The sequence below is a fragment of the Gossypium arboreum genome, chromosome 6, assembly GCF_025698485.1.
Source record: "Gossypium arboreum isolate Shixiya-1 chromosome 6, ASM2569848v2, whole genome shotgun sequence".
Classification (NCBI taxonomy): Eukaryota; Viridiplantae; Streptophyta; class Magnoliopsida; order Malvales; family Malvaceae; genus Gossypium; species Gossypium arboreum.
Genome location: NC_069075.1, coordinates 102,285,589 through 102,357,677, shown reverse-complemented (window position 1 = coordinate 102,357,677; position 72,089 = coordinate 102,285,589). Strand labels below are relative to the sequence as shown.

At 36.7% G+C, this 72,089-nt stretch overlaps 2 non-coding genes across 2 annotated transcripts; one reads left to right on the top strand and one right to left on the bottom strand.

Moving 5' to 3' along the window:
* Positions 1–27,874: 27,874 nt before the first annotated feature.
* Positions 27,875–27,978, bottom strand: LOC128294291 (small nucleolar RNA R71). The gene has a single exon (XR_008284605.1). It is a non-coding gene; the product is annotated as a small nucleolar RNA R71 (small nucleolar RNA).
* A 24,977-nt stretch (positions 27,979–52,955) lies between these two features.
* On the top strand, positions 52,956–53,063 carry LOC128294828 (small nucleolar RNA R71). Its single transcript, XR_008285135.1, has one exon. It is a non-coding gene; the product is annotated as a small nucleolar RNA R71 (small nucleolar RNA).
* Positions 53,064–72,089: the final 19,026 nt, after the last annotated feature.

Sequence of the window (72,089 nt, the reverse complement as noted above, 5' to 3'; positions counted from 1 at the left end):
AAATACCCTTGGCTCATAATTATTTCCCGTACAGAGGTGATCTCATGACACACTAGGTCTTGTGTCGCGACATCAACGACAGTATGCTCAACTTTAGGGTGTCTTCAGGGGTATGTCGCGACATCCTCAGGCAATGTCACAACATTGAAAGCAGTCTTGGAATTCTTCTATTTTTCTCCCTATGTTGTGACATCAAATGCTTCGTGTTGCAACCCAACAACCAATAACAATTTAGTACACCTTCTAATGGTCTCCTACACATTCACAATGTATATTAGCTCACCCTTAGGCCTCTTCCGATCCCTAAGGTCAATAAAAGAACCAAATTACACATTTTATTAAACTTAACTAAACTTATAGAAATGTAATTAAAACTTAACTAAAATGTTTATGTTCAAGCTCTTAAAGTGTGAAAACTAGTTTAATATACTACACCGAATTACGATAGATCATTACCCTCTACACTTTAGAGAACACATTGTCCTCAATGTGTTGCCCCTATAAAGGTAAAGAAATAAGTTACCTGATTGATCGTGTTAGTTCCGTAGGCTATTGGTGAGTGCTTGCCCCCTTGATTATTGAAAATTCTCACTGTTTGTGTTTCTTATATGTGAGGAATTTGTACAAAAATTTATAAATATCATTTGAATTCTATCAGTTTATTAAACATGACTAATTACAATATCCTAACAATTAACTTAATTTTCTAACAGAATTTGAACCTAAATCTTATTAAATATATATTATTTTAATGTATTATTCATCTTCTTCTTGGAGTCCTCGTTTTCTCCTATCCTCCTTTTGTTTCCACTGTAGTATCATGCACTACTTATAGAAATCATCTCCTAGTAGTTTCTTCAAATGATTCATCTCTTTATCTGGCTGCTCCATAGGTGCTCCTACTCTTTTACGTAACTCTGTAATCAGATGCAGGAAGAATGTTCCTTTTTTTCTGATTTCATGTGCATTCAATCATATTTTTATATATCCATGTACCAATACATACTTGCTTCTTTTGCAGGATGACATAAACTAAACTAGCCTAGCCCAAGCTAATATTTGAGAGGTTAGCTGCAGGCCAGATCCTTGAAAACACAAATTTCATCCACATTTTTGCTTTTGGCGTCATTAGTGCTTGGTTGAATGTCTCAGGTATTGCTGTTCCCGTTTGATATGTCTAAACTTTTTTTCCTTCTATTAAGAATTTGATTTTAGTTTACCAGGGAATAATTTCAATCTTGAATTAAATAAAAACACATTTCTCCAAGTAAGAACTCTTGTTTCATGATATTTGCGTTATGCCGAAGTCTGCTTCTTTCTTTATATAATTTTGAGTTTTCATATGTCATGAAACAAAATTCTTCTAGTTCTTATAATTGAAATAGTCTTTCCTTGTTTACTAGTTCTAGATCTAAGTTCATTTCCTTGATTGTCCAGTACGCTTTCTTTTCTAATTCATTTAGTAAATGGAAAGTTTTTACCATAAACTAGTTTATAAGAGGATATACCTAACGATGTTTTGTATGTTGTTCTATAAGCCTATAATGCATCATCTAATCTTAATGCCCAATATTTCTTACTTGGATTTTGTAACACCCCAAATCTGGCGGTGTCACATTGAAGTGGTTCTCGAAACCGTGATTTCATTGAAAAACCCTTCTTACTACTTTAAACTTGTGTAAAGTCTCAGTTTGTGTTCGTTTAATTTCAAAACGTGGTCCATTGGAAAGTTAATCACTTTTAAAAAACATTACTAATTTTGCTAAAAATCTCTTACAGTTGCGGAAGCTAATTTAAATTAAAGAAGTTTAAAACATATGTTTTTGGAAACAGTAATTGGTTTGAAAACTCGTATTTTCCTAGACTAGCAGTTTAAAGTGAGTAATCAAAAGCCCAATTAAAAGTAAATCCCACAAATGGTCTTATTACAAACCAGAAATCCAAAATAAAAAATATGAGTAAGCAATTTAACGTAGCAGTAGGAGTAGTCGTGTGGTTATCTCCGAGTCCCTCACAGCACCGATCAACCTATCGCTGGGGATTACCTGCATAGTTAATAAAAATTCCGTATAAATTCAATAAATTTACCATTAAACTAGCCCCAAAACACCCACTTATGAGTTCAAACAAATTGTTGAAATTATAACTATTTTATGAATCCAAACTAGTTAGATTCCTTACACTGTATCGATACAAACTGTACGTACAATCGTTCTTCACCTTTACGGATGATTTGAGGTGTTTGGGTTGGCACCTAATTCAATAATATACTAGAAAATCAGTAGCTAATTAATTATTAAATTCCTTCATTTAATCAAATCATAACCTTTACCCAACAACTATGTCAAATAACAAACTAGTTACCTTTAATTGCACTTACGCTTCACGATTTGTGGGATCCGAAAATAGATCAAGAAAGTTTTTCCCTAATTGAAATCAATTTAAAAGCTTATTAGGAGGGTTAAAGAACTCAAATTAATCTTGGAAAAATATAGGCAAGAACCAAGAAACAAAACAACCCCTTTCCTTGCCCATAGGTGCACGCACCACCACTCTCGATGGCCAAAATTGGGGCTGAATTTTAAAATGGTTTGAGATCTCATTAAAATCTGGAAAAATACCTTTGAAATCATGTAAAATCCCAAAAATTCCAGATCTGTAAATTTAGGTTTTGAATGGACAAGATTAATTAAGAAATTGAAGAGAGAAGAGACCTAACCCAAGTTAGTCAAGAGAAACGGTTATGGCACTTTCTTGGCAATATTCGGGATCGATCTTGGAGTTCAAGATTTCAGATTTGGGGCTGATTTTAATGAGGAAAAATTACAACAATATGGTGGATAATATGTTAACAAATCTTGTGGAAAAAAGAAAAAGGAGAAAGAGATGGTAAAACTAGGTGTAGGCGACGACAACAATGGGAGAAAGAAAGAAAATTAAAGAGAAAAGAGGAGAGGAAGAGGGTGAACGAATTGGGTAGGTAAAATCTGAATTAAAGGATGAAAAATAAAATAAAAAGTTATATTTATGCTTAGGGTTCAAGGGCATGGATGGCACACACATAAAAAAAAAGACTTTGCAAAATTTAATTATTTCACAAAGACAGGGATTCGAACTTGGGACCTTATTTAATTTCCATGCTTTCTCATATTTCTTTTAACCATTAAGCTTTTTCCTCATTCTTGAAATAATTTTTTCAATATTTATTTTAAAAAGACAAGACATGCCACATACTAGGATTTAAGGAAAAATTTGCAAAATAATAAAAATGGTGAGAGAGAAGGGATTTGAACTTGAGTTTCAAGGAACATTTCACTAACACTTAACCAACAAATCAATACCCTATTTATTTCCTAAAAATGCATACATGATTTTTAAAAAAATTAAGGCATTATCATTCTCTACCGTTTCATAAACCCGATTCTACTAACCCCTAATTTTTGGGATGTTACATCTTGGATGTTTTTATACAATTCCCATAACAAAATATCAAAACAACCTTCTTATTGTAACACCCCAAACCCGACCTAGATGTTATGGCCGAATCTGAGATGTCACATTGAAGTGTTTTTCGTAAAACGTGATAAAGTTTGGAAAGCCCAATGTTTATTTAGCCTTTTTGTGTGATCTAGAAAATAATTTTAAAACTTACGTCACTATTAAAAAGTATTTACTTTAAAACGTTATTAATTCCAAAATCTCGTTTATCGCGGAAGCTTCTGAAACGTTTTTGCGCATTCGTGGTATTTTGGTAAATCATGCATATCTTTTGAAAACCCATATCCTATCACTAGCAGGTATAAATCATAATAAAATAATAAAATCCCAAACTAAAGAATAAAACTTAAAGAGGCTTTTTACATAAAAATACCCAAATAAAACTACTTATAAGTTAAAAGATAAATTCGGAAGCGTAAGCTATTGTGTGTCCACCTCCAAGTCCCTCACAGCATCGATCTGCCTAAGGATTACCTGTACAGTTAAAACAGTTGGGTGAGTTTACAAAAACTCAGTGTGTAATCCCAATGATAAACAAACAGTGAACAACACAGTCTGGGCCTAAGCCCTTATCAGTAACAGTTCAATATCAGTTAGGGCCTTGGCCCATTCTGTAATAGTAGTAGTGGCGATGTCAAGACAAGAACCATGATCAATGCATGGCGATGAATCGATGCAAAATGCAAACAGAAAATCCTACCCATCCATCCTCTACACTCCACTCCATCCAGCCATACACTCCAAATATAGCACCGACTGCGGCACTAATCAGTAGTTGCAGCAGAGCTGCCAATAATAGGCTTAAAGCCATCAGTAGGTCAACAGTCGTCTTGGGTAACCCGTGCTACCAATCAGTACAGTACACTTCCTCCAAAATCATATATCCCACCCCATGCAATGCAACATAATATCATACATGGATGCAACATACATATAACATGGCATGCTCAAATACAGTCATACACATCATAGAAAAAATCTGTCATTTTACCTTACCGGGGTATTACAGTCATTTTACCCTACATGTGTATTTCAGTCATTCTACCCTATGGGGGTATTTCAGTCATTTTACCCTATGAGGGTATTTTGGTCATTTGATCACATAAGGGCAAAATCATCATTTTATCACGTAAGGGCAAAATCCTCATTTTATCACGTAAGGGCAAAATCGTCATTTTATCACATAAGGGCAAAATCGTCATTTTATCACATAAGGGTAAAATCTTCATTTTATCATATAAGGGCAAAATCCTCATTTTATCACATAGGGGTAAAATCGTCATTTTATCATATGACGGTAAAATTCTCATTTTATCACTTGAGGGTAAAATCGTCATTTTATCACATGAGGGTTGAAGTACACCTACCGACCCAACAGAAGGTCACAGTTGTCTCGGGCGACCTGTGCAACCTTAACAATCAAACAGTGAAAATGGACCCAAAGCATGGGCCCACACGCCCGTGTGGCCCACAAAGCCCAAAAATGGCCTTGACTATGCGAACTACACAATCTGGCCCAAAAATCTCCACCTGTAAATCATAAAAGAAAAGAATAAGCAAAGACACAAAAGGAAATACCAAAACCGTAAGATAGAGAGAGAGAGAGAGAGAGAGAGAAAAGCAACGTTCAGCCATCCAAAACCCACAGTGAAAGGAACCCCCAAACAATTGACAGGAACCAAAATTGAGGAGAGGGACAACCAAAGCCGAATTCTTCTTGTGCCAACATTCAAATTCGGCACCAACTCCCTTCCACTTCAAATCCCCTTGATTTCCTCCTAAAATCCTTCCTCATAACTCTCCTCAACACCCTTCTACAATCCCTCCATGTCCAATTGAAATTCTACTCCACTCTGCAATGTTTCAGTCAAACACTACTACCTCCCATAGGCAACAGTAAAAATAATTTCCATTTACACAAGCAAGGATTCAAACCTCAAACCAATAGCACACTCCACACGCCATTATCCACTAGACCGGCAGGCTCTTTATGTCATACTTTACCAAAATAAACTTATAACCCTACTGGCCAAAGATAGGGGTTTATCCTCAAAAACCAAAATTTTGTGGAATCCAGGGCTTGAACCCATAACTTCCCAGACACTTCCAGAGCACACAACCACTAAGCCAAACACACAATTGTGTCACTTCCTTGCACAATTAAATATTTATGAGCAGCTTCCCAACTGCTCCCTCGCTCAAGACCTAATACTTCTAGGCCTAAATTTGGGGCGTTACACTTATACTTTTGACTCAAGACATTTTCCTAATGTTTATCATAATTCATTCTTAATGAAACAAGGAAGAGTGTTTGAACATGATCCATCATATCTATAATAATTTATTACAATACATAAATTTAATAAAACAGACTCATATGGTGTAATCTTACAATATGCCACTTGTCCAAACAGGTCCACTGTATGAATAGTGTTCCCCATTCGCCGCTTTTCTGGTGTACTCCTAGCTTATCCCTCTCGATGAACACACTTAAATAGCAACACCTGAAATATAAACATAACATTTCATAAGCTCAAAGGAACTAAGTGAGATTTGACACAACATACCTTTCTAACTTATCATGCTGAAATCCTCATCTTAAATATTTTGATTTTCTCATATCTGTCTTTGGAAGATACATTCACATTATCAATTAAATGACCACATATTTATACACTATTCACAATTCTTAACATATCGTCATTCATCTAACTGCTTGGCTATCTCTAGATCTTAATAGACGATACTACTTTTTTCTTTCTTTTCAGACAATTTTAAACTATTATTCTAGAATAGTTAATCACAGACATCGTTCTTAGCCAATACCACTTACTGATATTGCTAAATTAGACCTTAAATTGAACTATATTATGTCTCAATCCAATACATAATCAGATTGATGAAAACTACTTCAGATCAATCAGAAGAATTTCCACACATTTTTGTTAAAGGGCACAAGACCACCAAATTAACGAACAACTCAGATTCCCTAAAGTCTCAGAATAAGACATGATACTATTCACATATAATGAATACTAGATAATTGATACTTCCACCTTAGTAACACGGATAGCTCAAACTAACGAACCTTACATCGAATATGCCCTTATAATAAACTTGACAGATAACCATGGCAGATACCCTCATTGAACATACTGATTCATACTTCTTTTCAAGAAAACTTCAGACAGGTCATATCTTTGTCATAAATTTATCAGAATATGCCACAATGGCTAGACAGAGTGTAACACCCCTCGCTCGTATCGAAACCCGGGATAGGGTTCGAGGTGTTACCAAACTTAAACTCAATCAACTACATGAAACTAGGCCATAAAATTTTGATCAATTTAAAACTTTTCATTCCGCATAATTTTTTTCCCTTAAACGGGCTCACGAGGCCCAAAACATGCATTAGAGACGGTTTGAGACTAAACCGAGAACTTAAGAAAAACTTGGAAAAATTTCATGCTTTAAGGCTCCACACGCCCGTGTGAGTATAGAGCACACGCCCGTGTACTAAGGACACACCCGTATCCTGTGCTTGTGTCTTAAAACCTGGACATTCTGCCAATTTGGTCATGAAAAATTGAAGCCACACAGCCAAGTCACTCGCCCGTGTCCTATGGCAGTGTCCTTCACACGGCTGAGACACATGACCGTGTCTCTTGCTCGTGTGCTTACTACCATGCATACTGACTAGAAAAACTTAGGTGTAGGGGACACACGGCTGGATAACATACCCATGGGGGCCGACCGTGTGCCACACACGGCCTAGACACACACCCGTGTGTCTACTTGTGTGGACAAATACAAGGCTATTTTCCAAACCATTTTGTCACCCTCACAACACATGCACACATACTTATACAATAGCATACAACATGGAAAAATTAGGCACTTAAACATCCATAAACATGTTATTGCATGGAAATGTCACATGCAACCAATATCATAGATTTTGCCTTCACCTTTACCACATTAATGCTATAGCTATCAACATGTTATAAAACCTCATTTTCATCACTAAGCAGTCATGATCACATCCACATACCATTCATACCAAGCCATTAAACACTCTTCATAAATAAATAGGTTTACCAACCCCATAATCAAAATAAGCCAATACATTTGGCTAAAGAAATATCGCATACTCAAATATTTAAACTCCTATACATGCCATAGACTCAAAGTACTTGAAATTACTTACACCAATAGCGATAGCTTGACAGTGTGATAATATCTCTGGTGAACTCCAACTCGAGCTAACCTGGGAACACTAGAGAACATGGGAAAGGAAGGGGGGAAGCTTTATGCTTAGTAAGTTCATATGAAAACAATAACAACTCATTAACATGTTTCATCAATGTTCCTATCATATTCTCAAGTTCATGATAAACTGTCTTCTTGTACAACAGTCAATAAAATATTTATATCTGGAGGTAGGAAACTCAAAATTAAGTTCTATTAATTTCCTTGAAACTAGACTCATGTAACTTTCTACCATAAAATTTTTGGAGTTTTTAGTTTAGCAAACTAGTACAGTTTATTCCTCAAAGTTACCCCTGATTCACTGTCTGATAGTTTCGACCCTTCTGCATGAAAGTTCAATTATCTCATAGCACAGGACTCGAATAATGTTCCCGTCTATTTCTATTGAAAATAGACTCATTAAGGATTTTAAAAGTATAAATTATGTCTCCTAACTATTTGTTTACAATTTATAATGATTTTATCAAATCAGAATAGGGGATTTCGAGGTCATTCTGACTCTATCTCACACAACTTCAAATATCTCATTATATAAAATTCTTTTGCTACACGGTTTCTTTTATAAGAAACTAGACTCAATAAGATTTAACTTCATATTTTATTCAACCTCTAATTCACTTTCTACTATTTTTGGTGTATTTTTAAATTTACACCACTGTAATAGCCCAAAACTGTCCAAGCTAATTTACTCACTCACAATTGTTGTTCACCAAATTAATACATCATCTCATTTATCATGGCAAGAACACATAGCTATGCATCATAAGCATGGACTTATTCCAAATCATGCCATTTTCATAGTATTCACCAAATACTATATACATCATAGATTATCACATATCAAGGCATTACTCATAAGCTTAGTGTACATACCTATAACAACTCATAATAAAGTATATAATCATACCTTCTTTAACATGCTCTCCTTAGGGCTTTCATCACATCATCCATTACATTACCCGTTGAACACTCGGGATGCTAAAGGATGTTTGGAATTATCATACACTAAATAGAATACCAAAGCCATGTCCTATACATGGTCTCACATGGATCCACATAGCGTTGCCACATCCCGAATATGGTCTTATACAAGGTCTCATGTAAGTGCCGATGCCATGTCCTGGACATGGTCTTATACTAGCACGCATATCATCATATTTTCATTGAATCATCACAAGTCAATTCCAATAAAGGCATATATCCATATTTCGTACAATATTAAGTATTAAGCACATGATAATGAAGTTAATAAATTGCTTTCATACCAACTTACTCGTTTCAAAGAAACATCATATTCCATTGAACTTCTTATATTTTAAATTATACACTTAATACCATAACAATAAAGAATTTTAATTCAAGCATGATATTGCATTATTATTGCCATATGAACTTACCTCGACACCAAATTAGTAAAAGAGGCCTAAACATTAATTTCTCGTTTTTCCTCATTCTAAGCCCAAATCTCGTTTTTCATAATCTATAACTTCACATTTAACTAATTAACACAATATACTAATCAAATTAGTCCAATGACAGATTTTGGAAAAATTTCCAATTTTGCCCCTATACTTTGCCATAATTACCGATTTGCCCCTAGGCTTGTAAAATGATTTTTATCACATTTTCTTACTCATTAAGCCTAGACAAACCATTTTCATAACTATAGGAACTAACAAATTCAATTATTTCACACATTTACAACTTGTGTTTACAACTTTCCAAAATACCCCATTTTAGGTGTTTTCATGCAAACCTCTTTCACAAAAGTTGTTTTTAACACTACCAAGACTCATATTCTTCCATAAAAACTAAGCAAAAATCACATATGATTTCATGGAAAAATCCTAGACTCTTAATCATTTTGCAAAATAGTCCCCTCTTTTGAAAGCTCATGCTTTAGGGGTTTCAAAAATGTAAAAATCATCAAGAAAGACATTAAAAATCACTTACTAGCATGGGAGTTTCTTTGCTGAAATTTTCCAGCTTCTAAACCCTTTCTTTGTTGCCATTTTCGGCGAAAGAAAAGAAGAAAATGAAAGAAAAATGACAACTTTTTCTTTATTTTATTTTGTTACCTAAAAAGTCACTTTAAATCCCATAATATGGCTTTTTGACAAATCTTCTCTCCCTTGGCCGGCCATCACACTTTCAATGGCCTACTTTCACATTAAAGACCCCCAATTTAAGATACAAAGCAATTCAATACCTTTAGGCATCAAAACACAACTTTTACCTTTTATACGACTTAGTCCTTTTTCGAAATTGGACTAGAAATCTCTAAAATTAATATACCAAAATTTTCATGCACCTTTATAAACATGCTATATCACATAAAATAACATCAAAATAATTTTCTCTAACATCGGAATAGTGGTTCCGAAACCACTGTTCTGACTAGGCCCAAAATCGGGCTATTACACAGAGATACGCCATAAAGGAAAGATATGGAACACGTTATAAAGGCTAACAGAATGCCCCACAAAGGCTAACAAAGTACCACAAAGGCTAATAGAATGCTACTATAACACCCTTAACCCGACCCAATTCTTTAGATTCAGATCTTGGGAGTTATTACACAATTCTTAACAAAATTACTAAAAAGCTTTCTTAGAGTTTTTGCTCAAGACATTTTCGTGAACATTTACCATAAATCATTATCGTTAAGTAAACAAGGAAATTGATTTAAACATAATACATAATATCTATATTAATTCATTACAATACATAAGTTTAATAAAATAAACTTATATGGCATAATCATACAATATGCCATTTGTCCAAACAGGTTGACTGTGTGCATAGTTTCCCCATTCATCGCTTCTCTAGCATACTCCTGGCTTGTCCTTCCCGGTGAGCACACTTAAACAATAAAACATGAAATATAAGCATAATATTTCGTAAGTCAGAGTAATTTAGTGAGATGTGACACAACATACCTTTTAAACTTATTATGTTGAATTCGTCATCTTGAATATTTCGATTTCCTCATATTTGACTTTGGTGGGTACCTTCACATTGTCAATTATATGATCACATGCTTATACACCACTGACAATTCTTAATGTATCATCATTAACCTAACTGCTTAACTGTGTCTAGATCTTAACAGGCGATATTACATTTTGATTTTCTCTTCAGATAAATTTTAAACAGTTATTCTAGAATAGTTATTTGTAGACATCATTCTTGGCAGATACCACTTACTGTTCATACTTTTGGCAGATTCCCATACTGATCTTGGTAAATCAGACCTTAAGTTGAACTATACTCTGACCCAACTCAATACATACTCATACTGATAAGAAACACTTCAGATCATTCAGAAGAATTTACACACGTCTTTGTTACAGGGTACAATACCTCCAAAATAACAATCAACTTAGATTCTTTCAAGTGTCAAAACTAGACATGATATTAATCACATATAATAAATGCTAGATAACTCAGGTTTCCACCTTAATAGCACATATAGTTCAAACTAATGTACTCTTACATCGAATATGCTCTTATAATAATATGACAGATAACTAAGATGGATACCCTCTTTCAACATACTGAATCATACTTGTTTTTACGAAACTCCCTTTAAGACTTATTTGATTTTATCACATAACTTTTCACACTAAAACTTCAGAAATGTCATATCCTTAGCATAGACTTAATAAAGTACGCCATTAGGGTCATACAAAATATGCTACAAAGGTGAGATACAGAATACGCCACAATGGCAATATAAAGAGTACACCACAAAGGCAATATAATGCCATAGTGGCTAACAGAAAGCCACAAAGGCTAACAGAATGCCACAAAGGCCCTTTCAAAATATGCAATAAAGGACAAATCAGACTACGCCATAAAGGCTAACATAATGCCACCCAGGAACCCCATGAACTACCGTGTTTGCGATATGGAATTGCGTAAACTCATATAGTGTGATGTTTGCCCATCATCAACCTGGGACATGCAGAGAACCCCAATCGATAAATTTGGCTTATCCGCCTTTTCCAGAATGTTCCATAACCATGGACTTTTCTTTATAATTTTCATATCAAAATTTATGTTTACTATCTCGACGAACTTCATCGAATACCATCCCGGTGTCCAAACTTATATCACAACCTCTCCACACTCAGACATACCCTATTCTTAAAATTTTTCAATCTCACATCACATATCCAATTTAAACATATATTTAGGTAGGCTAACTCATTTTCTTAACCAAATCATACCTCAATACATGCTTCATACACATAAACACAATCACATCACACTATATAAATTCCAGGCACACAAACATAGTTGCTTCACAGAATCACATGCACCATACACACAATTGATCATATTCCAGACTCATAAGGACCTATATTAGAAAATACATACCTATTTTCCAGCAACCATTCATGTACATGATCTGCCATGAATTACACTATTATTTATACCCTTTTTTACATATAAATTTAGCTTGTTTGATAGTTAAACCAAAACATCTTAGAATATATTTAGGTTTTCATACTTAAAGTAGTAATTTATGCTTTTTAATAGTTTTTCTTACATTCTATATATCTAAATAAGGTTACATGGTCTTGTAGGTCAAGTCGGGAGCTAAAGATGCTTATTTAGCCAAAACTGATGCCTATGTTACGACACCAAGATACTGATGTCTCAACATCGAAGACAAAAATTAAAAACAAGTTTTGGAGCGAAATTTCCCTCAATGTTGCGATATAGCCCTCCTATGTCGCAAGATACCCCTGCACAGCCCAAAATTTGTTTACGTTTTAACTACGTTTTGGAGGGAAAATGTGTATTTATCCTAATCAAACTCTAAGGACTTCAAGGATAATTTAGGCACTTTAATATTCCAAGTTGGGCCCATATAAAGGCCATTGTAATCAGGTTAAACACACAATTTTTTAGGTTTTGATACTTAAATTTTTCTTTCATTTTTAGTTTTCACTTAGGTTATTTATGTTCTTGTAATCGGAAGATCCTATTCCAAAGTGAGACTTCTGCGAGGGGAGATTGTTCCAAAACCACGCTTTTATCAATAAATCCATGAGCATCTCTTTTCCTTATTCTCTTATTTATATTTCTTTCTTTAACATTGTTAGATGAATACCTGTGTAAAGATTAGAATCAATTTTTAGGTTATTTTGCATGTTTCAATTGCTTTAACTTAATTAATTGCTTGAATGATAGAGTTTTTTAGTGAATCAACTATTTTGGAAAGGAAGAATGTGAAACAAAACCTAGGCCTGATAACCCTAGAAAGTCATTTAGGTGGGAATTAACTCAAAATTTGTATGGCCTATCCGTTAACAGCTTAAACCTGAACTAGTCTAGACTGTAAGGTCAGAAGATAATAAGTTCTTGTTGACTCATTATCCTAGTGGAAGATTGCAAGATCTGCTAGGGTATCAACTATTTGATTGATTAGAACTCTACTTCAATAATTAATTAGTTAAAATATTTGGGTCTAGGTTAAAAGGAACTCACGTAGTCAAAACAAGGAATATGAAAATTTGATACAAGAGCCTAGGAGTAGATTTAGGTTTAGTTAAATTTATTGAGTTTCTTATTATTATTATTATCATCTTGCTTCTTGTTTAACACTACTAATTTGTGACTCGAGTAAATTAGTAATTATTTCTCGTAATTGGCTTGATAACAATTTTTTTCAAACTATAATCCCTTGGGTATGATCCTCTGAATACTTACCAAGTGTTTCATTGTAAACAAACTAAATTACAACATGAATCGTATAATTAGAACACTACCTCGAATCTATATCTTTAGTTGTAGCATTAATACTTTGGATGTTGGTACGTCCGAACGCAATTAGTGCTCAGATGCTAATTTTAGGAACATCAATCACAAACAATCTACTTATATGAACTTGTATGAGCTGATATTAGAGACTCATCTGAGAATCACCTTGCAGAAGGTCAAAATCTTCAATTCTAAATGCCTTTGACAAAACCGCAGCATCAACTGTTTAAAAGAACATGGATCTACCTTTAAAACCTATTTACGGACATATTGCTATCATCTCATCTATAGATAACCCCCATGCATGGCCTCTTAATCATAACTTGCTGTTTATATATGTCATAGTATCCTTACACTTAACATACAAAGTTGTCAGACTTACCAGGAGATAGGAACATCCTTTGTTTATTCCCAATAATCTTATATTCCAATTTACATAAGAATAGCAACCAACAATAACATTTGATATTTAAGAATTTAAGAGCCATTTTTAAGGAAGAATAAATTTTCTCATGAACCTACTACTCACATATATATAATCCACTTTTGTTTAGTGGAATTTGACAAGTGTCAAGAATTTTTAGAATATGTCCTTCGTAACGGCCTATAGAATCTGGAAGAAATTCAAATGAAAGTCTTGTCCAAAAATTATTTGACCAGACAATTTAATTAGTTTATAATCAAATCTAGTTACCAAGACTTGCTCTTCACAATGCTTGAACAAACTAGGAAAATTATACCATTGGCAGTAACCTACACAAAACTTACTTTTCATTTGTCTAATTCTTTCTTTTATTGAAGAACGCGTCAAAATGAAATCCTGATATATTTCCATGGGCATATACTCTATTTGCCAAGATATTAGTTTTCCAGAAGCTTACAGTTTGGCGAACTAACCACCAGAGTGCACCAGAACTAACAACTTCTTGCCTATGCGCCTTCAATTTCAATCATCCAGATTTGGGGTGCGATAGCCACTAAGGCCAAACCAGAATATGCTACAAAGGAATCATGAAGAATACACCACATACGAACCATACAAAATACACCAAAAAGGTCAAATAGAATGCCACCCAAGCATCCCAAGTGAACTATCCTATTTGCAATATGGATTTACCAAAACTCACAATCACGTGAGGTTTGCCCATCATTGCTCCGGGGCACGCAGGAACCTTAGTCGATAAATGCGGCTCATCTACCCTTTCTAGAATGTGTCATGGCCATGGACTTTCTTTAGAATCATCATATCCTAGCTCATTTTTACTGTCTCAGCAAACTCATTAAAAACCATAACAGTGTCAAAACTCACATCTCAAAACCTCTCATCTTTTAGTTACACCCTATTTCCCCATATTTATCAATCAAACCTCAAAAGTCTAACATAGGTACACATAAGCTATACTCATTTCTTAACTAAATCATGTTCAGTAGACATTTCACACACATCACATGATCGCGTATCACAATTAACATCTCAGACACATACATAGTTGCTTTATAGAATCATATGCATCCATACATATAGTCCATTACATACCGAACTCACGAGGACACTGCATTAAGATCTTATACATATCTATCAACAATCATTCAAATACTCATTCACCGATACTGGAACAATAAACACAAAAGATTTTTCTAGAAAGACTTGTAGGAGTCAATATTGAAGACTCACCTGAAACTCACCTATTGCAGTTCTAGCCTCCAAACTCAGACATCTTTCTCAAACCAGCAACAACAATCATTTATAGAACATAGGACCACCATTAAAACTCATTTAAATACAAGTTACTATCATCTTAATCATTAATAATCCTCATAAAAAACCTTATACTTACAAATTACTATTCAAATACCACATACAGATTTACTCATTTAGAACATGATATGCAAAGTTGTAATACTTACTCGGAGATGGAATAACCACTCATTAGCTAAGAACCATATCTTCCAGCTTTACGAGGAAGAGATACAATTAGACTTAAGAAAAACAAAGAATAATAAAGTGCCCTTAATGGAAGAAGAAGAACCTTTCTCAAAATCCTTCTCACACATATAAATATGACTCATCCTACCTAGTGGAATTTAACAACTGCCACACATTTCAGAATTTGCCTTCTTAATGGTTTACAATTTTTGAGAGAAATATAAATGAGTACTTTACAACATTTCTAGTTGATTTGCCATACTTACCCCTTTTCACTTAACACAATCTTTTCCTTTGAATAGCAGAATATCCTAAAATAAAATCTTCACTTAATTATATGATGATTACTTTATGCCCACACAAATACGCCAAAATATGCAATTGGACGGATTATACTTCATCAAACAAATTATTTTACTACTACACATCTTAATCTTAAACCCGCCAAACCTGGGATATGACAATAATTGCATTAGCAGTGACATAAAAACATGGGTAACAGACTTATTAGTGGGAAAGTCCACCTAATAAGGTTCTTTCCATAATCAAGAATTGTCACTCCATGAAGTGGAACTCTACAGTATTGGCAAAGTTCTACAAAGTACTTTATCACAAAGTTATCAACCTTAACCGATTTAAGTCTCACAAATTAGGTGGTCTTTGGCAGCGTAGTCTCCAGAACCGAATCGGCTTGCCCAACGAGAGTGTGACATGGATTGTGTATGGGATTATGCGCTTATGCGCCAAGATGCACTTTGTATGGTAGGATGCGCTTTGTGCTCCTGTATGCACTCTATTTTCCAAGTACACTTTATGTGCCGAGATGTGCTTTGGCACCAGTATGCATTATATATGCTAGTTTTCCTTACTTCAGTTTATTCGATGATGCACTTCAGTGCTAGTTAGTGTGTTGGTTGGATGATCCATGTATCTATCCGACTATAAATGATAAACTTGGTAAATGATATTAGAGTGTAATGGTTTAATGATATGGATTCACTTGTGTACACATGTGAATTGAGAACGAATGTGAATGAGTCAATTGAATCCAGAAAAGGGATTGAACGGTAAGTTAAAAAGGCAAATGATGTTAATTGAATATGTCGCTAAAAGGCATATTGTTAAAGGTAAATAAGAGAGAGAGAGAGAGTGTGTGTGTGTGTTCATGATTGATTTTAAATTTGTATGTAGTTTAAGGATTGGTAATTGACAAGTAAATGGAGTTGGTCACATATGTTGCAATGTTGGATATATTAGTTTAGTATTGTTATAAGTATGCTTACAAGTATTGAAAAATGATGAGAATAGTTAGATATTGAGTACATATATGCATGTATTTGTCTTGAAACATATCATCAATTTTTATATTATATTATCTTGAATCATGAAAGTACCACTAAGGTTAATCGCTTAGCGTACAGTTTGTTTGTTCCATGTGTAGGTATATGTATCAATCAAAGCCTTGGGAAGTGAAGTCAGTATCTAGATAGCAACATTCGACTCAACCTAAGTTCGTATAGCTCTTTATTTATGTCAATGGTATGCTAATTTATCATAATTTTTTGTGGAAAATTAAGCTATTTTCACTACTTAAGGAACTTGTATTCAAGTGATTTTCTGTCTTTAAGTTTTTTTTATAATTATTTTGTTTTAAGCTTAAATTGAATAAATTGAGCTTTTAGTGTTGTTTTATGACCTTTTAGGCCGATCCGGGCCTAAGGAAGAACTAACAAGTTGATTGAGTGTCTAGGACTACATTTTAAGCCAAGGAGTCAATGGACTGCCATGGATGTCACAACATTCAAGAAGAAAATCATAACATTGAAGCCAACCTCAACACTTAGTTAATTTTCCAACCCAAGACCATGAGGCAAGCTAATGGAGTCGATGTCGCGACATCATGAAGGCAAAGTTGGGACATTCTATCTGAAGTCCCAAATGCCAAGTATTCTATTAGCTAAGTCACAACACTGGCTATAGGTGTTGCGACACTGGTTCAACGAGGCTACTAATTCTGCAGGGGTGTTTTCATTTGTACAATCTCACTTAAACTGATTATTAGTCATAATTGACCTAAATTGATTATTCCATTCACTTTGTAATTTCTTTCAATTATTCAAATACTATGTTATTTTTAATAGAAGTTTTTCTTTAGTTTTAATCCATTCACTTTGTTCTACTCTTACGTTTCTTTCCATAAATGAATTAGCCAACTATATAGTGTGCACTTGGTGTTCGATAAAAGTCCTCTAAGAGATGTAATTTCTTAAACAATGTTGATAGCGAGGCTTGCAATCGGTCAAGTTCCCTCAAAACAAGGAAACATGTTAGGTCTGTGATTGATGAACATGGACTTGGTTTTAGTATTCATCTTGTCAATGCATTAATTGATATGTATTCTAAGTGTGGTGATTTGAGCATAGCTTTGGATTTGCTTGAGGGTTTAGAGTAAATGGTTGTGATTTCATAGATTACAATGATTGGTGATTCTACATATATGAGCCCACCATAAATAAGCCTTAGGGCTTTTTCAGTGAATACTACAATAAAATATAGAGCTGAGTGATGTCACTTTCTTAAGCATTTTTCATGCTTGTGCTAGTCTAGGTGCTCTTGATATTAGAAAATGGGTCTATGTTTATATAAACAAGAATTTTCAGTATTAGGCTAATATCTTTATTTGGACAATTCCTATTTATATGTAGGCCAAGTATAGAAGTATAAAAGCAGCACAACAAGTCTTTAATAGTATGGAACATTAAAGTTTTGCTTCTTGGAATGTAATGTTACTTGGATTTGGAATGCATGAGAACCAAGTGTCTAAAAATGCCAATGGTACTAATAGATTCCATAACGAGAGAGTTTTTCATCGTGATGAGTTTGTTCGCTGTAGGAAGTATACCAAGGAGAGAAGATTTTGATTATGAACAAAAAAAGAATGTCGAATTTACCATAACGTGATGACCGATATGAACTAAAATGTTGAGATTTTCAGTATGACAGGTTTGTCTCCCCATTATTGATTGAGTTTTTATTTAATAAATTGGGTTTGTCATCTCCCAACGTGTTGCCTACAACATATTAAAACAATGCAGGAGGTAAGTAAAAGAACACTTCTTGATTCTCAATTTGATACATGTTAACTTCTCTAACTCCTAAGAATTTTTTGTTATCTGTTTTTTTGTTACTTCTCTACTTTGAGACCATTTCATTTGAAGTATTATATATACGGCTACATGAGATTAATGATTGATTCATTCTTTGCTTGTTAACTCCTTCTGAACTTTGCTTTCTTGAATTTAGAGTTATTTGATCTAAAATGGATAGCATCTTTTTACAGCTCATAAATGCTCATTTGTTTACACTTCTGAAAATTTTCAATATTAACTGTTAGTTTAATAAGCATTAGTCATTCCACATGTTTTTACATTTAAAATCTGTTGTTTTAATGTCAAGGAGCATAACAAATAATTTTGGGTTAAAATAAGTATTGCATCCTAGATATAGTTTTAGTTCAACTGCGATTCCTGGTTATTCACATTTTAGGCTATTTGATAGTAATGCTCCATTCAATAAGCTGGTTTGTCCATAGCTTGTGCTTTAATAAGGGGAATTTGCAGTCTAAAAATCAATGTGAGCATTATTTCATTATGTGAAATGGTATAGACTATTTGTCAGAGTTCTCATAACACTTGGGTCGTTAGATATGTCTTTCTTGAGGATAGCTTCTAGATGTCCTATTTCATATATTCATTATTTCCTATTCTTCTCTGATATGTTAGTTTTGTTTAATTGATAATTTTTTAGAAAAGTTGGCAGGTACTTGAACTTGATTTTCTTCATTAGAATTTTGGCACTAAAGGATGTTTTATTTACCTTTAGCTACAAGAACCGGATAAGTTTCATGTTTGATTGTTGGTGTTTTGCTCAAACTTATGCATTAAAATTCAATCATTAAGCTTTGTTTAAAAAATGCTTTTAGCTAGCAAGTACATTAAAATTATAATCTACCTGAACGTGCATTATTTGTTGTTCATTTGCTAACGAAGCCAAAATGTTCTAGCTATGTTTTGAGATGCATTTGTGGGTAACCTGCATTTGTTAGATGATTATTAATTTCTTACTTGTTATTATATTCTTGTTCTACCTTGCAAGCATAAGCTGACCAAGAAGACTGCTTACATTCTAGAACATAATGGTGAGCCATTCTGTACATTTACATATGATGTAGCAAACTCTTTTTTTTGTTATTTTTTTGACATAGAAATTTGTACATTTTTTTCTATTTGATGCTATTTGATCTAATTCTCACTTTTTCCACTCCTGGCAAGTTTACCTCAACTAATCTAATCTAATGTAACATCTTACCCAACCCGATCGTCAAATCCAGGTATGGAGTGTCACAAATGGACTTGATTAGAACTAAGAACCAATTCTAAACTTAACAATAGATACTTCTTACAATAGAAACCTTAAATTAAAATAAGAGCTTACCATCTTAGATTTTTAGACTCCAAAAAACTACTTAGTTACAATATATTCGACTTCAAGGTGAGGCCTCTAAAGGTACCCCTTCCTTTGTGCGTGACACCTTACTGTCAATTACCTTTGATCTATTATGTTCTAGCTTGGTCCCTCATCAAGTTCCTTATCCCAAAAATCTTGCAAAACACATGTCAACTCTTTGGTAAGTTCAATAAACTTAGTGAGTTTCTTACCTACCAAAATGCAAACCTCGCCCCTTCTTTACCGGGGTAAATTCTTAAAAGAAAATAAAATACTTTAATTCCCTGGTTCTAGTCAAACTTTGGCACATTTTTTGGATTGGAAAACTCTTATACCCCTTCATTCTTTCTTTAATGGCGGTTTGACCACTAATACCATAAGTTCATGGTCGATCTTATGTCCTACCAACAGGGTTTTGGTGGTTTCTAGATGTTCTGTCATCTTGGTGGATTCTCACTTTATCTACAAACTTTTGGAAATGAATCACATTTTCCTATTACCCCGAGGCTAAGTTTTGAAATCTCAAAGCTTATTGAGATGTACCCCTATTGTTTTCTTTAGGACAGGGTTCAATTGCACACTCTATCCTCAATAGAGCTCCTAATGCATTATTCTTTCCTTTTTACTGATTCTCTTATCTCATACTAGTTGGGTATATTTATCGCCTTTTCTTTGATAATGCTACTAGAAAGCCCCACCTCACTCTGATTGACTTAATCTTATCTTACCTTACCGTTCTTCATCCTACCCTACACTCGAGTTGCAATGTTGTTTGTATTACTTCTTGGTAATTCACCCTGCTCGCTATACCTTTCCTTTAAGCTAAAACACATCCGTCTGCATTGAACCGTTCTGGTCGACGGCTTCCATCAAACCATTATCTCAATCGACCATTCAAGTTTATGGTTTCTTTTATGTTAGGATTTCCTTTCAGAACTAACTCCATGGCAATTATACTTGCGATAGATCCTTCTCTAATAGGAATAGTCTTGACAGACATATCTGTCACTTGGTATCCTTTATTGGTACATTTCTTTCATATACCAAATTTTATTGTATGCTTTCTAGTGGTCATTAATGGCAGATCCTCATCTACAATCCTTGGATACGTCTTCTCTTATTTGTCTTTACCCCAGTCATTACTAGCACATCATTTCCCTTGTTTGAATCTTGTTGGGTTACAACAAATATGCCTTTCTGGCTTTTAGGGCCCACTATTCTAGTAGTATTTTCCCACTTCCTCTAACCCATTGGCTAACTCTTGCTTGTCTACACTTTTCATTTTCCTTTTAACCCTCTTTCATTATTTGCCAAATTTCTTACGTTTATTATCTGGGCTGCCATAGCCAGGTTATGGTCTTACGGAACATGATCCTATGTTAAACATCTAGAAGGTTATCATGTGTTTATTGTCCCAAAAAACTTGTAACACCCTAGACCCAGAAAAGTTAGTTCAACCCGAACTTGGCATGCCACATTAGCCACCAGAGTGACTCACCATTAACTCTCAACCTAACCTCCAACACACCACAGATTTACAACATAAAAAAATGTGCTAAGTTATCATAATGTAGCAAAATGTTAAAATATCATGCATGGAATATATGTAACAGCCCGGTTTTAGCTAAATCAGAATAGTGGTTTCGGAACCACAAATTCGAGGTCGTAAAATTATTTTAATATTATTTTTGGTGTTTATAGCATGTGATGTGTGAAAATTTTTTGAGCTAAGTTTATCGTTTAATAGCTCAATTTGAGAAAAAAAAACTTAATCGCGTAAAATGCAAAAGTAGCATGCTATAAGTTAAAAGTGCCAAATTGCTATGATTTATTACATTGGAGGTCCTTATGTTGTAAACAGACCATTGATAGTGGGAATGGACATAAATGGCCTTAAATTATGTGATTTTTAATGTTTTAATTAAAGGTTAAAATGGTAAATTGATTAATAAGTTAATATTAATTAAAAAAACAATATGATGGCCATTAATATCATTATCTAGCCGAAAATACAAAGAAGAAAAAGAAATCTTTTATGCATTTTAGGGTTCGGCCCTTTTTATCTTTGATTAAGGTATGTATTTTGATTCATTTTTTATGATTTCTATGTTTTTGTAATCATTGCTTCGTGTTCTAGCTAGCCCATGTCTCAAATTTTGAAAGTGTTGATGATTTTGTGAAATGCCATTCATGAATCCATGAGCTTTTGAATGTTTAATGATGAAAAATGAATAATTGTTGATAGATATCTATGTTTTGTAAAGTGGTTTTTAGTGAAAATGCATAAATAGGATTAAATTGTGAAAAGTGTAAATCGATAGGTTAAATTGTGAAATAAATGAAAAATATGGGCTGCTAGGGATTATAGAGAATTTAACTAAGCATGATTTTTGTCAAATTTTTTGAATTTTGAATATTTATGAAATATGGACTAAATTGAATAAATGTGTAATTTTAGGGGCTTAAGTGAAAAAATGCCCAAATATGTGTTTGAGGATGAAATTGAATCTGTTGATGAATAAAAGGGTTAATTTTGAATGTATATAGATCAAGAACGAAAGAAACCAGATTTAGATCGAGGGAAAATAAAAGTTATCGAATAGTCGACCCGTCCGTTTATTCTGACTACGAGGTAAGTTCATATACAAATGAATGCTTTTAAATTGAATTATATGTGTTTATTTGCCATTGAATTGTTATAAATATTGAATGAGCACTTATGAGTAAGAATAGACAGAGTTTTGACATCCGAAAGTCACGTAGAACCTTAGGAATAGTATAGGATACAGATGTCATGACTTTAGGTTATCGATATGTGATTACATGTAAGACCATGTCTAGAACATTGGCATTATAATGAGATTACGTGTAAGACCATGTCTGGGACATTGGCATCGTTAATCGATTTCGTGTAAGACCCTGTCTAGGACAGTGGCATCGATATGTGATAACATGTAAGACCATATCTGGGATATGGCATTGTATGAGTTTATGTGATTTTCGAGCATCCTTATTGATTCCGAATGGTTTAGCGGGCAAAGTTAAGTCGAGAAAGAATATGTGAATGATGTACAAAATTCATATGATCTTTGAGAAGAGAAGGTAATTGAGGAATTGGTATGCTTGAAAAGTATAAATTGATTAATAGAAAAGTTTGTGATCTGGAATGTGTATTTAATTGTGCTTATTCATATCTTGTTTAATTGATGGTAAAGATATTGATTCATAAAATGATTTATTTGTGTATGGCTTACTAAGCTCTTAAAGCTTACTTTGTGTGTTCTTTTCATGTTTTTATAGACCATCGAAGCTAGCTTGGACTCTAGGATCATCGGGAAAAGTCATCGGACTATCGATCATCGTTGGTATATTTGGAAGCTTTGTATATATGGTATATGGCATGTATAGGCTAGAGTTATCTTGATATGTTTTGAATTGTGATTCTAGCAATGTGATTTGGCTTGTAAATGTTGGTTTGGATTTGGCCATTTAAGTTGGTTTAAGTTATGTGTTTGATAAGTTAATTATATGATGTATATAATGTCTTATATGTTGGCTTATTTGGTGTGATTATGTGTTGGTTATTTTGATTAGATGTTAATTTATGTGCTTAGGCTTGGAAGCTAGCATATTATGGTTTGATTTGAAATGACAATATGGTATATGTTGAAGTATGAAATAGGTAATAAGTTGATGAATAAATGCATTTAGTAGTTATATATGTTTGATGTTTTTGGTATATTGAAATGGTATGTTTAGGATATGGAATTGAGAGTTTGAATGGTTATGAATAGATGGCATGATATGAGTATGATTTGGTAGGTTTTTGGTCACTTAAAGATGTATTGAAATGGGGCTATTTAGTTGCTATGTATGCTTGTGGTTAGGGTGGCAAATTGGCTTTGCAAATAGCCTATTTTTGTCTATACAGGTGGAGACACGGGCGTGTGTCTCTGCCATGTGCGACACACGGTCATGTTGCACGACCCTATGTCCCCTGGGGTACCCTTCGAATTAAAGTCAGTATACCCTACAGTTTTAACACGGCCTGGACACAAAGGCGTGTCTATTGGCCATGTGTGGCACACGAGCTGGCACATGAGCGTGTGGTCAGCCGTGTGACCCAAGTCAGTAAACCCCTTAAATTTCACACGGTTTGGCACACAGGCGCATCCTCGGCCATGTGGTGCAAGTCAGTATGTATGCCCTATTTTCACATGGTTTGTAACATGGGCGTGTTTGGTAGCCGTGTGAGGCACACAGCCTGTTCATATGGGCGTGTGACCCTTATATCTTTGAAAATTTTCTATGTTTCCCAAAGTTTGTGAATGTTATCGGTTTAGTCCCAAACCACTTCTAAACATGTTTTAAGGTATCATAGGAATTTACAAGGGACAATGTGATTGATATGAATAGATTTTGATTATGAATGTATGATGAATACGAATTGTGTGTGATTTCTGGTAATGCCTCATAACCCTATTTCGGCGACGGATACGGGTTAAGGGTGTTACAATATAAAACATGTGAGCACATAGAATCTACTTAAATAGGAAGGGTTTGCATGAAGTAAAAACACAAAGATTTTCAAGGTTCGCATATTCGAATAAAAATATACAAGTACTTAGAACTTAATATTAAGCTTCACACAACAACATAAGTTCGCATAAAAATATGGGTTCGCGTAAAGTACGAGTTTTGCAACAAGGAAGATCATACATTCAAGCGTTTATCATACTTTAACTGGGTTCGCAAATAGGTAAGGCTTTTAGTAATAAGTGTTCACATGTAATTTTGGTGTCACAACCACATAGGGTTCGCATGCATGGATACCTCGCATCAAAATTGGTTCGCATCAAGAGTTAAGTCATGTTTAGTGAAAATTAAAAGAACACAATAAGTCACGCACAAAAGGAATGTTAATGAAACTTTGAACTTTATTCATACTGAAAGGAAGCCAACATAATCAAACAATAAAAATTTTAACTTCATGGTTTGTAGAATAAAAAACAAAATAAACTTAAGGAAAATTTCTGTGACATAACAATGAAGTCATCTAATATAATGATTTTATTCCCAAGCATTTAACCACGTCGCCTTTTCCCAGGGTTTGCTCATACCCATCCTGACTAGCCTCACTTGGATCAATCACGTTGCCACTGCCTTCTACGATCTACTTACTTAAGCAATAAAGGAGTGGGTGAGTTCATTGAGAACTCAGTGAATATACAAAAAACATCATGGTGTACTTAAAATATGGAGTTAAAACAAAGCTTAGTCTAAAAACCATATCGTGACCTGGGCTCGTCGTGAAGGTGTAAAACCCAGTTTGCAATTACCTACTTGTCAAAAAAACATAAAAGTCTGTAAAACAATTTCACATGTACTTTTTGACAATCATACTTAAAAACTTGGCTTGTTTTCATAAGAAAACATAAAACATAATCATGTACTCGGCATCTCGTTGTGCTTATTCTTAAACATATAACATGTTCTTATATTTTTCATATCTTACTGTTGGATAAGTGAATCTCCTTATATCACCTCACTTGAGACTTAGATAGTCCTTAACATGCCCCATAAGTGTAGCTTAAAGCTAAACACTCTCCCGTACACCAACGTATCTCTTTGAAGGGAGCATAGCTTGACATTCCCTTATCTTTCCACATGTCTAAGAGCCTCAACGCCCAAATCACAAAACTTACGTTTGAGTACTCATAATCCTTTGGCATGCCAATATATCCAACATAGGGCTTACATAAAGAGTTCACATAAAATACTCATCACATAGAGCTCACATAGAAGCTCACAAAACACGATTTACAACACAATGCTTTTAAACCATATATTAAAACATTAAAAAAATAAGCTTGTGTAGGAGCATGTGATAAACCGTAATTTATACATATTTTTACCCCATGCTTAACACATTTTATGGATGATTTTTCCTTAGAATTGGTGAATTTGATGCTCATAATGCTTTAACTTCATGTTTTATACTTAGGAGAGCATAGGAGAGCAAAAGGAACGAGAAACGGGCCAAAAACAGAGAAAATGGGCCAAAGTACAAAATCAGCACGGCCTGGACTTCCTCATAGGCCACACAGTCGTGTCAATTTGGTAGATTCAAAGCACAATTCACACAGGTGTGTCACATGGGCATGTCCCTGCCAAGCCCAAGTCGAGTCCAATTCGGAAAAGGCCAATTTTGAGGGTTTTTAGGCATTCTAAAGCCTATAAATACGCCTTAAAAGAAGAGAAAAATGGGAGGCACAGAGAGGAAGGAAGGAATTACTCGAAGGAAGCCGATTGATCCATCTCAAAAGCCGGTTTCATCATCAAGACTGAAGATCTCCCCTCAACTTCCTTAAGGAGTTTTGGGTTTTCTTTATCTTTTGTATTCGTTATTCTTCTGAGATGTTTTCCTTTTTAGTTATGAACTAAATCCCCTAAATACCTAAGGGGAATGAAACCTAAGACGAATCTTGTTATTATTTTCTGAATTGTATGATAAATATTTAACTTGTTCTTAATTATGTGTTCTTAATTCTTGTTATGATATCTCAGGATACTGATGCAAGATAAGCTCTTATTCAGAGTAGGAATAGACCCTGTCTAAGAGTACATTTGTCATAATTAAGTGGAGTTGATTGCGTGCCTAGAGATAGGGTGACAAGATTTTGCCAGCTTAGGGTGAAACCTAATTGGGGGATCCATAGATCGAGTTAATGCAACCCTAGAATGTTAATTAGAGAAAAGTCACAATTATTCAATCTAGGGATTAGACGTTATTAGTCTTGAATAGGGTTAATAACATAACTTAGGGATCTCTACGGAACAAGTTAAATGAATAAATCGTCCGATTCAGAGCCAGAATAACAAGTACAGTCTAGGTGGATTTTTCCTTAGGTGAATAAATCCCCCAATTCCATTCTCTGTGAATTCTTAGATTAGTTAATTAGTTAGTTAAAACCAAACCACCTTATTTTTAGGCTAGATAATAAAAAGACAATCATTACTAGTACTTTTAGTTCCTTTGGGTTCAACAATCCGGTCTTGCTAAAACTATACTACTGTTCGATAGGTACACTTGCCTGCATCGCGAAAATAATTAGTTTCAAGAACGATTAAGTATAAATATTTAAAACTTACCTGTCACGAAAATCGCGACCAAGTCTTTGGCGCCATTGGCCGGGAACTAAGATATTAGGAACGCTCAATATTTATTACTTTAGCCATGTATTTTTCTTACAATTTAATTTAATTTAATTTATTATTATTATTTATTAATTTACTTTTTCTTTCTCTTAGCAGGTTTCTATAGTTTATGACTAGAAGAAACCCGTCAGCACCACTACTTTTTGACGAAGAAATCGATCGCACAGTTCGCAGAAACCAAAGAGAAATAAGGTGAAGCTTAAGATACACAGAGAACGAGCAAGAGAACGATACTCAACCCCCAACCGAAGAGATGGCTGAAAACCAAGACAATCAGCTACCTCCTGTAATTGCGGTTAATCAAAATCCTACTCCACGCACTATGTATGATTATGCTAAACCTTCTTTACCAGGAACTAAATCGAGCATAGTTGGACCTACTGTAGCTGCAAATACTTTTGAACTAAAACCTAACACTATTCAAATGATACAGCAATTTGTTTAGTTTGATGGTTTGCAGGATGAGGATCCCAACGCTCACTTAGCAAACTTTTTGGAACTATGCGATACATTTAAAATTAATGGTGTTTCTGATAATGTCATTCGTCTTCAGTTATTCCCTTTTTCATTGAGGAACAAAGCTAGACAGTGGTTGAACTCATTACCATGAGGGTTAATCACTACTTGAGAACAAATGACCGAAAAATTTCTATTAAAATATTTCTCGCCGGCTAAAACGACCAAATTCGTAATGATATCTCTTCGTTTGTGTAGATGGACTTAGAAACTCTTTACAATGCATGGGAGAGATACAAGGACTTACTGAGAAGGTGCCCTCACCATCGATTACCTCTTTGGCTTCAGGTTCAAACGTTTCATAATGACCTGAATCCTTCGACTCGGCAAATGGTTGACGCAGTTGCTAGCGAAACCATCAATAATAAAACACCTGAAGATGCTTATGAGTTTATAGAGGAGATGTCACTGAATAACTATCAGTGGCAAGTCATGATTACAAAACCAACGAAAACAGCCAGTGTTTATAATGTTGATTCGGTCACCATGCTCTCTAATTAGGTAGAACTCTTGAATAAGAAAATTGATGGTTTTCTTAGTTCTTCACTGGTTCACCCAGTACTGCAGTGCGAAGCAAGTGGAGGTGGATCAAGCAATTCGGAATACCAACCTTATGGCCTCAACATGGATAATGAGCAGTTAAATTACATGGGTAATAAATCTCGATCTCAAAACAATCCATATTGTAACACTTACAATACAGGTTGGAGGAACCACCCAAATTTCTCGTGGGGTTGTTAGGGAAGTCAAAGACCATAACTTTGAAGAGACGAAGCCGAACCTTGAAGAGGTGTTGTCTAAATTTATCTCTGTGTCAGAAACTCGTTTCCAGAACACTGAGACAACAATTAAAAATCAATAAGCGTCGATCCAAGGGCTCGAAACTCAGATAGGCCAGCTTTCCAAACTAATCTCTGAACAATCACAAGGTAGCTTGCCATGTAATACTGAACCTAGCCCAAGGGAACAACTCAACACAATTAATGTTCAAGATGAAGAAGGATTAGTTGAGCCTGAGCTAGAATTCAGGAAAGAAACTATGGTAAGCAGAGGTCAAGGTGAGGTAGGTCATAATAAAAACAAATCAGTGAATGTCGAATATAAACCTCGTGTGCCATACCCAACCCGACAAGGAAAGACCGCTTAGATGAACAATTTGGGAAATTCCTTAAACTCTTAAAAAAATTACACATTAACTTACCGTTTATTGAAGCTCTATCACAGATGCCAAATGCAATGAAATTTTTAAAGGAGCTTTTAGAAAATAAGTGGAAGTTGGACGAGGCGTCGCATGTGGAGCTAAACGTAGTTTGCTCAACCATTCTACAAAATAAGCTACCGAACAAACTAAAAGATCCAGGGAGTTTTACAATTCTTTTCTTAATTGGTAGTTTAGATGTTAATAATGCATTAGCTAATTTAGGGGCTAGTATTAACGTCATGCCCTACAAAATGTTCAAACAATTAGGTCTTGGGAAACCCAAACAGACTAGGATGAGCATTCAATTAACAGATAAAACTATAAGATTTCCTAGGGGTATTATTGAAGATGTACTAGTTAAAATCGATAAATTTATATTTCCCGTGGATTTCATTGTTCTAAACATAGAAGAGGATAGCAACACTCATTTAATTCTGGAAAAGCCCTTTTTAGCAACTGCTAAAATGATCATTGATGTTGGCACAGGTGAACTCACACTTCGTGTGGGAGACGAAACAATCACCCTTCAAGCTTGCAATTTTGGCAACACATCGAAAATTGAAGGTGATCGTTTAACCCATTCTACTAAAACTGAAATATGGTACAACCTACTTTGTAGGAAATGAGTCTGAAGGAAGCACATGAGTCATTCTCAAGCAATAGTAGAGGACCTTTTCATGATAATTGAAGGTTACAAATCGAGGAGCTAGATGAATGGCGGACGCATAAATCGAGAACACACGATAAACCAAAACTACGCAAGGACGAGCTCAATACCTTGCCAAAACAACTTAAGGTTGGAGATAAAGTCTTATTAGATGCCGCAGATCCTCACATTGTCACTACCACACTGAATGAACAAATCCCTCTTACGGTACTTAGCATTTTCCCATTCAGTACAGTCGAGGTAAGTCCTCCCAAGTTTGGCACTTTTAAGGTAAACAACACCTGTCTGAAACCTTATTTTGATGAGAATGATAGCAGGAATGAGGAGTATAAACTCCTTGAACCACCATGACCATTCAATTGAGAGGTAAGTCGAGCTTAGACTATAAATAAGCGCTTCTCGAGAGGCAACCCGAGCACTAACTGTATTAACTTATTTAAAATTTAGTCTTCAACACCTAACTTACTAACAGAGCTTTTGAATACAGGTTTTCCACAGAGACACGACCAAGCACACGAGCGTTCTTAGGGCCGTGTGAAAACAGGGCAATGATTTTCCCAAACATGGGCTATGATAAAATGCCACGGCCATGCGACATGGCCGTGGTCGAACCTGCCAAAACAACACGGGCGTGAGACACGCCCGTGTGGAAGAACCGTGGGTGAACCTATTAAAACAATACGGGCGTGTGACACGCCTGTGTCTAGCACCCGTGGTTGAACCTGTTAGATTGACACGCACCCACACGCCCAAGGAACACGGGGGTGTACTAAATGTCAAACGTGCCTAAACTCAAAATTCGCAAATCACACGGGCTGAAATTGGGGAAAACAAGCGTGTTACCTGGTCGTGTGCCCCAAAATCTATAAATAGGCTTCACTATTCATTGTCTTCTACACCCAAAAACCCTAACCCTAGCCAGTGCAAGTCCACACGCCCTCCCCGCACGCCCGTGCGCCGCTTCCAACTTCATTCCTGACGCTTATTTTCCATTTTTTAGCGTTTGTTCACTCTTCTACCTTTAACTCCACGCATTGTTAATGCTATAATCTTCATGTATATCACACTATGCTATCATTCAAGTTTCATTTCTTTTAAGATTAGTTATCATTCATTCCCCATGACATATTTTTATGAAACTCTCATGCCTTATTCACCTATTCTAAATCAATATTCATAGTTTTCAATTGTTTTTTGTTATTTACCATTACAACTCATGCCATGTGCCAAATTTATGCTCTTTATATTTCCATGAAATTCGATGCCCATTCTCATGCCCTTGCAATGCCAATGTCACGAAATTATGCTATCAAAATTATTATGTTGCTGAGTTTAGTTAGTATTAGTAATTTTGGCTAAAATTCTTAGTTCAAATTCATGGCTTTTCAAATTCGTTTACCTACTATTATTCTCCTTTATAATTGCAGGTATCCTCACGTGGTAAAAAGGTTGCTGTCCCTGCTTCAAAGAAAAGGAAGGGAGCGTCATCTTCCTCGAGTCCTACTGCGGAAGTTTGCCACCCTTTCTTGAGGTTCCCCATCGGGCCCCAAGAAGAGCTCTTCCAAATACTCTAGGCCCGACCTTTAATTGCGGGCCGCTGCATCGACTGGGCTGCAATAGAACAAGTTCAGTTGGCTGATGCGATTCGGGCCCTCCTAACCACCGACCTTTGGGAGCTTTTCTTTGGGATCATCGAGCCAAAGTATCTTGAGCTTACGATGGAATTATGCTCCACATTTCATCTTCAGACCGTAATGATGAACTACGATGACCCCGGCACGGTGCAATTTTGACTAGGCGGATTAATCCCCCAGCTCAGCGTCCCAGAATTTGGTACTGCACTGGGTTTATATTCGGAGAAATTCAAGGAGGAGAATGACTTACATGATCTCAACCGCCACATCCATCCTCCTCCTTCACGGTGCTAGGACGCACTAGTACCAGGTAGGGCCACCTACAATCCTAGCCGCTCCAAGGCATCGGCTCTCTCTCCATCTCTGAGGTACCTACACGCCATTTTGGCTCACACGATTACAGAAAGGCAAGAGAGCACCGGCGTCATCAACACTCACGACGCCTACTTTTTATGGTGTATGTCACACGGGCACGTCATGGACCTTGCCTATTTCATCGCCCTCGCGATTCAGCACTAGACGGAGCGGCATAGGAATGGGGTCATATCCATTGGCCCCTATGTTACCCGGTTGGCTCAACACTTCGGGCTCCTCAACACCACAGCCCAAGAATCATCCTTAACCCTCATTGGCCAGATGTCTCCACAAGGCATATCGAGCATGCTTAGCATGAGGATGATCGAAAAATGCCGAGGAACCTACCTTCCTCAATATCGTCTTGCCCAATCTATCGAGAAGAAGGCCTACGAGGACATTCCTGATGATGTCCCTCCACAGCACGAGGATCCACCGACTCAGCCACCACCACCCTCTCATCCAGTTCATGCGGTGGCTTCATAAGCTGACATTTCTAAGCGCCTCACTTGATTCGAGCATCAGTGTTTTCAACGATTTGACAACATTGATGCTACTCTACAGCAGATCTGTCAGCACCTCCACATCTCACCGCCAGTCCCACCTCGCGAACTATCCAGCGATAAAGATGTTTAAAAATATTTATTTATTATTTTATGTTTTTAAATTTTATTAAAACTACTTTTTATTTTTTTTATTATTAGACTTTAGAATTTTATTTTTTTCAATCATCAATTTCGGTTATTTCTTTATGCGTAATTATTCTTTCTAATATCCCCTAAAAAGTTCCTTATTTTATCACAGTTATATAGAGCTCCTAAGCTCATCATCCCATAGGAACTACAAACTCCACCGGGAACGGTTCTCCACAACTACCATGTCCTGATCGACCACGGCCATAGCTACCACTAGATATAATATTCTTTTGGCGCAGGACTTATAGACTAAAGAACCTCTACCACCACCAGAGTATCCTCCTCCACTCTCGCACCGATTACTCTCTAAAACTCCAGTTCGAGGAATCCATCATACAGGAAGTTTCACTTCTCCCCCTATCTTATGATTATAAATTTATCATTTCCTATCTATCCTTGTACATTAAGGGCAATGTACATCTTAAGTGTGGGGGGTATTTACTTTATTTCCCTATCAGAAAAGTCTCTGAATGACTGCTGTGTTCTCTTAAAAAGCTCTCATATCATTTTTAGGATAAATTTTGATTGATTTATGATTTTGATTGATATATTTGAATTAAAACATAGGCGCTTATGCATTGATTGTTTAAACTTTAAGACATTAGAGAATCAAGCATGATAAGTTGATTTTTAAGAATTTAAAATTTTAGGTTGTTTCCCTAAAGTTTAGGTATTACTTTGAGTTGGAATTCACAAGTTTTAAACATCAAAAAGCCATAATTTTTGTGAGATTTTTGAGCCTTTTGAGCATCTATGAATTCTTTCATGTTCACTTCTATTATTACTTTGAGTGCATCAGTATGGAACTGTTATTCTAGAACTTGCTTGATTATGCATGTCAAGACCACACCATTTGATTTGATATGTCAAAATGATTAAGGCACTTAGGATTAACCCACTCATGCCATGAAAAGCCTACCTCCATGATTAACCCCTAGTAAACCCCCTTTAGCTTAACAAACCATTTCTTATATTACCCTTAATATTAACCCTTAACCCATTATTTTTGAAATTCCTTAAATTAATTTGATCCCCATTTTTGTCGAGATTTGAATTGAAATAGTTGCTTAACTATGTTTTATTCTATTTTGTAATTTAACTTGTTCTTAAAAAAATAAAAAAAAATGTATACATATTAGTAGTAGTAATCTTTTGTTTTTGAGCTTAAGTATTTAAATTCCATATTCTGAGAAGAATCTCTGTTGTACACAAGTGTTATTAAATCTTTTTCTAGTTAAGTGGATTTTCAATTCAATCTCGATTCTAACTTTTACTTTTAGCCTGTGACCACACCTCCTAACCAAGCCTCATTACAACTCTTTAAAGACTTTTTGATTGATGTGCCATCTAAATTTATAGTGGTGGAGATTTGATTTTCCTGCAAGCCTATGGTAATGACTTTTCATTATTGACTATTGAGTGCTTCATTTATTTTCCTTAAACATCTCCAGTGATTTGAGTGAATATTTAGTGAGGATGTGAAACTCTGTGACATTTTGAATTAAAGGCAATTATTTAGACGAGGGGAGACACCTATATTTTCATGATAAAGTGCTTAACTTGGAATGATTGAAACTTTGATGTTCTTTCAGTTGAATTTTCAATGTATGATTACCTATGGATTATTTTGAGATATTATTGATAGGAATTATAAGTTGAGAAGGATTTATTTTGATTATGAGTTGAGAATTTTGCTTAAGGGCAAGCAAATGCTTAAGTGTGGGGGTATTTGATAAACCGTAATTTATACATATTTTTACCCCATGCTTAACACATTTTATGGATGATTTTTCCTTAGAATTGGTGAATTTGATGCTCCTAATACCTTAATTTCATGTTTTATACTTAGGAGAGCATAAGAGAGCGAAAGGAACGAGAAACGACCCAAAAACGGAGAAAATGGGTCAAAGTACGAAATCAACATGGCCTGGACTTCCTCACACGGGCAGGCCACACAGCCATGTCAATTTGGCAGATTCGTATCACGATTCACACGGACGTGTCCCTGCCGAGCCCAAAGTCCAGTCCACTTTGGAAAAGGCTAATTTTGAGGGTTTTTAGGCATTCTAAAGCCTATAAATATGCCTTAAAGGAAGAGAAAAAGGGGAGGCACGGAGAGGAAGGAAGGAATTACTCGAAGGAAGCTGATTGATCCATCTCAGAAGCCGGTTTCATCATCAAGACTGAAGATCTCCCCTCAACTTCCCTCAGGAGTTTTGGGTTTTCTTTATGTTTTGTATTCGTTATTCTTCTGAGATTTTTTCCTTTTTAGTTATGAACTAAATCCCCTAAATACCTAAGGGGAATGAAACCTGACGAATCTTGTTATTATTTCCTAAATTGTATGGTAAATATTTAACTTGTTCTTAATTATGTGTTCTTAATTCTTGTTTTGATATCCTAGGATACTGATTCAAGATAAGCTCTTATTCAGAGGAGGAATAGACCCTGTCTAAGAGTACATTTGTCATAATTAAGCGGAGTTGATTGCGCGCCTAGAGATAAGGTGACAAGATTTTGCCGGATTAGGGTGAAACCTAATAGGGGGATCCATAGATCGAGATAATGCAACCCTAGAGTGTTAATTAGAGAAAAGTCTCAATTATTCAATTTAGGGATTAGACGTTATTAGTGTTGAATAGGGATAATAACAAAACTTAGGGATCTCTACGGGACAAGTTAAATGAATAAATCGTCCGATTCGGAGACAGAATAACAAGTACAGTCTAGGTGGATTTTTCCTTAAGTATTGTCTTAATTCAATCGTTTTCCAAAAGTAATCCCCCAATTCCATTCTCTGTAAATTAGTTAATTATTTAGTTAAAACCAAACCACCTTATTTTTAGGCTAGATAATAAAAAGACAGTCATTACTAGTACTTTTAGTTCCTTTGGGTTCGACAACCCGGTCTTGCTAAAACTATACTACTGTTCGATAGGTACACTTGCCTTCATCGCGATAACAGTTAGTTTCAAGAACGATTAATTATAAATATTTAAAACTTACCTGTCACGAAAATTGCGACCAGCATGCATAAAACATATATTTAAAAACATAATCGCGTATATTGAAAAATAGAGATTATAGAAAGACTTACAATTGGAACTTAGTTTTAAAAACTCTAAGCTCCTAAAAACGCAATGGTTCGCACACAAATGGCAATCCCTGAACACTCAACACTTAGTTGAAAATTTAAATAAGCTTTGCTTTTCCTTTGTCCTTACTGTTAAATGGTCCGGATGGTTAATAACATACATAAGCATTAATTACTTAACAAAACACAAAATTCAAATATACGAGTTAACCTTCTAGACAATTAACCTTAGCAAAACAGAGACTTGACAAAAAGAATAATCGATAAGAGGACTCTCTATGAAAATGGATTAATTTAAAGGCAATAAGTGTTTTAGTATTCTTAGTATACCCTACTTGACCTACGAGATAGTTATGTGCATGGATAGTGTCCTAATTGGAAAACAAGTCGACTTTCTAATTCCAGTGTAACTCGAATTATACTAACGAACCCCAGTTTACCAAACCAACTTGCAAACCTCAGTTAGCCAAACCAAATAACAAACCCTAGCTCGTTGAACCTATTGACGAACTGTGCTGAAAGTCTTCTAGCAGACACCAGCTCATCGTACCATTGGCAAACCCCATGCTTACAAACTCCAAACTTTTAGGTTGTATATCGGGATGTTGCATAACTATCGAGTTTAGTGTCCCAGCGAATTATATATGCTGCCATAGTCAAACTAGGATCTTACTCATCAGACTCCATGTTTAATGTCTTGGCGAACTATCCTGTGTTTATTGTCTAGACGGACTCCACATGCTACCATAGCCAAGCAATGGTCTTAGACTACATAAATCCATGTTTAACATATTGGCGAACTACCCCATGTTTTTTGTCTCAGTAGACTCTATTGATTGTCATAGCCGAGCTATGGTCTTATACCTTATAATCAAATATTTAATGTCCTGGAAAATTGTCCTGTGTTTATTACCTCGGCAGACTACACTAGTTGCCATAGCTGAGTTATGATCTTACACTTTTAACCTCTTTGAGGCATTGCCTTAAAGGACCTTATCGTCGTCGCGGTGTCTTCCCATAAATCCTACTAACCATCACCAGGGTGTTGTTCTATGGAACCCAAATATTGTCATCATGGTATTTCCTCGAAAGACTAATTGATATAATTTCGTTTCACATTTTTACTTTGATGCCCAAACATTAAAGTGCCCCTTTTATGCAAGTTCCAGAGCTTTGCTTATGATGGTTTTTAGTAAGCAACCCTGTATGACGATATTGTAATAAAATTTAATTCTCCTATTCATCTGCCCATTCCTCAAATTTTCCATTCCTATACTTTGAGGCTTGAACACTGCAATGCCCCCTTTGGAAGGCCCGGAGGTTCGTACATCACGGTTTGCACCCAACAACATCATATGGTGGCAACTAACAGAAATTCCCATTCCTAAATCCTAGCTTCATCTACCCCATCCACACTTTTCCCTCTATACTCTACCATATGCAATACATGGAATGCATAACATGTTATCATGGGGTACACTACTCTTCAGGCATAATATCATATCCATTTATTTTATAGCAAGATACTGGAAAACACTAAAAAAACTACTCAACCTCATTTATACAAGCATTCTCAATGATAGAGTTTAGAAATTCACCCAATACTTCTTTGTCTCGCTAGCTTAGTTTTTCCAATGCTAGAGCATCCATTCTCCTAGCAGCTAAGCAGTATAACCAAAATCATGTGTTCTACTCAGTATTTTAAACTTCAAATCCATTTTTGTAGAAACATACAGAACCCTTAAAATGGTTCTGAAATCCTTAACTTTTATTTTCTCAATTGTGACACCCCAAGCAAACATACATTTCGAGTCATAAATTTTCGACCAAATTAAAACTTTTTAAAATTGAGCATAAAGTCCCTAACATGAGCCTACGAGGCCATAACATGCTTTGGAAGTGATTCAGGATTAAATCGAGAAATTTAGAAAATTTTACGAAACTTAGAGAATTTTTGTTAAAACAGAGGTCACACACCCATGTCTCGAGGCCATGTCCTTCACACAGCTAAGACACACGGTCGTGCCTCATGCCCGTGTGCTTGATATTGAGAATTCTATTTTGCAACAATTTAGGTGCAAGGGAGACACGGCTGGATCACACGCCCATAGGGCTGACCCTGTGTCACACACGGGCTGGACACATGTCCGTGCGTCTACCAATGTAGACAATAATAAGGCTATTTACCAAGCCATTTTCTACCCTTATTTTACCCCAATTCAAACGCACAAAACAATACATACTTAAACAACCAAAACATCCACATTCATGGTTAAAACATATCAACTTTATATCTTTATCTAAAATATTCACTACATTTATTAAGCCCTAAATCAAACATACAAATCTCACATTCATTAGGCATCATTCAATTACTATATAGTTACCAAATTATACTCAAATTCCTCATCTCATCAATAGGTCACAATTCCAAACATTACACAATCATGTCATAAATCACATTTCCAAATATTTCACATTCACCAAGCATATCATGATCATATCACCATAAACACTGACACATATATGAATATACTTAGGTTTACAACTATGTTGCCACTATAAGCCAACTTACATGGCCAAATAGCAACACAAGCCATTACATTGGCTAAAATCATATGACACATATAATAAAATGACCAAGTCCCTATACAAACCATAACTCAAAATACTTGAATTCATTAATACCCAAAATGATAGCTTGATAGTGTGATAGGATCTCCGGCAATCTCTAACTCAAGCTAGCTTGATGGCACTATAAAACATAGGAAAGGAAGGGGTTAAGCTATATAGCTTAGTAAGTCCGCATGAAAATAATAAGCAACTCTTATTAGGCATTTATCAAGTTCAACAATTTAAACAAAAAAAAATACCAATTACTATAAATCTCATATTTATAATTTTATTCAATCACGATGTTTACTCATTAACTTACAAGCATAATTTAACATATCTTGGCATTAGCCTAACAACTGTAATCTCTCTTTCATAACATATCACAGCAATTAACAAGTCATTTCAAACCTCATAGTAAACATGCACATTAAATTATGAGTATTCACATTTCAAGCATATATTTTGACATTTTTCAATTGATTAAAGCCCATATCTTCTCATACTTTCATAGTCATTTTAATAGGCAATTATACCAGTCATTCCTTTTTCTCATATCCAATAAATCACAATTTCTGTGAATAAAAGATGCTATATCATAACTCAATTTGGCCCAGAAGCCAATCACATGATCCTCAACCAAATTTATCATGAATTCCATACGTCACAAGTGTAGGACAAAAATCACAAGGTTTTCACAAAATCATTCTCGTGGAAATCATGAACTCAAATTTCATGAAGTCAACGCATATAGACTTTACGTACATACTTTTACCAATTCGTAATACTTACATACTTTTTCTCTTCTTTGACATACCCGTTGAACCACTTGGAATTCTAAAGGATACTCGGGAATCTCGTACGCACAATACCATACCAATTCCATATCTTAGATATGGTCTTAAATGAAATCTCGTATCGATGCCAATAGCCCAGCTATGGTCTTACATGAAGTCTCATATCGATGTCATATCCCATATATGGTCTTACACGAAATCTCATATAGATGCCATATCCCAAATATGGTCTTACACGTAATCTCAGTAACCCTAATGTCATGACATTTGTATCCTATCTATTCCTAAGGTTCAACTGGGACTTTCGTTGTATCGAACCTCTATCGATCATTTCTATAGTATCGCACTCAATAACATTCACATTTCATTTCAATAATATAGCATTTACCACAATTATATCAATTAAGCATTTATACATATATAATTTAATACTTATTAAACATACGAACTTACCTCGACATAAAAATGGCGAAAATGACCTAACCATCAAATACTCGTTTTTCCCTATTCTAGGTACGAACCTTGTTTTTCTTGATCTATAGTATCACATTTAACTTATTTAATCATTACACTATTCAAATCAGCCAAAAATCACATTATGGTAAAAATTACATTTTTGACCCTAAAGTTTCACATTTTTACATTTTAGTCCCTAGGCTCGTAAAATGATTTTCATCAAATTTCTTCATTACCCAAGCCTAGCTAAACTTTATTGTACTCATACCAGCCCACATTTTTCATTAAAACACACTTTTACTACTTATTTTTTAACTTTTACAAATAGGTCCTTTTAGGCATTTTCATTAAAAATCACTCAGGAAAAGTCATTTATCAAACATCAAACTTGTGTAATCTAGATTTAAAAATCAAAATACACAAATATCCATCATGGGTAAAATTTTTGACTTTTATTATGTCTTAAATTAGTGGTAGAAATAGATAGATCTTGTTACAAGGATTTCAAAAACATAAAAATCATTAAAAATAAGGCTAGAACAGACTTACAATCGAGCTTGAAAGCTTGAAAAACCTAGCCATGGTTTTGCCTTGTAAAATTCGGCCATGGGAAGAAGATGGACAAAATTTGGCTTTTTAATTTGATCGCGTGGTTTCGTGATAGGTTTTAAATATTTATAATTACTCATTCTTGAACTAACTATTATCGTGATGTAGGCAAGTGTACCTATTGAACAGTAGTATAGTTTTAGCAAAACTGGATTGTCGAACCCAAAGGAACTAAAAGTACTAGTAATAACTGTCTTTTTATTATCTAGCCTAAGAATAAAGAGGTTTTTGTTTTAACTAACTAATTATCTAAACTAAGAATGCATAGAGAATGGAATTGGGGAATTGCTTTAAGGAAAATTGATTGAATGAAGACAATACCTAAGGAAAAATTCACCTAGACTGTACTTTTTATTCTAGCTCTGAATCGGACAATTTATTCATTTAACTTGTTCCGTAAAGATCCCTAAGTTATGTTATTATCCCTATTTAAGACTAATAATGTCTAATCCCTAGATTGAATAACCAAGACTTTTCTCTAATTAACACTCTAGGGTTGCATTAACTCGATCTATGGATCCCCTTATTAGGTTTCACCCTAATCCGGTAAAATCTTGTCACCCTATGTCTAGGCGCGCAATCAACTCCGCTTAATTATGACAAATATACTCTTAAATAGGGTCTATTCCTCCTCTGAATAAGAGCTTATCTTGAATCGGTATTCTGGGATATCAAAACAAGAATTAAGAACACATAATTAAGAACAAGTCAAATATTTATCATACAATTCAGAAAATAATAACAAGATTCATCTTAGGTTTCATTCCCCTTAGGTATTTAGGGGATTTAGTTCATAACTAAATAAGAAAACATCTCAAAATGATAAAGAATACAAAACATAAAGAAAACCCAAAACTCCTGAAGGGAAATTGAGGAGAGATCTTCAGTCTTGATGATAAATCCGGCTTCTGAGATGGATCAATAGGCTTCCTTGGAGTAATTCCTTACTCCCCTCCTCTGTGTCCCTTTTTCTTCCTTCTCTAGGGTGTATTTATAGGCTTTGGAATGCCTAAAAGCCCTCAAAATTAGCCTTTTTCGAATTGGAATCAACTTGGGCTTGGCAGGGACACGCCCGTGTGACAAGCTCGTGTGCGTTTACTTCAGGCAGTGCTCGAGCCTGCCAAATTGACACAGCCATATGGTCTACCCGTGTGTGGAGGTCCAGGCCGTGTTGATTTCGTACTTTGGCCCATTTTCTCTGTTTTTGGCCCATTTCTCGTTCCTTTCACTCTCCTATGCTCTCCTAAGTGTAAAACATGAAATTAAAGCATTAGGAGCATCGAATTCACCTATTCTAATGGAAAATTATCCATAAAATGTGTTAAACATGGGGGAAAAATATGTATAAATTACGATTTATCAAATACCCCCACACTTAAGCATTTGCTTGTCCTCAAGCAAAATTTTCAACTCATAATCAAAATAAATTCTTCTCAACTTATAATTGCTATTGATAATATCTCAAAATAATCCATAGGTAATCATACATTGAGAATTCAACTAAAAGAACATAAAAGTTTCAAACATTCCAAGTTGAGTATTTAATCATGCAAACATAGGTGTCTCTCTTCATTTAAGTAATTACCTTTGATTCAGAATACCATAGAGTTTCACATCCTCACTATAGATTCACTCAAATCACTCGAGGTGTTTAAGGAAAATAAATGAAGCAGTCAATAGTCAATAATGAAAAGTCATTACCATAGGCTTGCATGAAATCAAATCTCCACCACTATAATTTAAGATGATACATCATTCAAAAGGTCTTTAGAGAGTTGTAATGAGGTTTGGTTAGGGGGTGTGGTCACAAGCCGAAAGAAAGGGTTAAAATCGAGATTGAATTGAAAAATTACCTAACTAGAAAAAGAGTTCATCATCACTTGCGTACAACAGAGCTTCTTCTCAGACTAAGGAATTTAACTTCTAAAGCTTACAAACAGAATATCACTACTAATATGTATACATGTTTTTTTTTTAAGAACAAATTAAATTACAAAGTAGAATAAAACATAGCTAAGTAACTATTTCAATTCAAATCTCGACAAAAATGGGACTTAAATTAATTTAGGGGATTTCAACAATAATGGGTTAAAGGTTAATATTAAGGGTAATACAAGAAATGGCTTGTTAGGCTCAAAGGGGTTCACTAGGGGTTAATTATGGAGGTAGGCTTTTAATGGCATGAGTAGGTCAATCCTAAGTGCCTTAATCATTTTGACATATCAAATCAAATGGTGCAGTCTCAACATGAATAATCAAGCAAGTTCTAGAATAACAGTTCACTATTGACGCACTCAAAGAAATAATAAAAGTGAGCATGAAAGAAATAATAGATACTCAAAAGGCTCAAAAATCTCACAAAAATTATGGCTTTTTGAAGTTTAAAACTTGTGAATCCCAACTCAAAGTAATAACTAAACCTTAAGGAAACAGCCTAAGATTTTAAATTCTTAAAAATCAACTTATCATGTTTGATTCTCTAATGTTTTAAAGTTTCAACAATCAATGTAACACCCCAAACCCGGCCTGGAAGTTTGGCTCGAATCTGGCATGTCACATTGAAGTGTTTTTCGAAAACAATGTTTCCATTAAAAACCCTTCTTAATAATTAAAAACTTATACCCTTTTTAAACCTTGTTAGAAACCTCAGCTGAATAACATTTGTAACAACTTTGTAAAAATCTTGGCAGTTGCGGAAGCTTGATTTAAAAACAATTGCGGATACGTGATGTTTTAAACAACAATAGTTGCTTTGGAAAATCGTGTTCTAATACTAGCAATTATAAGAACAATAAGTAAAATTTCAAATTTGAAATCCAGAAAATTACAACGGCTTTACTACAACCCACATAAAACATTTAAAAGTAATAATCAAAACTATAAAATAAACTGTGTGTGTGACTTCCTCCGAGCCCCTCGCAGCTCCAATCCGTCTAAGGCTGGAAATTACCTGAAAGGTTAATAAACGGGGTGAGTTTACGAAAACTCAGTGTGAAATCCCCTACTATATAAAAGGAACAGTCAGTCATATAAAAGAATTAAAAGTTTGGCCTCAGCCCTACTTACAATTTCAGTATCAATTAGGCCTTAGCCCACTACAACAGACAGTACCAGATGGGCTTTAACCCATTACAGAATAAGAAACATTATCAGAACTAGAATCAGAATCAGAATTAGAATTAGAATCAGAATCAGGTGATAGAATCAGAATTAGAATCAGTATCAGGTAACAGAATCAAAATCAGAATGGGAATGCAATCCCAACCCAGCCTATAACCAACCGCTACACTCCACCCGTACCAGCCCTACACTCCATGTGGGGAATAGCTCAACCCACCCAGCCCTACACTCCACAGTTGCAGCATTGCTACTCAGATATCAGTAAGTTGAGGCAAAGCCTCCAGTACGTGGTCAAGCCACTTTCAGTACTTCCTCCATCAATATAACCCATAACCCATGCAACAGATATAGATGTCATGGCATACAACATACAGAATCAGAATATCATGTCCATATTTGAATCAAACAGTCACAGTCGAGTCATTCATATCACCAACATATATTCACAATCAAATTCGTCAACCACATAGTCCAAGTCAGTCACTTGCCTACAAGGGCAAATAGTCATTTAACACCCTAAGGGTAAAATGGTAATTTTACCCCACGAGGGTTTCTCGGTAATTCTACCCTACAGGGGTATTTCAGTATTCCTACCCTACAAGGGTATTTCGATAATTCTACCCTACAGGGGTATTTCAGTAATTCTACCCTACAGGGGTATTTCAGTATTCCTACCCTACAGGGGTATTTCGGTAATTTTACCCTACAGGGGTATTTCGGTAATTCTACCTTACAGGGGTATTTCGGTAATTCTACCATATAGGGGTATTTTAGTAGTTCTACCTTATAGGGGTATTTCAGTAATTTTACCCTACAGGGGTATTTCGGTAATTCTACCTTACAGGGATATTTCAGTAATTCTACACTACAGGGGTATTCAGTATTTCTACCTTACAAGGGTATTTTAGTAATTCTACCCTACAAGGGTATTTTGGTAATTCTACCTTACAGGAGTATTTCAATAATTGTACCTTACAAGGGTATTTCGGTAATTCTACCTTACAGGGGCATTTCAGTAATTCTACTATATAGGGGTATTTCAGTAATTTTACCTTATAGGGGTATTTCAGTAATTCTACCTTACAGGGGTATTTCGGTAATTTTACAAATCGAGGAATTTGGGTAATTTTATAAATCGGGGGTACTTTGGTAATTTTACAACTGGGGGTATTTCAGTAATTTGGTAAACTAAAGTATTCTAAACAGGGATAACAATACGAATGGGCCTAAAGCCCTTCTCGACCCAAATGGGCCCACACGCTCGTGTGGCCCTTTTAGCCCAAATCTAGCCACAGATATGAGATTCACCTAGCCTAGTCCAATATTTACTACACAATCAAATGACTTATCCAATTGGGCCCGTAGGCCCATTGAGCCCACATGGCCCCTTTCGGCCCATCGCGGCTCGAAGTAGCCATCCTACAGCTAGAGTAGCGAGAAAATACACACCTGATTGGAGACTGGAGTTAATCCACGCTCCGAGCACTCTTAGCCGATGCCCAACCCAAATGAGCACGCCATAAAGCGAAAGGGATCAGCCAAGAAAGGTACGTTTACTCTCCTCATGGTTCTCTCTATTTAAAGCCAGCTTCGCATCCACTCTTATGTTAGCTTCTCGATGTGGGATCCCTCCATCATCAGAGTTTAAATTCAACACCAACTCTTGCCGCCCCCTGTTAGCAAAATAAATGCTCTTTGCTTGCCATGGGATTCAAACCCATGCCTCTCCTTAAATGCTCCACACGCTACTTGCCACTAAGCCACAAGGCTTTTTGTGTCACAATTTCTCCAACAATATTCTTAAGGCCTACCTACTACACCCAGGGTTTGATTCACCTTAAACCAAAATTTTTGCTAGAGTCCAGGTTTGAACCCAGGACTTCTCCAACACTTCTCAACACACTTAACCACTAAAACAAGCCTTCAACTACGAAATTTTCACGCACAACAGAATATTATAAGCTACCTTCAACCGCTCCCATGCTCAAGGCCTAAAACTTCTAGGCCCAAATTCAGGGTGTTACAATCAATGCATAATTGCCTATGTTTTAATTCAAGATATATCAATCAAAATCATAAATCAATTAAAATTTATCCTAAATATGATATGAAAGCTTTTCAAGAGAACAAGGCAATCATTCAGGGATTTTTTCTGATAATGAAATAAATGCCCCCCACACTTAAGATGTACATTGCCCTCAATGTACAAAGATAGATATTAGAGTATAAAAATAAGATAGGTAGAGAAGTGAAACTTCTTGCATGATGAATTCCTCGAACTAGAGTTCTGGAGAGTAATCGGTTCGAGAGTGGAGGAGGATACTCCGGCAGTCGTAGAGGTTCATTAGGCCATAAGTCCTATGCCAAAAGGATATTATCTCTAGTGGTAGTGTAACGCCCCAATTTTCGGGAATTCTGTGAATGTTGTCATAGGTTTAATTATGTTAGTGGGCCTCTAGAAGGCCCAAGCTTAAGATAAAACCCGACAATTTTAGTTAATTTTTGTTCCATAAGAAAAAGGGGGTGAAATTATGAAATAGAACCTATGTGAAAATGTTTGAAAATGCTATAGGCTAAATTGAAGTGGCCAAATAAATAGGAGTGCAAAATAGGAGGATTTGCATGACAAACCTCCCATTTTACATGAAGTGGCCAGCCATCATGTTGTTGTAGACAATATGAGCACTTGATATCCATAATTTATGGTACAAATTGATAATGGGTTAGGTAAATGTTCCATGATAATGGATTAGGTAAATATTCCATGATAATGGGTTAGGTAAATGTTCCATGATAATGGTTCAGGTAAATGTTCCAAGATGGGAATTTCATGTCTTTTGTATTAAAGAATTAAATGGATGGAATATGAAATTTTATTAAAAAAAAAGGGGTGAAAAGAACAAAGTTTTGTCCATCTTTGTTCATCATAGCCTAAAGTTAGAGAAGAGAAAGGAGAGGAGAAAGCTCTTGAATGTTCGGTCACTTGGGGAAGAAAATTGAAGGTAAGTTCATGGTAGTTTGCTTTTATTTTGAGGTTCATGAGTTCTTCTTGATTCTACCTTAACTCTTGAAGCATATTTTGGTTTTAGTTGTGCTGTGAGCATTTGGTCATGAATTAAAATGAAGGAAATGGTTGTTGTTTCATGTTCTTTTGATGAAAAATGGAAGATAGGTGAAGTTGAGCCAAACAAATGAACATGCATGTGCCTTAGATGCTAAAGGGAAAAATCGGCTAACATGTTGTGCTTTAAAATGATGAAATGGAGATTATACTTAAGTAAAATCATAGATATGTGATGATTGATTGGTGATATACATGTTTAAATAACATGCATGCAAGTTATGTGTGAAAGAGTGAATTTGGTAATAAATCTGCTTGGGACAGCAGCAGTAATGTGACTTTGGAAAATCACCATAAATTGTGAGAGATGAATTAGAAGTTGAATAAATTATGTAATTAAAGCTTGTTGAGTCTAGTTTCAAATGAAATAAACGAGAACATATTTTAAATTCTGTACAGTGATAAATTTTATTCGTAATGAAGAGTGGGTAGATTAGTCAAACAGTGAAACATGCGAAACTTTGAGAAAAATCTGGTATTGATTGGCCAAACCAAAAATTCTGAAAATTTTACGGATATAAGATATATGAGTCTATTTTCAGGGAAAATTAACAGTATTTGATTTGGAGTTTCGTAGCTCTAGTTATAAATGATTTAGTGACTGTTGTTCAGGAAGACAGCTTGCAGTGAGATTATGATTATGTGGTAAACATTGACAAAAATTTATTAATGAGTTGCTTATTAATTTCTTATAAGCTTACTATGATCTGTAGGTGTGGTTGGCCGAATATTGTAAGGGGTTAGTTCGTAGTTTGTATTTGAATAGTTGATTAACATGTTAGTAATCCAATTGTAGGCGGTTCGTGTGTGGATCTCGTCAGCATATCGTCGCAAACAGGTGTGTAACTAACACCCTCTTTCTTAGTCTGGATCGGCAAAAGTAGAAAAGCCGAAATGCCGAAAACTGGTATTTTGTAGATTTACGAGTGTGTGAATGCTCGTGAGGTAAATCGATTAATGTTTTTGGTAAGCTGCAAATTTTGGACTGCAAAGTGCATGCTTTCTGTGCCCTCGATATTTTTGGGCTTAATGGACCAAAATTGGAATGATGGGCCAACGGGCCCAATTCAGTAAGAACCCTCAGTACGTGATTCTGTTAGTACGTGAAAAGTAGGAATATGCATGGAAAACCCTAAAATAGATAAATTACTGAAATACCTTTAAAAAGTGGAAAATTTACAGTTTTACCCCTAGTAGATAAATTACCGAAATACCCCTAGGGTTAAATTGACCTAAATGCATGTTTGACTCTTGTTATTTACTGCATGCCATGTTGTTATTATCTGATGCATGGGATTGCGATATTGACGGAGGAAGTACTAAAAGTGGCTTGTCCACGTACTGGAGGCTTTGCCTCAATTTACTGTTAACTGAGCAGCAAGGCTATAACTGTGGAGTGTTAGGCTGGGTGGGTTGAGTTATTCCCCACATGGAGTGTAGGGCTGGTACGGGTGGAGTGTAGTGGTTGGTGGGTTGAGTAGTCTCCCCAAATGGGCTTGCATATGTTATTGATGTTGCATGTATTTTGAAATGGGCCTATGGGCCATCTTGTTATCTGAATAAGGGCTAAGGCCCGGTTATTGTAATCTGAAAGGGCTCGATCCAAGACCATCATGTTACTGAATGGGCTTAGGCCCAATAGGCTTGAGGTGACTTGGGCTTTGAATGGGTTTTCCTTACACACCGAGTTTCCCCAAACTCACCCTTTTATTTTCATCCACGCAGTAATCCCCAACAATAGTGGGCTTGGAGTCGTGAGGGAATTCGAGTGGCCACCCATTCGAAAGTTTGATTTTCTTCGTGAACTGGACATCCTTTTATTTACGTTTGAAGTTTTGGGTTTTAAATGTAATAAGGCCGCTTAATTATTTTTGATGGTTTTAATATGTATTACTAAGATAGGTATTACTTATTTTAACTGTTGAAATTGGATAGCTTTAGGCGCGTTTTCAAAAACAACAATTGATTTCAAAATAACACGACAACAAACAAAGTTTCCGCAATGAAAGTATTTTCCAAAATTAATCACTTTTCCTAAAATGACTTAATCAAATCGGTTTCCTAGAAATATCCATGACGTTAAGGTGTGGCAATGGCGGTATGCATGTCTAGGATTGGATCTGAAGGAGCTTGGTACTTAGCGGTCCGATGGACTCACCACCTCTTTTCGGTTTCCTACCGGTGCATGACTTCCATTCACTTTAACCTATAATGAAATTATCTTTTAAAACACTAAGTAAGTTTTTCGGATCAACAATATAAAATGTTTTGAATGCTTCGATGTGGCATGTCGGATCCGGTCATAACGTCTGGGCTGGGTTTGGGGTGTTAGAGGTAGCTATGGTCGTGGGCAAGCAGGACATGGCAGTCGTGGAGAACCTTTCCCCGGTGGAGTTTTAGTTCCTATGTGATGATGAGCTTAAGAGCTCTATATAACTGTGATAAACTAAGGAACTTTTTAGGGGATATTAGGAAGAATAATTACTCAATAAGAAATAACCGAAATTAATAATTAAAAATAAAACTTTTAAAATCTAATAAAAATAAAAAGTAGTTTTAATAAAAATTAAAAACATAAAATAATAAATAAATGTTTTTAAACATCTTCATCACTGGATGGTTTGCGAGGTGGGACTAGCGATGAGATGTGGAGGTGCTGACAAATCTGCTGTAGAGTAGCATCAATGTTGTCAAATCGTTGAAAACACTGCTACTCGAATCGAGTGAGGCGCTCAGAGATGTCAGCATATGAAGCCACCGCATGAACTAGATGAGAGGGTGGTGGTGGCTGAGTCGGTGGGTCCTCGTGCTGTGGGGGGACATTATCAAGAATGTCCTCGTAGGTCTCCTCCTCGGTAGAATGGGCGAGACGATATTGGGGAGGGTAGGTTCCTCGGTGCCTCTCGATCATCCTCATCCTAAGCATGCTCAAGATTCCTTGTGGAGACATCTGGCCGATGAAGGTGAGGGATGATTCTTGGGCCGCAGTGTTGAGGAGCCCGAAGTGTCGCGCCAATCGAGTCACGTAGGGGCCAATGGAGATGACCTCCTTCCTATGCTACTCCGTCTGGTGCTGAATTGCGGGGGCGATGAAATAGGCAAGGTCGATGACGTGCCCATGCGACATGCACCATAAAATGTAGGCGTCGTGAGTGTTGATGACGCCAGTGCTCTCTTGCCTCCTTATAATTATGTGAGCCAAAATGGCGTGTAGGTACCTCAGGGATGGTGGGAGAACTGATGCCTTGGAGCGGCTAGGATTGTAGGAGGCTGCGCCAGGGGCCAAAGTGTGCCAACACTTCGAGGGAGAGAAATGTATATGGCAAGTGAGAGCAACTAAGTCATATTCTTCCTTGAACTCCTCCATATATAAATTTAGTGCCATACCGAATTCTGAGATACTGAGTTGGCAGACTAATCTGCCTAGGCAAAATTGCCCGTGCTAGAATCATCGCGGTTCGTCATTACGGTCTAAAGATGGAACGTTGAGCATAGTTCCATCGTGAGCTCGAGGTATGTTGGTTCGATAATCCCAAAGAACAACTTCCAAGGGTTGGTGATTAAGAGGGCCCGAATCGTATCAGCCAACTGAACTTGTTCTACGGCGGCCCAGTCGATGCAGTGGCCCACAATTAAAGGTCGGGCCCAAAGTATTTGGAAAAGTTCTTCCTGAGGCCCAAGGGGAAACTGTAGGAGGGGGTGACAAATTTTCGCGGTTGGACCCGTAGAAGATGATGCTCCCTTTGTTTCTTAGAAGCAGGGCCAGCAGCCTTTTTACCACGTGAAGATGACATGGTATCTGCGATTAGAATCATCAAGTCATCTTGATGAGTGGTCAAAGTAAAACAAAGTCAAATCTTAAAAATCATAATTTCAAGCCTCAACTACTAAAACTAACTAAAAACGATAAGTTCAATGGTATACTTTTGTGGCACTAGCATGGTGATATAAGTAAAATGGCAAAGAATGGAATGCACATTACTATATGAATGAATAGAACTGTCAATACAAAAGGCATAATTATTTCAACTATCCTAACCATGGATATTCATTTCTAACTAATTAAATGGAGTAGATAAATCATGTAATGAGTAGGAATTTGAACATGAAAAAGATGATGAATTGTCCTATAAATGAAATTTGTGTGATAGAAAGATAAAAATGACATGAAAAATATAGACTACTAAGAGAAATAGTATTATAAATGAGTGTAATTAAAGGGGAAAGAGTAAACAAACGCTAGAAAGGGGACAATGGAAGTCAAAAATAAAGTTGGAGGCGGCGCACGGGCGTGGCAGGGAGGCCGTGTGAACTTGCAGCAGCTAGGGTTAGGGTTTTTGAATGGGGAAGAAAGTGAATAGTCAGGGTATTTATAGATTTTGGGCCACATGGCCATGGCACATGCCCTTGTTCCCCAATTTTTGCCCGTGTGTTTTGCATTTTTCCTATTTAAGCGCGTCTAAAATTCATCCTATGCCCGTGTACCTCAGGTGTGTGGGTTCACACAATCGTGTTGCACGACCGTGTCTAGCTTCGTTTGCTTCTCCCATACCCTGTGGGAAATCCCCACGCCCGTGTCAATCTAACAGGTTCGACCACGGGTGTGAGACACGGGCGTGTCGCACGCCCGTGCTAGTTTCTCAGTTTCAACCACGGGTCTTCCACACGGGCGTGTTGCACGCCCATGTTGTTTTGGCAGGCTCAACCACAGCCATGTCGTACTGCCGTGGCATTTTATCATAGCTCGTGTTTGGGGAAATCCTTGCCTTGTTTTCACACGGCCATAAGCACGCCCGTGTGCTTCGCCATGTCTCTGTGGAAAACCAGTATTCGAGAGCTTCGTTAGTAAGTTAGATGTTGAAGACTAAATTTTTAAACAAGTTAATACAGTTAGTGCTCGAGTTGCCTCCCGAGAAGCTCTTATTTATAGTTTAAGCTTGACTTACCTCTCCATTGAATAATCATGGTGGTTTGAGGAGTTTATACTCCTCATTCCTGTCATCAATCTCATCAAGATGAGGTTTTAAACAAGTGTTGTTTACCTTAAAAGTTCTGAACTTGGGGTGCCTTACCTCGACCGTACCGAATGGGAAGATACTAAGTACCGTAAGAGGGATTGCTTCATTCGGTGTGGTAGCGACAATGTGGAGATGTACAGCATCTAGTAAGACTCTATCCCCAATCTTAAGTTGATTTGGAAAGGTATTGAGCTCGTTCTGTCGTAGATTCAGTTTTTCAGGTGTTCTTGGTTTATGCGTCTACCATTCATCGAGTTCCTTGATTTGTAATCTTCAATCTTTATGAACAGGTCCTCTACTATTGCTTGAGAATGACTCGTGTGCTTCCTTCAAACTCATTTCCTGTAGAGTAGGTTGTACCATATTGTTAGTTCTAGGAGAATGGGTTAAAAGATCACCTTCAATTCTCGATGTGTTGCCAGAATTGCGAGCTTGAAGGGTGATTATTTCATCTCCCACACGGAGTGTAAGTTCACCTGTGCCAACATCAATAATAGTTTTAGCAGTTGCTAAAAAGGACATTCCCAGAATTAAAGGAGTGTTGCTATCCTCCTCTATGTCTAAAACAATGAAGTCAACGGGAAATATAAATTTATCAATTTTTACTAGCACATCTTCAATAATACCCCTAGGAAATCTTATAGTTTTCTCTACTAGTTGAATGCTCATCCTAGTCTATTTGGGTTTCCTAAGACCTAGTTGCTTAAACATTTTATAAGGCATGACGTTGATACTAGCCCCTAAATCAGCTAATGCATTATTAACATCTAAACTACAAATTAAGCAAGGAATCGTAAAACTCCCTGGATCTTTTAGTTTGTTCGGTAGCTTATTTTTCAGAATAGCTGAGCACGTTTAGCTCCACATGCGATGCCTCATCCAACTTCCGCTTATTTGCTAAAAGCTCTTTTAAGAATTTAATTGTGTTTGGCATCTGCGATAGGGCTTTAATAAACGGTAAGTTAATATGTAATTTTTTTAAGAGTTTAAGGAATTTACCAAATTGTTCATCTGAACAGTCTTTCCTTATCGCATTGGGGTATGGCACACGAGGTTTATATTTGACATTCACCGTTTTGTTTTTATTGTTATCTACCTCACCTTGACCTTTGTTTACCATAGTTTCTTACCTCAGTTCTGGTTCAAGCTCAACAATTCCTTCTTCATCTTCAATATTAATTGCGTTAAGCTGTTCCCTTGGGTTGGGTTCAGTTTTACTTGGCAAGTTACCTTGTGGTAGTTCGGAAATTAGTTTGGAAAACTGGCCTATCTGAGTTTCGAGCCCTTGGATTGATGCTTGTTGATTTTTAAGTGTTGTCTCGGTGTTCTAGAAATGAGTTTCTGACACAGAAATAAACCTTGAGAGCATCTCCTCAAGGTTCGGCTTCTTTTCCTGTTGGTAGGGTGGTTGTTGGTAACCTGAAGGTGGTTGTGGTCTTTGATTTCCTTGACCGTTCCACGAGAAATTGGGGTGGTTCCTCCAACCTGCATTGTAAGTGTTACTATATGGATTGTTTTGAGGTCGAGGATTATTACCCATGTAGTTTAATTGCTCATTATCCATGTTGTGGCCATAAGGTTGGTATTCCTAATGGCTTGTTCCACCTTCACTTGCTTAGCACTGCATTACTAGGTGAACCTGCAGAGAACTAAGAAAACCATCAATCATTTTATTTAAGAGTTCGTTGTTTTCGTTGGCTTTTTCCTCATGACTTGCCACTAATAGTTATTCAGTGACATCTCCTCTATAAATTCATAGGCATCTTCAGGTGTTTCATTATTGATGATTCCGCCAGCAGCTACGTCAATCATTTGTCGAGTCGAAGGATTCAGGCCATTATGGAACGTTTCAACCTGTAGCCAAAGTGGTAACCCATGGTGAGGGCACCTTTTCAAAAGGTCCTTGTATCTCTCCCATGTATCGTAAAGTGTTTCTAAATCCATCTGTACAAAAGAAGAGATATCATTACGTAATTTTGCTATTTTAGCCTGCGAAAAATATTTTAGTAAAAAATTTTTGGTTATTTGTTCCCATGTAGTAATTGACCTTCATGGTAACGAGTTCAACCACTGTTTAGCTTTGTTCCTCAATGAAAAAGGGATCGAAGACGAATGGCATCATCAGAGACACCATTAATTTTAAATGTATCGTATAGTTCTAAGAAGTTGGCTAAATGAGCGTTGGGACCCTCATCCTGCAAACCATCAAACTGAACAAATTGTTGTATCATTTGAATAGTGTTAGGTTTTAATTCAAAAGTATTTACAGCTACATCAGGTCTAACATGCTCGATTCAGTTCCTGTTAAAGAAGGTTTAGCATAATCATACATAGTGCGTGGAGCAGGATTTTGATTAACCGCAATTGAAGGAGGTAGCTGATTGCCTTCGTTTTCAGCCATCTCTTCAATTAGGGGTTGAGTATCGTCTTTTTACTCCTTCTCTGTGTATCTTAAGCTTCACCTTATTTCTCTTTGATTTCTTCAAACTGTACGATCGATTTCTTTATCAAAAAGTAATGGTCCTGACGGATTTCTTCTAGTCATAAACTATAAAAAACCTGCCAAGCAAAGGAAAAAGTAAATTAATAAAAAATAATAATAAATTAAAGTGCATGAAAAATAAATGGCTAAAGTAATAAAAATTGAGTGTTCCTAATATTTCAGTTACCCGACAAAGGCACCAGAAACTTGATCGCGTGGTTTCATGATAGGTTTTAAATATTTATAATTACTCGTTCTTGAACTAACTATTATCGCGATGTAGGCAAGTGTACCTATCGAACAGTAGTATAGTTTTAGCAAGACCGGATTGTCAAACCCAAAGGAACTAAAAGTACTAGTAATGTCAATCTTTTTATTATCTAGCCTAAGAATAAAGAGGTTTTTGTTTAAACTAACTAATTATCTAACCTAAGAGCACACAGAGAATGAAATTTAGGAATTGCTTTTGGAAAAATAGATTCAATGAAGACAATACCTAAGGAAAAATCCACCAAGACTATACTTTTTATTCTAGCTCTGAATCGGACAATTTATTCATTTAACTTGTTCCGTAAAGATCCCTAAGTTATGTTATTATCCCTATTCAAGACTAATAACGTCTAATCCCTAGATTGAATAAGCAAGACTTTTCTCTAATTAACACTCTAGGGTTGCATTAACTCGATCTATGGATACCCTTATTAGGTTTCACCCTAATCCGGGAAAATCTTGTCACCCTATGTCTAGGTGCGCAATCAACTCCGCTTAATTATGACAAATGTACTCTTAAACAGGGTCTATTTCTCCTCTAAATAAGAGCTTATCTTGAATCGGTATCCTGGGATCTCAAAACAAGAATTAAGAACACATAATTAAGAACAAGTCAAATATTTATCATACAATTCATAAAATAATAACAAGATTCGTCTTAGGTTTCATTCCCCTTAGGTATTTAGGGGATTTAGTTCATAACTAAATAAGAAAACATCTCAGAATGATAAAGAATACAAAACATAAAGAAAACCCAAAACTCTTGAAGGGAAACTGAGGAGAGATCTTCAGTCTTGATGATGAATCCGGCTTTTGATATGGATCAATTGGCTTCCTTGGAGTAATTCCTTACTCCCCTCCTCTGTGTCGCTTTTTCTTCCTTCTCTAAGGTGTATTTATAGGCTTTGGAATGCCTAAAAGCCCTCAAAATTAGCCTTTTCTGAATTGGACTCAACTTGGGCTCAGCAGGGACACACCCGTGTGACACGCCCGTGTGCGATTTGTAACATCCTGATTTTCGGGATTTTCGCGATTCTTGATATTTTAAGTAAATTTCTAAAATTTGGTAGGTGATGATGGAATTCATAATTTGGGTGTGTAAATGGGCTTATGGAAGGCCCATGAGTTGGCCAAAACCGTGGAATTTTTAAATTTTGGACTTAGGAGTTAGGGGTTACGGCTAGGTGCCCTTATATTAAGTTGTGGGTAAAGTGTATCACAAAAGATCCTCCGGCAAAGTGGCTAAGTGGCGCCACTAAGGAGCTTTAAAGGTGGCGTGTAAGTGTTGGGGAAGACACAGGATCGATTCCTGTGTTGGCAAATAGGAGTATTTATTTTTGTGCGGGAAGGGTAAGTGTTGGAACCCGAGTGGATTACGTAAGAGGAGAGAGTTGGATCAAGTCAAATGCATAAATTAAGGAGGGATAAGGGAGAGATTTTAGGGATGTGATATGGAGATAGAGTTGGCGAATAAGGGAGTTTGGAGAGGGATTTTCGGCAGAGGGGTACTAGGTTAGTAATTTCGGCATTAGGGTCTTAGTTGTGCCGATTTTGTTCTTTGGTGTGTAGCTTTTTCTCTCTTTCCTTTCCAGCCGAATCTACCTCCCTTCTACTCAATTTTCTTCCTTTTCTTTCTTTCAAATCAGCCCACTATTTCCTTTCATTCACCATTGTTTTCCCTTATCTCTATTTTTGCCAAAGTGCATAAAAGCGAATCAGTGAAGATAGGGGGTGCCGATTCTTTGTGACCAGCAACCTTTTTCTTCCTTCTCAATAGTTGGCGTTCGATTCCCTTTCCTTTTAGGCATCCGGATTCAAGAGGAGAAAGACTGTGGTAAGTGTTCAAACTCTAAACAATTCCTAGTGTAGCTTTGGTCAAAAGCCGAAACTCCAAGTTTAGGAAGATGGCCGAATATGGGCATAGACTCTATGGGGTCTTCTTTTAATATTTTTGGTTTATTTATTGAAGGAGCAGCAAGGTGTAGTGTCGATTTGGAGTAGCTTGGATCACGGAGTAGCTAGGCCTAGTCATCAATCGCGACAAAGGTAAAGTGCCTAAGGCCATTATGGATGGTGGCGAATGTGTAAGTGTTAATATTGGAAAGTTCTTAATTTGGTTCAATTATTGCGAGCTGATCTATTTAACAATTGATTATAGGAGAAATCATGTAGGAGATCTCGTCAAGGAATATCGCAAATCGGTGTGTAACGAACCCTTTCATAGCTTAAAGCGATAAAATGTCGAAAAGCGAAAATCTGCCAAATTCGGCATTTGGAGGACTTGTGAGCAATGACGCTCACTAGTTAGTTAGAATCGATGAGACGGTGATCGAGAACGATGGAAACAGTAAGAATGTGATTTTTGGCGTTCTTGGTAAGTTGGGCCTCGAGGGGTCAAGTGGGGCCCATTGGGCTTCGGGCCCATTTGGGTAAAATTGGTAGAAAACGAAAATCATTATATGGCATGATAAGACCGTTAAAACCGTTATAGAATATAGGCTAAATGGGCCTAGATGACGAAATTGGCTAAGTAGGGCCCATTAGGGGTTTTAGGCCCAATAACTCGATTTCGCTAAAATGGGCCGAATCACTTGTTTGCACCCATGGATTGTTAGTAATCGTTAATGAACATGGAAACCCTAATTTTTGGTAAAATTACGAGATTACCCTTATAATATGAAAATGACCGTTTTGCCCCTAGGTAAAATGACCATTATACCCCTAGGGTTTATGTATGATTTTAATACATGGGATTTTGATAAATATGGTATGTATGATATGCACATGAAATGTATGATATGCACATGATATGTATGATATGCACATGAGGTAATCATAAATGCATTGGGTTGGGTTTTATATGGATGGAGGAAGTGAAAAAGGGCTTATGCCCCGCTTATCAAAAGGGCTTATACCCGCTTATAAAGGGCTTATGCCCTGATTATTGAAAGGGCTTTTGCCCGATTATTAAAAGAGGCTAGGCCTCGGTTATATGATAAAGCTATCTTTGCCGCCAATGAGAGTTTGGCGGGGTGGGTCGAGTTAATCCCCACATGGTGTGTTGGTTGGTACGGGTGGAGAGTAGCGGATGGTGGGTTGAGTAGTCTCCCAAATGGGTTGCATTCTTTCATTGAAATTATATGTGACATTGAAATGGGCCTAAGGGCCATACCGTTTACAGTAAAGGCTTCGGCCCAGTAATATGAAATATGAAAAGGCTTCGGCCCAGTATTATGAAATATGAAATATGAAAAGGGCTACTGCCCAGGCATGATTGAGATTAGATTTGGGCTTAGACCCAACAGTCGTTATTGTTTTGGGCTCTGAAGGGGCTTGTTGCACATTGAGTTTCCAAACTCACCCCTTTCCTTAACCTTGCAGGTGAGCCTTGATGTGGGGACTTGGGCGGAGGGATTGAGTGGCCACGGTGATCGTCTTGGGCTTTAAATAAAGTGTTGGTTTCCGTTTAATTTCCTTTAACTATTATTTATTTTTGGGTTGTAATAAGGCCAATTTTAACTTTTCTTTTATTTCTTTTCGGGATTATTTTAATTTTAATAACTTTAAAATTGGTTAATTATTATTCAAATGGGCTAGACTTAGGACGTGTTTTCAAAATGATACTTGTTTTCAAATTATCTCAACACCACGATTCATCGGTTAATCAAAGACGTCCACTTAAACGAATTTAAACTCGAAATGACAAAGTGTGGCTATGGTTGTGGGCATGTCTAGGATTGGATCCAATTAAAGAGCTTGGTACTTAGCGACCTTCATGGCTCACCTCCTCTGCCTCGGATACCTACAGGTGCTTAGCTTCCATACACTTTGTTAACTCAAAGAAAACATATGGCTTTTAAAAACTCTAAAACGAAACTCGATTTTTAACTCCGATGTGGCACGTCAAATTTGGCCATAACGTCTGGGCGGGTTTGGGGTGTTACATTTAGTGGTATCAGAGCCTAGGTTGCAACAACTCGGCTGTGGATCGGGTCCAAAAATGTTTTCGGAAACTTAGGCCTAAGAAGGGTATTTTTGGAAATGGCTTCTGAAAAATTCATTTTAAAGATGTTTTATGAGAATATATGTTAAAAAGGTACCGCTTTTTCTTTTTAAATCAAGAGTTCAAAATAAAGGGAGTTTTCAAATCAAAGTTTTCAATTTCTATTTTCGATAATAAAAACATGGTTTTTAGTTCTAAATGGATTGGAGAAAGAAGTGGCATACTGAATCCCGGCACCAAGTCTGTAAGTATATTTTCCTTACAATATATGATATTGATATGATATTATGAATAGTCTTTGAGACCCTACTATGAGACTTTAGCTAGGGTAGAGTCAGTAAACAGTAGGAATGAGACTGTAGCTAGGCTACGATGATACTGAAAAATCCTTGAACTGCTATATCTACATAAGACATTTTCTTAATAAGCGATGGAACGTTATACTAATTTCATAAAATTTGTAAATCGATAATTCGATATGAGTACTAGAGGAGCTCGTGGGCGAGGCCGGACGTGGTCGCGAAGGGTGCAAGCTGAATCTTCATCCTCGGGGCATAGGCGGTGAGGAGCCACCGTGCCATAAGCAACGAGACCGGGTCTTATGATAGGGCTGCAGGGGATGACGCTTTATCCCAAGCCATGTTAAGGGTTTTAGAAAGAGTGGCTGGAGCTAATCTTGGGACGGTGAATAGGGGTCTATATCGGAGCGACTCAAGACCAACGGAGCAGAGGTATTTAGGGTGTATCTAGAGTGGCCCGAATGTGGCGTAATATTGGTGGAGGCAACAGAACGGATCATGGACGACCTAGGCGCTCGGTGGAGCAAAAGTGAAAGGAGTCGTGTCGTTATACGTGTGAGGCATACCGATGGTGGATCACCGTAAGGAGAGTACCCCAATTGAGCAAGTAACACAGGAATTGTTCAAAGCGCCTTTAAAGGGAGGTATGTTGGAGCAAGCTATGTGGATGCTCGTCGAAGGAATTCTTGAATCGACTCAAGGTGATAAGGCATGGCAGTATGAGGCGAATTTTGAGGCCGAGTCGATATGCTAGTGGTATAGTGGCAACCAATATGAGCGTAGTGTCCGCTTCGAGGATGGTCTCCGCGATGAGCTTAGGATATTGATAGCTCCACCGAGGGCGTGGTTTTGTTGCATTGGTAGAAAAGGCTAAGATAGCCGAGGAGGTGAAGTTGAGTGAGCGACAGAATCGTAAGAAGGATCGACCCAGTTCAAGAGGATTTGCACCCTCGAGTGCCACGAATCAAAGTGTTAAAAGAGCAAGGATGGAGGAACCGGTTCGAGCAGTTCCAGTAAATACTTATAGACCGTAGGCTTGCGGAACTGTGGTAGGGTGCATATGGGGAGTCTTTGAAACGAATGGAGCATGTTTTCGATGTGGGTCAAAGGAGCATAAGTTCGAGAGTGTCCTCGGAGGACATTTCGGGAGCTAGCGGCGAGCAAAGGGATGTCCAACCACGGCGAGGAGGACCACCACCACAGAGGGTCGTGGGCAAGGTAGAGGTGGCAATGGTAATGGATGAGGGCGTGGGGCACTGGCGGAGGTCTTGGACATGCTAAAGCTCGACAACCGGCGTTGGTTTATCTTGCCGACGTCATGAGGAGGGTGGCGCTCGATGTTATAACTGCACGTTCTTCATTCATAGCATGCCTTACATGCTTTGATTGATGTGGGTTCCACCCACTCGTATGTTGCTTGTGATGTATCGGGGCTTTGGATGTGCTTCTGAGAAGACGTGAGTGGGGTATCAGTAATAAGTCCATTGGGACATTTGGTTAAGGTAGATAAAATTTTTAGGGCAGTACCGTTAGTGACACAAGATAAAATCTTTGAAGGAGAGTTGATGGAGCTGCCATTTTGGGATTTTGATCTTATTTTGGGAATGGATTGGTTAATTAAGCACAAGGTGACGTTGGATTGTACTGCAAAGAGGATGGTACTAAGAACTGCCGAAGATGAGGAGATAATGGTCATAGGGGAACGAAGGATTATTTATCCAATGTTGTTTGGTGTTAAGAGCCGAGAAGTTGATCCGGAAGGTTGTGAGGCGTACTTGGCCTTTGTAAGTCAAACGGGACTTGAGGAGATAACGGTGGAGTCGGTTAGGACTATTAAGGAATTTCAGGATGTATTCAGATGAACTTCTTGGATTACCCCCGAGCAGAGAAGTCGAGTTTGGAATCGACTTACTACCGGAACGACTCCTGTGTCCATTGCGCCTTATCGGATGGCACCAAAGGAGTTGGTAGAATTGAAAGCTTCGATTCAAGAGTCATTGGATAGAGGTTTATAAGACCAAGTGTTTCTCCGTAGGGTGCACGATCTTGTTAAAGAAGAAAGATGGGACTATGCGAATGTGTATTGACTATCGGCGGTTGAATAAGTGACTATCAAGAACAAGTATCCGTTACCAAGAATCGATGATCTGTTCGACCAATTAAAAGGAGCCTCGGTGTTTTCTAAGATCGACCTTGATTGGATATCATCAATTAAGAGTTAAAGAGGGGATATTTATAAGGCGGCGTTCGGGACTCGTCACGGACATTACGAGTTTACGGTAATGCCATTTGGGTTGACTAATACACCAATGCATTCATGGATTTGATGAATCGGGTATTCCACCATACTTGGATCGGTTCGTAGTCGTTTTTATTAATGATATCTTGGTGTATTCGGAAGCGGAAGAGAAGCATGATGAGCATCTTCGTGTAGTCTTGCAAGTGTTAAGGGAGAAGCAACTTTATGCAAAGTTTAGTAAGTGCGAGTTTTGGCTGAAGGAAGTTACCTTCTTGGGGCATGTTGTGTCTGCTGAAGGAATCAAGGTGGACCCTCGAAAGATTGAAGCCATTTTGGAATGGAAGCCACCGAAGTCGGTAACAGAAATTCAAAGTTTTCTGGGGTTGGCAGGTTATTATCGGAGATTCGTGGAAGGATTTTCCGTGATGGCAGCACCGTTAACGAAACTTATAAGGAAGGGAGCACCTTTTGTTTGGACGGATAAGCGAGAAGAGGCTTTTGAGAAGTTGAAGAAGGTTTTGACTGAGCGCCGGTTTTGATTCAGCGAGTCCGGTAAGGATTTCACGATGTCTGATGATCGTCACATGTAGGTTTGGGCTGCGTGTTGATGCAAGAGGGTAAAGTGGTCGCTTATGCTTCACGACAGCTTAAGCCACATGAGGTGAACTACCCTACGCATGACTTGGAATTGGCAGCAGTAATCTTTGCACTTAAGATATGGAGGCATTACCTGTATGGAGAGAAATGAATCATCTATACGGATCACAAGAGTCTTAAGTACTTGCTGACTCAAAAGGAGCTGAATCTTAGGCAGCGAAGGTGGATAGAGTTGTTAAAGGACTATGACTGTTCGATTGAGTACCATCCAGGTAAGGCGAATGTCGTGGCTAATGCGCTAAGTCGAAGAGCTGTGGCGGAATTAAAGGCGATGTTTGCTCTTCTAAGTTTGCATGCCGACGGGAGTTTGTTGGCAGAGTTACAGGTGAGACCGACTTGGGTAGAAACAGATTAAAAGCAACAGTTGGAGGACGAGTCGTTGGTTGCTCGGTTTGACAAGTTAAGAAGGGGAGAATCGACTTTGGGTTAAATAGTGAGGGAGTTCTTTGTTTTCGAGGAAGAATTTGTATGCCGAAAGACTCGACTTGAGATTGATGATTTTGAAAGAGGCACATAATGGACCTTGTGCTATGCATCCGGGAGGGAGTAAGTTGTATCGAGACTTGCGAGAGCAATATTGGTGGCACTGGCTTAGCGAAGTGACCGAATTTGTTGGGAGATGTTTGACATGTCAACAAGTGAATGCCGAGCATCAACTACCTTCGGGATTATTACAGTAGGTAAAGATACCACTTTGGAAGTGGGAAAGGGTAACTATGGACTTTGTAAGTGGGTTGCCGTTGACACCTTCTAAGAAGGATTCGGTTTGGGTGATTGTGGATAGACTCACGAAATCTGCTCATTTCATACTGTCGGACCGATTACTCACTTTAGAAGTTGGCCGATTGTATGTGGCGTAAATAGTACGGTTGCATGGTGTGCCAAGATCGATAATTTCGCATCGAGACCCAAGGTTTACATCTCGATTTTGGCGAAGTTGCATGAGGCATTGGGAACGCGATTGGATTTCGATCGGCTTTTCACCCTCGGTCGGATGGGCGATCGAGAGGGTTATTCAGATTTTAAAGGATATGTTGAGGGGTTGTGCTATTGAGTTTAGAGGCATTGGGAGGACCATTTGCCCTTAGTGGAGTTCGCGTATAACAACAGTTACCAAGCAAGTATTCAGATGGCTCCATATGAGGCACTATATGGGCGAAGGTGTCGCCGCCTACTTGTTGGGCAGAATTGGGGGAAAGGCAAATACTTGGACCGGAGTTGGTGGCGAATCTGAAGACAAGATTAAGGTAATCGGAAGAGGTTAAAGAGGCGGCGGATCGACAAAAGTCTTATGCCGATCTGAAGCGTAAGGATATTGAATATGCGGTAGGAGACATGGTCTTTTTGAAAGTTTCGCCTTGGAAGAAGATCTTGAGATTTGGTAAGAAGGGTAACTTGAGCCCACGGTTTATTGGGCCTTACCGAATCATTAAGCGAGATAGGGCGGTGGCTTATCACCAGAGTTACCTCGAATCGGATCGCATTCACGATGTCTTCCATGTGTCCATCCTAAGGCGATATCGTTCGACCCAACTCATATCGTGCGATTCGTAAATTGAGGTACAATCGGATTTGACCTTTGAAGAGGAACACTGCAAATACTTGATCGTGATGTCAAGGTGTTGAGAAGGAGGTCGATCCGTTGGTGAAGGTACTTTGGAGGAACCATGGCAAGGAAGAAGCTACTTGGGAGACCGAAGAGGCAATGCTTCAAAGAGACCTCAACTGTTTGGACCGAGTAAATTTCGAGGCGAAATTTCTTTAAGGAGGGTAGAGTTGTAACATCCCGATTTTCGGGTTTTCATGATTCTTGATATTTTAAGTAAATTTCTAAAATTTGGTAGGTGATGATGGAATTCATAATTTAGGTGTGTAAATGGGCTTATGGAAGGCCCATGAGTTGGCCAAAACCGGTGGAATTTTTAAATTTTGGACTTAGGAGTTAGGGGTTACGGCTAGGTGCCCTTATATTAAGTTGTGGGTAAAGTGTATCACAAAAGATCCTCCGGCAAAGTGGCTAAGTGGCGCCACTAAGGAGCTTTAAAGGTGGCGTGTAAGTGTTGGGGAAGACACAGGATCGATTCCTGTGTTGGCAAATAGGAGTATTTATTTTTGTGCGGGAAGGGTAAGTGTTGGAACTGAGTGGATTACGTAAGAGGAGAGAGTTGGATCAAGTCAAATGCATAAATTAAGGAGGGATAAGGGAGAGATTTTAGGGATGTGATATGGAGATAGAGTTGGCGAATAAGGGAGTTTGGAGAGGGATTTTCGGCAGAGGGTACTAGGTTAGTAATTTCGGCATTAGGGTCTTAGTTGTGCCGATTTTGTTCTTTGGTGTGTAGCTTTTCTCTCTTTCCTTTCCAGTAGAATCTACCTCCCTTCTACTCAATTTTCTTCCTTTTCTTTCTTTTAAATCAGCCCACTATTTCCTTTCATTCACCATTGTTTTCCTTATCTCTATTTTTGCGAAGTGCATAAAAAGCGAATCGGTGAAGATAGGGGTGCCGATTCTTTGTGACCAGCAACCTTTTCTTCCTTCTCAATAGTTGGCGTTCGATTCCCTTACCTTTTAGGCATCCGGATTCAAGAGGAGAAAGACGTGGTAAGTGTTCAAACTCTAAACAATTCCTAGTGTAGCTTTGGTCAAAAGCGAAACTCCAAGTTTAGGAAGATGGCGAATATGGGCATAGACTCTATGGGGTCTTCTTTTAATATTTTTGGTTTATTTATTGAAGGAGCAGCAAGGTGTAGTGTCGATTTGGAGTAGCTTGGATCACGGAGTAGCTAGGCCTAGTCATCAATCGCGACAAAGGTAAGGTGCCTAAGGCCATTATGGATGGTGGCGAATGTGTAAGTGTTAATATTGGAAAGTTCTTAATTTGGTTCAATTATTGCGAGCTGATCTATTTAACAATTGATTATAGGAGAAATCGTGTAGGAGATCTCGTCAAGGAATATCGCAAATCGGTGTGTAACGAACCCTTTCATAGCTTAAAGCGATAAAATGCGAAAAGTCAAATGCCAAATTCGGCATTTGGAGGACTTGTGAGCAATTAACGCTCACTAGTTAGTTAGAATCGATGAGGCGGTGATCGAGAACGATGGAAATGGTAAGAATGTGATTTTTGGCGTTCTTGGTAAGTTGGGCCTCGAGGGGTCAAGTGGGGCCCATTGGGCTTTCGGCCCCATTTGGGTAAAATTGGTAGAAAATGGAAATCATTATATGGCATGATAAGACTATTAAAACCGTTATGGAATATAGGCTAAATGGGCCTAGATGACGAAATTGGCTAAGTAGGGCCCATTAGGGTTTTAGGCCCAATAACTCGATTTCGCTAAAATGGGCCGAACCACTGTTTGCACCCATGGATTGTTAGTAATCGTTAATGAACATGGAAACCCTAATTTTGGTAAAATTACGAGATTACCCTTATAATATGAAAATGACCGTTTGCCCCTAGGTAAAAATGACCATTATACCCCTAGGGTTTATGTATGATTTTAATACATGGGATTTTGATAAATATGGTATGTATGATATGCACATGAAATGTATGATATGCACATGATATGTATGATATGCACATGAGGTAATCATAAATGCATTGGGTTGGGTTTTATATGGATGGAGGAAGTGAAAAGGGCTTATGCCCCATTATCAAAAGGGCTTATACCCCGCTTATAAAAGGGCTTATGCCCGATTATTGAAAGGGCTTTTGCCCGATTATTAAAAGAGGCTAGGCCTCGGTTATATGATAAAGCGACTATCTTTGCCAATGGAGAGTTTAGCGGGGTGGGTCGAGTTAATCCCCACATGGTGTGTTGGTTGGTACGGTGGAGAGTAGCGGATGGTGGGTTGAGTAGTCTCCCAAATGGGTTGCATTCTTTCATTGAAATTATATGTGACATTGAAATGGGCCTAAGGGCCATACTGTTTCTGATAAAGGCTTGACCCAAGAATATGAAATATGAAAAGGCTTGCCCATATTATGAAATATGAAATATGAAAAGGGCTACTGACCCGAAGGCATGATTGAGATTAGATTTGGGCTTAGACCCAACAGTCGTTATTGTTTTGGGCTCGAAAGGGCTTGTTGCACTGCTGAGTTTCCAAACTCACCCCCTTTCCTTAACCTTGCGGTGAGCCTTGATGTGGGACTTGGGCGGAGGGGATTGAGTGGCCACGGTGATCGTCTTGGGCTTTAAATAAAGTGTTGGTTTCGTTTAATTTCCTTTAACTATTATTTATTTTGGGTTGTAATAAGGCCAATTTTAACTTTTCTTTTATTTCTTTTCGGATTATTTTAATTTTAATAACTTTAAAATTGGTTAATTATTATTCAAATGGGCTAGACTTAGGACGTGTTTTCAAAATGATACTTGTTTTCAAATTATCTCAACACCACGATTCATCGGTTAATCAAAGACGCCCACTTAAACGAATTTAAACTCGAAATGACAAAGTGTGGCTATGGTTGTGGGCATGTCTAGGATTGGATCCAATTAAAGAGCTTGGTACTTAAGCGCCTTCATGGCTCACCTCCTCTGCCTCGGATACCTACACGGTGCTTAGCTTCCATACACTTTGTTAACTCAAAGAAAACATATGGCTTTTAAAAACTCTAAAACGAAACTCAGATTTTTAACTCCGATGTGGCACGTCAAATTTGGCCATAACGTCTGGGCCGGGTTTGGGGTGTTATACGATTACTTCAGGCCATGCTCGAGCCTGCCAAATTGACACGTCCATGAGGTCTGCCCGTGTCAGGAGGTCCAGGCCGTGTTGATTTCGTACTTTGGCCCATTTTCTCCATTTTTGGGTCGTTTCTCGTTCGTTTCGCTCTCTTGTGCTCTCCTAAGTGTAAAACATGAAATTAAAGCATTAGGAGCATCGAATTCACCAATTCTAATGGAAAATCATCCATAAAATGCATTAAACATGGGGGGAAAATATGTATAAATTACGGTTTATCATAATTTATTTAATTACCAAATTACTAAAATGCCCTTAATGAAAAACTTTAGAAACATACCTAACCATGTCCCTTTTATTCCACTAACTTAACCAATGGTCTAATTACCATTTAAGAACCTCCAATTTAAAACTTCATCACAATTGGACACCTCTAGCTTGTAGAACTCAACTTTTGCACTTTTTACAATTTAGTCCTTTTGACTAAATTGAGTGCCCAAACGTCAAAATTTTTGAACGAAATCATTCCATAAAACTGTAGAGAAAAAAAATAAAAAAATAAATTTTTCTGCGTCATATTTCTTATCCCAAAACCACTGTTCTGAAACCACTGTTCCGACTGGACCCAAAATCGGGTTGTTACAACTCTCCCCCTTTAAGGATTTTCGTCTCCGAAAATCTTGCCAGAAAAGATATTAGGGTAATGTTCACATATTTTCCTCTATCTCATCAAAGAGTCCTCTTTGAGGGCAATACTTCTAGAAACACTCTGTTATCAATCTGGAATCCAATATCTTAAATTTTCAAATATGTATACTACTTATGTCTGTCTTAAGTTGCTTTCAACTTTTTTGAATTACTTTCACCTTTTTCCCTATGAATCACAAATCAATTTCACCTTGTATATCTCTTTCCAATCACCTTTGAGCTCTGAAACATAGTGTTGGAGTATATCGTCAAAAATCTGAATTACTCTCTGAATGAACAAACGAGCTACTACTGAGTCTCGTACAACATTTTCTGCATAAGTTCTGGATAATTCATTGCGCGAATTCTATCTCAGAGTAATAACAGCAGAAATTAGAATCAAAAGTCGTCTCACACTGTACTCGTTTAGTTTACCACTCACTATCACATTTCTGAGGTTCTCAATCTTACAAAGAAAACATCGCTTTAGCTTTTTTTAATTTAGTTAGATTCAGACTTCTATCAAATAAGATTAATCATGTAACCATCATTCACAAAATGAATAAAGGCTTTCCATTCAAGCATCTGCAACTATATTTACTTCCCTAAAGGTAATCGTTAACTATTCAAAATCTTTCAATAGTTCAAGCCATCAATGTTGTCTTAATTTTAGATTTTTCTTTAACACTAAATACATTATACTCTTGGAATCAAGAAGCATATGACGTTTTTCGTTAAACAAACGATGTCATCAACTCTCAACACAGACATAATAGTGGCCGACTCTAAATCACCCATCAGACAATTCTTTTAATGAGATTTTAATCATCAGAAAGCATAAACTGTCACTTCACATTCTTGTATTAAAAGACATTCCAATCTGTTCGATAGTGCATTACTGAAAAATCACGAATTCTTTACTCAATTAAAACACAACCCAGAACCAGCGCTTCAGTTAATAACACCTTCAACTGTTTTCAACTTTATTAACATGCAACGGACCATTCAAAATTTCACAACTGTGATAATTCATCAATCAGAATAGCTTTAACTCATAACAACATCATTCGATTAGAACAAAGCTAATAGGTATATCTCTGTATCATACTTTCTAGAATATAGATTCTTCCTTCAAACTGTCCGTTTATTCACCCATGAATGCACAAGATTTTATTTTCTTACCTGAGGATAAACTTAAATCCATATAACTCAATTTACCTTTCAACTGTCCAGCCTGCTCAGATAAAAACAACTGAATCGATCTCAACTATCAGATAATAACATATCAAAATACTCTTTTTTTCATGCTTTTAAATAACTCAAACATATAATCTTTAATAATTCCTTTAACATGCTAATCAAAGATCTTTACAATTGCATCAGCTCAAGGAAACAAAATATCCTGATTGAACTCATTGACCTTAATCAAACTTACCTGAGAAAAGAAAACCATCATACAATTGGAGCTTGAGCTTCCACTATCGATACCTTTGCCGATGTCAATTCATTTCACAAAAATTAGTGAAATCCTGGTACCAAAATCACCACGTTCCTATGATCGAACCAGAAATACACTCATAATAGACATAGTTATCACAAGCTAAAGAACACAATTTAAAGATGAGCCATGATTGATAATTTATGAAATAAGGATGATAAGAAAACCGAGATAAAGAAATCCAAGATGCGATACCATACTAGAAGTTCGAGAACGTAACTCATAGGAAAATAATAAAGATCTTGATGATTCCTCGGAGAAAACCAGAAGAAAACAATGCTTACGCGCTCTGGAATCAATTGTAACAAAGATAATATATTTTCCAAATATATATAAATCAAAACAACATCTAGTAGACACAGAAGAATAGCCTCACATAAATTTTCACCATCAACTTTTATTCCAAACATAATAGAATAGAATCCCAGTGAGAGAGATAAGATATACTGATCGTCAACCAACCAAACCAACAATGCTTTCATCCAACATTATAATCAGCTATCATTCTCATATGATAAGAATTCATCAGAAACAAACAATCACTTATATCTATGAGGATAAGTGAATATATAAAATACCCAAAAGAGATCATCATAATCTAGTCAATTACAACTGTTACACTCAAACACCTTTACAATTCAAATATCATTTCTCTAACTAAATCTGTCATTACTAATCCCATATTATTCCATTCACTAACGAAAATCAATCCTGAAGAAATTCCAGCAAATACATACTTTAGACATCATACCAGAATAAGTCGATTAGCTGAGATTAACTTTTTCTTTAACCGTGAGAATGCGAAATCCGAATGATCTTTAAAATAACCTGACATCTTTTCTAAAACTATATTCACTTGCCAAACTATTCCCAACTCTGACCACATTATTAGTTATTTCGCTACTGAACTCTTTACTCTCTCACTTGTGATCTCATTCAACATAAATCTCGTGAAATTTTCTTATAAAATACCACATTGGTAATGGGGTGAGGTCGTAAAGCCTCTAACTCGGCTTTCATATATACACATATGTGACTTAACATTCATCATCATCATAATATCATCACAATTATATAATTTACTTCAAGTAAATTAACATACATATTTATGTTACACGAACTTTTCGAGTATATTATTCAAACAAGTGCACTTATACATACATTCTATAACTTTTGAGTAAATTTACTTATCGCTTCCACTTAATCAAAAAAGTTAGGCATATAACATCATATGAATGTCAAACAAACATGGATGAGCTTATCAGAATATCAACTTTCATTTCGTTTCATAAAATCACCATAATCCATAAAAACACAACGTTCAACCGAAACAATGACATTTTCCATATTTCTCAACTTATTGTTATTTCATTTTGTACATCATCACATACATATCATGAACTCTTATTCATACATTTCCAAGTTTAGATTCATCACAAACAAATTTTCAAATATCTTAGTATCATTTTCAGTTTTTTCAAAAGTAGCTCAGTTGGAAAGCATCTCTGTCTCAACAAAACAATTTAGACAGAGTCGGGAGATATCACACTATCACAGGTTATATATTGCATGTATAGCTAGACTCTTACACATGCTAGGTTCGTCTGAGAATTGATTAAACCATAGCTTTGATACCACTAAATGTAACACCCCTTACTCGTATTCGACGCTGGAATAGGGTACGAGGCATTTCCAGATGTAAATACAAGAAAACATGCATTCCGAGACAAAATTTTTTGACCAAATAAAAACTTTTTAAAATCGAGCATAAAGTCCCTAACACGAGCCTACGAGGTCCATAACATGCTTTGGAAGTTATCCGGGACTAAATCGAGAACTTTAGAAAATTTTACGACACTTAGAGAACTTTTGCTAAAATAGGGGTCACACGTCTATGTGGCTTAAGACAAGCCCATGTGGGCAAGCTGTGTGGTCACACAGACCCGTGTCCCTAACCCGTGCAACTTTCTCTTTGTCACCCAAGAACAAATTAAAGCCACACAGCCAAGACACACACCCATGTCCCAAGGCCGTGTCCTTCACACTGCTGAGACACATGGCCATGTCTCGTGCCCGAGTGCTCGATACCGAGCATTCATTTTTGCAACAATTTAGGTACAGAGGACACACGGCTTGATCATACGCCTATAGGGTTCACCGTGTGTCACACACGGCCTAGACACACGCCCGTGTGAACAATAATAAGGATATTTACCAAGCCATTTGCCACCCTTATTCACACATACACTTACCCCAATTCAAAGGCATAAAACAGTACATACTTAGGCAACCAAAACATCCACATTCATGGTTAAAACATATCAACTTTATATCTTTACCTAACATATTCACTACATTTATTAAGCCCTAAATCAAACATACAAATCTCACATTCATTAGGCTTCATTCAATTACTATCTAGTTACCAAATCATACTCAAATTCCTCATCTCATCAATAGGTCAAAATTCCAAACATTACACAATCATGTCATAAATCACATTTCCAAATATTACACATTCACCAAGCATACCATGATCATATCACCATAGACAATGACACATATATGAATAAAATTAGGCTTAAAACCATGTTGCCACTATAAGCCAACTTACATGGCCAAATAGGAAAACAAGCCTTTGACGATTACAAGCCATTACATTAGCTATAATTATATGACACATATAACAAAATGACCAAGTCCTTCTACATGCCATAACTCAAAATACTTGAATTCATCAATACCTAAAATGATAGCTTGATAGTGTGATAGGATCTCCGGCAATCTCCAACTCGAGCTAGCTTGACGGCACTATAAAACATGGGAAAGGAAAGGGGTAAGCTATATAGCTTAGTAAGTCCGCATGAAAATAATAAGCAACTCTTATTAGGTATTTATCAAGTTCAAAAATTTAAACACAAAATAATACCAATTATTATAAATCTCATAGTTATAATTTTATTCAATCACGATGTTTACTCCATTAACTTACAAGCATAATTTAACATATCTTGGCATTAGCCTAACAACCGTAATCTCTCTTTCGTAACATATCACAGCAATTAACAAGTCATTTCAAACCTTATAGTAAACATGCACATTAAATTATGAGTATTCACATTTCAAGCATATATTTTCACATTTTTCAATTGATTAAAGCCCATATCTTCTTATACTTCCATAGCCATTTTAATAGGCAATTATGCCAATCATTCTTTTTTCTCATACCCGATAAATCACAATTTGTGTGAATAAAACATGCTATATCATAACTTAATTTGGTCCTAAAGCCAATCACATGATCCTCAACCAAATTTATCTTGAATTTTATACGTCACAAGTAAAGGCCAAAAATCACAAGGTTTTCACAAAATCATTCCCGTGGAAATCATGAAGTCAAATTTCATGAAGTCAATGCATATAGACTTTACGTACATACCTATACCAATTCGTAATACTTACATACTTTTACTCTTCTTTGACATACCCGTTGAATTTCTCGTTGAACCACTTGGAACACTAAAGGATACTCTAGAATCTCATACACGCAGTACCATACCAATGCCATATCCCAGATATGGTCTTACATTTTAGTCCCTAGGCTAGTAAAATGATTTTCATCAAATTTCTTCATTACCCAAGCCTAGCCGAATCTTTATTGTACTCATACCAGCCCACATTTTTCATTAAAACACACTTTTACTACTTATTTTTTAACTTTTACAAATAGGCCCTTTTAGGCATTTTCATCGAAAATCAATTAGCAAAAGTCATTTATCAATCAAACTTGTGTAATCTAGCATTAAACATCAAAATACACAAATATCCATCATGGGTAAAATTTTATACTTTGATTATGTCTTAAATTAGTGGTAGAAATAGATAGATCTTGTTACAAGGATTCCAAAAAACATAAAAATCATTAAAAATGAGGCTAGAACTGACTTATAATCGAGCTTGGAAGCTTGAAAAACCCCAGCCATGGTTTCTCCTTGTAAAATTCGGCCATGGGAAGAAGATGGACAAAATTTGGCTTTTAATTTTGGATTTTTAATTCATTTAATTATCAAATTACTAAAATAACCTTAATGAAAAATTTTAGAAACATACCTAACCATCTCCATTTTTGTCCACTAACTTAACCAATGGTCTAATTACCATTTAAGGACCTCCAAT